This window comes from Periplaneta americana, chromosome 1 (genome assembly GCF_040183065.1).
Source record: "Periplaneta americana isolate PAMFEO1 chromosome 1, P.americana_PAMFEO1_priV1, whole genome shotgun sequence".
Taxonomy (NCBI): domain Eukaryota; kingdom Metazoa; phylum Arthropoda; class Insecta; order Blattodea; family Blattidae; genus Periplaneta; species Periplaneta americana.
Genome location: NC_091117.1, coordinates 225,960,527 through 226,032,615, shown reverse-complemented (window position 1 = coordinate 226,032,615; position 72,089 = coordinate 225,960,527). Strand labels below are relative to the sequence as shown.

General features: G+C 34.8%; 1 non-coding gene across 1 annotated transcript; it reads right to left on the bottom strand.

Annotated features, from left to right (window-relative positions):
- Positions 1-35,155: 35,155 nt before the first annotated feature.
- On the bottom strand, positions 35,156-35,227 carry TRNAY-AUA (transfer RNA tyrosine (anticodon AUA)). The gene has a single exon. It is a non-coding gene; the product is annotated as a tRNA-Tyr (tRNA).
- Between the last annotated feature and the right edge of the window lie 36,862 nt (positions 35,228-72,089).

Below are 72,089 nucleotides of genomic sequence, written 5' to 3'. Positions count from 1 at the left end.
ACGTATCTGACGCACATATTCTGAGCTCACTGTAACTTGACTGACAGTTCAGAACTTCGGTCACTTAGGATGTAGGATGTAGTACAGGGACATCATTTTATTTTTCTAACATTTTTTAATATTAACCTGTCTATACCTTTAGAGAACTGGAAACACCGCTTGCTCCCCCCTCCAAGACTGGAGTTCGATGATAATGGCGTAAAACACAAATCACTCTACTAGGTATAGGAAGAAAGAAAAGTAGTTCAGCCATTTACGTAAAGTAGGAAATATCGCGATTTTGAGTTTGATAATTTTCATTAGGTTTTTCTTTAATCAAAGTACAGTACTGTATTAAGAATAAGTGTTTTTACTCACGAAGTGAGTTATCCATGCGAACGTATTCATTATGCAGTGTATATTATACTGTCTACAGCACATTAGCGTACAATATAGAGAAAGAAGTTAAATTGAAAAATAATCATAATATGAATATTTAAACACAATTTTGAAAATGTGGCTGTTCATTTCGATACAGGCTTCAGTTCTTTTGTACATATTATCGCACTATAGATTACTGCATCTAATTCCAATTGCCAGTTTCGTCCTTCGTACTAGTAACTCATGTTGAAATAATTCTGTACCTACTCTACGTACTGTAAATTCAATCTTCACTTCTGCCCGACCCGAAAATATAAAATTACTCAGACATGCTATCTACTGTCCGTCCAAATGGTTATGCCGCAGGATTGTAGAAAGGGAGAAAATCACGTGACAGTTAATTACTTAACGAGGCCCTTTTATTTAAGTTAAATTAAATAGCTGTATAATATTACGTAAACGACCAATTCCTAAGAGAAATTAATGTTTTCAGAAAAGAGCTAAGACAGCCCAGCTATTACAGAGGGGCGAGCAGAAGCAAGTGGGGGAAATCGGGATGTGACGTAGGCAAACGGACAGTACCTGTGCGAAAATATGATTCAATATTGAGAGCTCTTTCGTCACTGGAAAACGCGAACATATTTCTGGAACGTACTATACTCAGTAACTCAGTGCTGCTTACTATCTGCGGTCTTGGTTCTGTGTGGAGTTGGAACTTCCTTAGTAGAAGGGGTGGGAGTGAAGTACATTCAAAAACTCAGGTACAATAAAAATTGAAGTAAAAATAAAATGATGTCCCTGTATTTGTAGTAACGAATGGCAAGTAACTTCGTTTTTCACTGAACGTTTCAACCAGTAACACAGACAAGTTTGAAAGAACGCCTGTGGAGCAGTTGAGGTGAATTTATCCTCCCTATCACCTCGATATTAATGATTGAGGAAGCGAGGTAAACAAGTAAATCTGACAGCCTTTTCAACTTGAAGGGTAGTGATCTGCTGCATAATGGCAAAGCCTGTGTAAAGAAGATCTCAGGGAAATGGAAAATGCTTGTTACACTCACACTGTTATTCACAACATGGCAGGGAACAAAATGTGTTCAGCCAACAATGCTTGCTGCTGGAGCATGGGATTTGCACCGTGTCATTTAGGATTTGCGTCAGCCGTAATTTGGACCAGCGGACGGATGGACGGACGGACGCGTCAGTACGCTTACCGACAACACCCTCCACCCCAACCCCTCTGTCTACCACACTACATTGAGCCTCTATTCCTAGGCCTGTATGTATTCGGTAGGGAGGATATTTCGCGCCCAAAGTAACACCAAATGCGCTGAAATCAATTTTGTGGTGAAACGGTTATATTTCATTCATACTAGAAAATTGAATATTGGATTCTAAGCATGTGCTCCACGGAGCTTGCTCTGTAGGAATGCGTCTGCTTCAAGTCAAATCAAAGCATTCGGAATGCAATAATGCTTCCTATTGGCTTGTATTTAGTGGGGCACCGTTACTTATGATCTATCAGATCTGGAAGGGCCTTGGTTCAAATATACATGTGAGCTTCCTGCCTTCATTTCAACCGACATGGACACACGATGCACAATTTATTATTTTTTTTACCATATATACTTTTATGCTCGACCATGCCGAAATGTAGTAATTATACACCTGGTAGCAGTCCTTTAATGCATGTCATTAAAGTACACCTACTCATTAAAGTACAGGTGTTCAGTCAATGACAACTCAACTTACAGGTGTTCAGCCAATGACAACTCAGCTTACAGGTGTTCAGCCTATGACAAGTCAGCTTTGTACTGTTATAAAACCGCAAGTATCGATTATTCTCGGATATGCAATCGAAAGACAACTGGCGAAACGTCACGGAGGCTGGAAATCCAATACTGTCGCAGAAGGTTATGTTCTGTTACTATAATAATTAGCGTTAATTGTAAATAATATTCAAATAAATTCAATTTGTCATCTCGTTTTTCAATATCGAATTCAATAATCAAGGTTATATCAAGTTTAACGGGTTTACATCAAGGTCAATGACATTATTGTTTCTCGGAATAAATCAATACTTTCGCGTCTGCTCACATCTCACAATTCACGACCTAGAACAAGGTCACTTCCGATCTTGTCAGATACAAATAAAATGTATGCAGCTGAATAATTTCAAGTTAGAAATATGGTCGGGCATAAAAAGTCGTATGAAACTTGCCTATAATGGTAATTAAGACGATCGTATGAATATTATGAAACTCGCTTGCGCTCGTTTCATAAATGTCCATACTTGCGTCCTAATTACTATCATTATAGGCTCGTTGCATAATGTACTATTATTTTAACTATTTCAATCCGATTATGAGTGAATTTTAGGCGACAGATCCAAGCACAAATTATGTAATAATACTTACTTACTTACTGGCGTTTAAGGAACTCGGAGGTTCATTGCCGCCCTCACATAAGCCCGCCATTGGTCCCTATCCTGAGCAAGATTAATCCATTCTCTATCATCATATCCCACCTCCCTCAAGTCCATTTTAATATTATATTCCCATTTACGTCTCGATCTCCCTAAAGGTCTTTTTCCCTCCGGCCTCACAACTAACACTCTATACATGCATTTCTGGATTCTCCCATACGTGCTACATGCCCTGCCCATCTCAAACGTCTGGATTTAATGTTCCTAATTATGTCAGGTGAAGAATACAATGCGTGCAGTTCTGCGTTGTGTAACTTTCTCCATTCTCCTGTAACTTCATCCCTCTTAGCCCCAAATATTTCCCTAAGAAGCTTATTCTCAAATACCCGTAGTCTCTGTTCCTCTCTCAAAATGAGAGTCCAAGTTTTACAATCATAAAGAACAACCGGTAATATAACTGTTTTTATAAGTTTTAACTTTCAGGTTAAACCTTATTCCTTTGCTATGATCGTGCCAGAGAATCAGTCCCATTCCGAGGCTTATTTGAAGGATTCGTAACAAGCTGTTTTTTTTTTACAGTGATGGGTTATTAGCCCTTCGCCCAACCCCCAAGCTGGAGGACCACCCCTCATCGGCTGTCCGCGATTGTTTTTTCAATATATTCGCAGCTACCCTCCATATCTGGAGGCCGTCTCCTCGATCCGCAACCTGAGGACGCGCCATGCCGTGGTGATAGGGCCCACAATATTAAGTAAAATGTTTCGTTTACTAAGACAAAATTTGTGACACAGCCACAAATTCAAAGGAAAGAATTTAAGGATGCCTTGTCAACGGTCAAGGTAATTACTATACAAACATGACAAATCTGATTGAATTTTCATAAATTTTAAAATAAATTAACCCCTCAGTTATTTAACAGAGGCAAGTCAATAACAACAAGTACAACAAATTGAAAGTAAAATTCTTGAAACAAAATTTTGTATTTAACAGATCTCACCTCTATTTACTATCAGTTTACTTCACATGCTTTTGTGGACTTCTTTATAAAATTTCACTGAAATTGGAGAAAAACTGTATTCATAAGAAGATTTTGAATGTTACGAAATGTTGATTATTGCATTATCAATGTACAGCATACAAATTATACAGGGACATCACTTTATTTTTACTCGCATTTTTATTGTACCTGCGTTTCTGAATGTACTTCACTCCTACCCCTTTTATTAATATTTTTGCTCCCGTCAGCCACACAGGCTTATGGCCGCTGTTGCATTCGAAATCTGCTAGCAGTGAAGTAAACAGTACAGAGTATAGTGTGTTTCAGAAATATGGTTGCGTTTTCTATAGAAGGAAGAGCCTATATTATTGAAGCTTAATTCCAGGGGCAGGTATTTATGGAGATTAATTTTATCATTGTGTTTTTCAATAATGGTGTCTGCGGAGATTGTTGGAGATCGATTTCTACTCTTGTTGGACATTAATGGAAATTTTGGAAAATACAATTATTTTGGAACTGGGTTATTAACTCAGTATAAATATTACTTTCCAAATAGGCTAATTAACGTTAAAGGTTCATTGGATTCTGGTAAAGGTGCGGTATGGCCAATAGACAATATCTGTTGAATTGAGACTCTATTTAACACACATTCATTAAAAAAAATGCAGCCCTCAAATTAATACTTTCAAATTATTAGTGAAATGTTGAATTCTCCGTCTTTTGAGTTCACTAATGTAATCAGAACACCTGGAATACCATGAAATGTAGCCTACTTGAATGTGCAACAAATGAAAATGAAAAAAAATGTCCGAAAAGGCACTCAGAATATGAAATTCGCTATAAAACGACGCAATAATAATAATAATAATAATAATAATAATAATAATAATAATAATAATAGTAATAATAATAATAATAATAATTATTATTATTATTATTATTATTATTATTATTATTATTATTATTATTATTATTATTATTCGCGAATATATTCGTATTTCGCTATTAGAACTCTATTTCGCGATTTTTTGTGATTGTTTTATCCGCATATTGTTAATCAGAATCACTTAATTCGTGAAGATTAGTAAACATCTATTATCGTATATCTATTATGTCGTGATTTTCGCGATCTCCATAAATACCCGGCCCTGCTTATTTCGCACAGGTACGGTGTGTAGCATGACTGAATAACTTTATCTGAGCAGAAGTGAAGATTAGAGTTACCGAAAGTACGTTAATATGCTGAATAAGATATCCATTACATAATGAATACAACAGCCTGAAGAGTTGAGTTTGTGAAAAAAAAAAATGTTACTACTCTACTGTATTTTGATAAAATACCGTAACAGTAATAATCAAACTGAAAATCCTAATATCGTATTTTCCAGTAACATAAATGGATACACTACATTTCTCTCCTCCTATAGCTAGTAAAATGATTTGCTTACATATTGCACTAGTAACACCAAACTCCTGTAATGGAAGGGGGTAACAGTGTTTCGGACTATAGCCAGGTTAATGTTAAAAATGTTGGTAAGAATAAAGTGATGTCCCTGTATATACTATCGATATCATTCCTTCCTATACAAGTCTACAATACATATTTTTCTCTTCCATAACAGCGTGGAATATGAACTGAATGAAAAGTAATAGTAATATACGTTACAAGAGCGGTATGTTGACGTTTTCATGTTCGAGGAAAAGATTGAAAAAGCGAAACGTTGTTGAGCTTTTTTAATTGCCGACAACATGAAAACAAACATACCGCTCGTGTATCGTACATTATTTTGTGCGAAGATCGTTTATTACATACCTGAAAGACAAATTTCTAATTAGTTGCAATGAAATCTCCATCTTGGTTTCTGTTTAATGACGGCAACTTCGGAAAGCCAAAATATCTTTCTTCAACATTGTTGCTATAAAATGTTTTCTGTGTTTACTATACTCCAGCAGGCCGTGATATACGTCTGTCTCCCCCCCCCCCAGTCTATAAATGCGAACTTAAAACAAACGGTAAGGTTATGTAATGATTTATTTTTCATTTTAATATATTAACAATATTATTTATATAACATATTGCAGTAATAACATCGGCATCTGGAATCTTGTTGATTTTTTCACGGCTTCCTTAATGTTACTTGTATCAGGAATGCAATAAGTTTCGTGGAGTAGTAGACTTTACTTAATTTTTGCAAATATTTAAAAGCAATAATTAACATTGCAATTTAGGTGAAATTGCAGTGGTAAGTTTCCAATTTATAATTATTACTATGTTAAACGTCTCTAAAAATAATATGTTAAAAGCCTAAAGCAGTAAAATGAATGTCGCGCTTAAGCGGTAAGAAGAGGGAAATTGTTATGTATGTTACGTTGGGAATACTGAATGTGGTATTTCACACTTACCGCGTATTGGTTCTGTGCGGAAAACAAACAAATACACACGATCTCGCACAAAATTAGTTAGCATGAAGAACAAAGTCTGTCAGAATGACAGCTGATTGTCAGTTTAAAGGGCTGCAGCTCCACGCACGCGCTGGTATCTTTAAATTCGTTGTGAGGGGCTTCAAATTTTCGTAGGGTAAAAATAAGCACAGATTTAGAAAGCTGAAACATTATTTTATTTTGTAGAGTAAAAAAGAAAATGTCCATTTGAATGTTTCCCCCCCCCCCGTTATTTTTACCGATCCATAGTCGAAATGGGATGAGGGAAAACTTCGTAAAATCGTCAATCGGTAACTTGTCCCAACCAGAATTTGAACCCGGGCCCGCTCGTTCCACAGTCACTTATGCTGACCGTTACTCCACCGCGGTGTACTTGATAATGTTAATATTGTGTCATGGGATGAAACACGTCACCTGTAGAGAATCACACGGGGATAGCTGACGCGGGCCATAGTGTGTATTTCTGTGCGTTTTTTGAATGAAATGCCATACTAAAAAGAAGCGAAGCGATCGCGCTATCCCGAGAAGAGCATGGTGACGTGAACATATCGGCTGTTCAAATTCTCAAGCGGAAAGATCGATCGCTTTCCTCAGAATAGAATTCCCGGAGCGAGCTGCTGGTAAAGGATTGTCACCCCGATAGGACACTTCCCATCCCGCTGGCGGCGAGAGTGACGGCTGTCAGTAGCGGTTACTGACGCAGCACGAGCACTGTCAGACATCGAACCCAAATAACACCTCCGCAGTCCAGTACAACGCCACCACTCCACGACTCTTCAGTCTCTTCTAGCTCTTAACGCTTACAGCTGATATTTTAACTTGCATCATTGCCAGGACTGCAAGAAACTGAAGTCCAAACCGAACAAAAGTAAATAAAAATAATGTTTTTAAAACAATAAAAATGAATTAATAGCACTACTAAATTATAAAAAAGCAAATAATTTCGCTTAAATAAAATAAGATTTTCAAAAAGGAAGATTCAGTGAAAAGATAATAGAACAAGTATAGAGAATTGGGAAGTTCGACATGCCATGCCCAATAACAGCCTTGCATAAGACTTGGTTTTATTCCCCCAAAACGTGAAAATAAAAATTGCACGATAATTTTATTAAAAAAAATACGTAACTTTTTACTATGTGCTTTCATTAAAATAACATTAGTCAACACACTGAAACGTTTTCGTGTATCTGGTGTGTAAATCGTTGGTTTTACCTCATTTTAGGATGCTGAGTTCAGAGCAAAAATCAGCTTCTTTCTGTTACGTCAAAATTCCTAGATAGACGAAACTAACACAAAGACAATAACACAATATTGGTAGACATGGCTTATTTTAAATACAAACACAACATAACACTCATATTATATTATAATAAATAGTTTTATGCTCGACCATGCCGAAATTTACTAATTATAAACCTGGTAGCTGTCCTTTAATGCATGTCATTAAAGTACACCTACTCATTAAAGGTCAGGTCTTTCAGCCAATGACGACTCAGGTTACAACTGTTCAGCCAATGACAAGTCAGCTTTGTACCGTTATAAAACCGCAAGTATCGGTTATTCTCGGATATGCAATCGAAAGAGAATTAGCGAAAAGTCACGGAGGCTGGAAATCCAATACTGTCGCAGAAGGTTATGTTCTGTTACTATAATAATTAGCGTTAATTGTAAATAATATTCAAATAAATTCAATTTGTCATCTCGTTTTTCAATGTCGAATTCAATAATCAAGGTTATATCAAGTTTAACGGGATTACATCAAGGTCAATGACATTATTGTTCGTCTGAAAAAATCAATACTTTCGCGTCTGCGCACATCCCACAAGTCACGACCTAGAACAAGGTCACTTCCGATCTTGTCAGATACAAATAAAATGTATACATCTGAATACCGGTAATTTCAAGTTAGAAATGTGGTCGAGCATAAAAAGTCGTATGAAACTCGCCTATAATGGTAATTAAGAACCTCGTATGAAAATTATGAAACTCGTTTGCGCTCATTTCATAAACATCCATACTCGCTTCTTAATTACTATCATTATAGGCTCGTTGCATAATGTACTATTAAATATTAGAAGTCAGGTTTGTGGTAAAAAAGACTTGTATTCGAAAGACATTTCATCCAACTATAATCATATAAATTCATGAGTTTTCTCAAACGTGTCTGCAAAGCATGATTCAGAGATGTGTCCTGGTTGATAGTTAGAGAAGGCCGTATCGCTTTAACTCTGTCAGGTTAAATAAATCATTATTATTATTATTATTATTATTATTATTATTATTATTATTATTATTATTATTATTATTATTATTGTTATTATTTTATTACATTTTTGACAGACACTGTGTTACGTAAGAAAAGAGCACCTTAAGGATCAGTTCCGTTCACCTGGAAGTCATTCTAATAAGGTATTGATAATGTTAATAAATTCAGATCATGTTAACGTTCTATGTGTCACTAATATTTTGATGGAGATGGTGGTATTGGTGATCAGGTGTGAAAAGATTATTTCGACAAATTGCAGTTGATAGCTGGCTTTGATTGGTTAGAACTCAATAGAATCTTTTATTGCTTCGTGAGCGAAATTATTGGTATAATGACGTCATGCCATCTTGAAAAATAATCCAGATCTAAGCAATTTACACATTCTAAAATTTAAAAATAAAGTGAAAATGTTTGTATGGTATTTGTTAAATTGAATTATTATTTTAAGTGTTACTAGCATTATATGTTACTAATATTTATTGTATTTATCTGATGCATGTAACCTATAAGATAAAACATTCTAATAAATACAAATAGATCATTTTCTTAATTAATAACAGTGTATATCTCCAATAAATGATTTCTTAGCATCGACACAGATACACTTGATTGTACTTGTCACTATATCTTGTCACTAGAGAGTTCTTGAAATTTATATTTTCCCCGCCATTCATAAAATATTTAGATATGATTCCTTTTGCACAAAAGGGGAGATCTATAACTGAAACTCGATTAATATATTTCAGTATTATTTGTATTTATCCTGGTAATAATGAACAGTTTGACCCTAGACATTTTGTTTTTGCAGCATTAACTTCCCATGATTGTACGAGAAGATTGGAAGAGAACGGCAGTTACGTAGACTTTCGGCTCCCCCCTACTACCAATAATGCACAACACAATGTCAATACGGCGGTTGCTGTCGTCTGCGATATATCGAACTTTTCTGTCGATTTTCGAGTTCGTCATTTTTTTCCGGTTATTATATGCTTATTTAAGTTGTGTTAACTCTCGCTAGTGGTTTTATATTTTATTTGATCTGTCTTAGTATTTATTTTATTATTATAAATATTTTTGTTTTATTATTATTAATATTATTATTGTTATTATTATTATTGTTATTATTACTATTATCTCTATTATCAACATTATTATTGATCTCTGTAAAATTTATGTAGACTACTGGACTGTACCCGAGCACGAGCATATGCTCATTTCGGGTATCTATTCATATGTATCATTTCAAATGTAAATTGTGAATAAATTAGAATTAGAATTAGAATTAGTTCATTCCAAGTCATTTAGAACATTTTACTACATAATGTACAGTTGTTTCGTGTTTGGACTTCAATTCCTACTTCTCCGGATGATATCGTTTGTAAAACTAGTGTGACTGTCGAGGACAATGGAGCAATAGAGTTATAATAGTGGATCAATAGCACAAACGAAAGTACATGTGAAAGCAAAGTAATATAAGGAAACGTTTCCCATTCATAAAACATCGCCTGTCGCCGACGGCGCTGAAGTTATTTCTGATAGATGTAGTTAGCTGTTGGAGCTGTTGCTGGCCGATACTATTGATAGTGACAGATTAGCTGCTTAAATTACTGAACCTCATAGTCTTCTTCCATACAACTAAACACCATTAATCTTTACCACCTCTAACACAAACCACTGAAAACGCTATGTTCGCCATGTTACTTTTCACACCCTTTTTAATAGTACATTATGCAACGAGCCTATAATGATAGTAATTAAGACGCGAGTATATTTATGAAACGAGCGCAAGCGAATTTCATAATTTACATACGAGCGTCTTAATTACCATTTTAGTCAAGTTTCATATGACTCGACCATATTTCTAACTTGAAATTATTCATAAGTATTCATATTATTCTTATCTGACTGAGGAGCGGAACTGACCTTGTGCAATATCTCGTAAATTATGAGATGTGCGCAGACGCGAAAGTATTGATATTTTCCGAGAAACTAATGTCATTGAACTTTATATAATCTAGAGAGTAAAATGAACATTTATCTTGATATAACCTGGAAATTGATTTAGACATTGAAAAACGAGATGAAAAATTGAATTTATTTGAATATTATTTACAATTAACGGTAATTATTATAGTAACAGAACATAACCTTCTGCGACAGTATTGCATTTCCAGCCTCCGTGACGTTTCGCTAGTTGTCTTTCGATTGCATATCCGAGAATAATCGATACTTGCGATTTCATATTGCTTTCTGATTGGTGGAAAACCTGAACTTTAATGAATAGGTGTACTTTAATGAGGTCCATTGAAGGGCTGCTACCAGGTGTATAATTACTACATTTCGGCATGGTCGAGCATAAACAATATTAATCTTTATCAGCTCTAAAACAAACTACTGCAAACGCTTTGTTCGCCATGATATTTTTCAAATTCTTTTTAAAATTAATTAATTCATTCATAGTTTTCTGCCTGAGGTCAGGTCTTCCACTACAAACACAGCATTATCCAATATTTTCTAATATCTGCCTTGCTCTTAGTATACGCATATGATTCATAATATAATTTATATCTTAATGTCGTCTATCATCTGATATCTTCTTCTGCTCCGAACTTTTCTCCCGTTCCCCCTTCCTTCCAGTGAATCCTTCAGTAAACAAATTCTTCTCATTCATTCACCCAGCCAATTCCTTTTCCTCTTCCTGATCAGTTTCATCATTTTTTCTTCACTCACTCTTTCCAACACAGCTTTGTTTCTTATTCTGTCTGTCCTTTTCACACGTTCCATTCTTCTCCATATCCACATTTCAAATGCTTCTAGTCGTTTCTCTTCACTTCATTGTAATGTCAATTTTTCTACCCCATAAAAAGCCACACTTCACACAAAGCACTTCACTAGTCTCTTCCTTAGTTCTTTTTACAAAGGTCCACAGAAGATGCTCCTTTTTCTATTAAAAACTTCCTTTGCCATTGCTATCCTCCTTTTGACTTCCTGGCAGCAGCTCATGTTACTGCTTATAGCAAACCCCAAGTATTTGAATCTGTCCAATTACTCTATTGCCTCATTTACATTTCGCACGTTTACCTTCTTTTTTCGATAACCCTGGTCTTCGTCCTGTTACCTTCATTCTTTACTGCTCACAGCTGTCATTTAGCTCCAGTAGCATATCCCTTAGCATCATCTCCTCTTCTGCTAACAACGCCATATCATCAGCAAATCTTATGCACTTTATTCTTCTTCCTCTTACAAACGTGGACAGATTATTAACAAAATTGACGATTTTTATGATTAATTCTATTTACAAAGTTTCACTATTCAATTTAGACTACAATTGACAATTTTGCATATTTCTATCATTACAGTAGATAGAAACATGCAAAAATTTCTAATGTAGGCTATTCTAAATTGAAGAGTCAAATTTTATAAAAAAAATATATAATAAATCTTCAATTTTCCTAATAATTTGTAAATATTATGCAAAAATGTCAACTGCAGTCTAAAGTGAAGAGTAAAATTTTGTAAAAATATATAATAAAAATCTTCAGTTGTGCTAATAATTTGCAAATATCCAAAATGTCACCTGTAGTCCAAATTGAAGAGTCGAATTTTGTAAAAAATATATTTAAAACACCTTCACTTTTGCTAATAATTTGTAAATTTGCGAAAATATCAATTGTAGTCTAAATTGAAGAGTGAACATTTGTAAAAATATAAAATAAAAATCTTCGATTTTTCTAATAATTTGGAAATACCCAAATATGTCAACTGTAGTCTAAATTGAAGAATCATAGTTTATAAAAAATATATAATAAAAATCTCCAATTTTGCTAATAATTTGTCCACGTCTGTACTATCACCCCTTCCATGTTCTCAAAACAGTTCTCTACTAAATTCCCCAAGTAAATATTGAACAAGGTAGGTGATAAAAGGATACTTGTACTCCTCTCCTTTTTTCACTTCCTTCTGACATTTCTTCTCCTATCCTGACTTTGACTGGAGGTTTCATATAAAGGTTACTGAACAGCCTCCTCTCTTTCCAGTCCTCGCCAATTTTGTTCAGGATCCCCATCAGGTTATTCCAATCCACTCTGTCAAACGTCTTTTCTAAGTCCACAAATACTACATACATTTCTGTATTCTTCTCTAGGTATCTTTCGCCGATTGTTCGGAGCAGTCGAAATACATCTGTCCATCTCTCTGTCTCATTCTTACAATGTACGAGGTAAAATTGAAGGATGCAACGTTTCGGTCCGTCATCAAACTTCAATACAGGTTGACATTAATTATCTCTGTCTTTAGTGCCATGATTTCATGATGTGAATGCAGTCAACTCTATATTAAATTTAACTGTCTACAACGTCATTCAAACGCCACTGAAGGACATGCGGGGTCCATGACTGCTTCACCTGTCACAGAAGCTGTTATGAACATGATTACGGTAGCAAGATTTCATCTTCATTCCAGGTTTGGTTCATTCCGAACTGACATGCATTGCGGCAGTTGTGTTGGTACCACCTTATTTGTGTTTCGCTCTATTTCGTCACGTACGAAGCTCTCAATGTTTACCAGAGTAAATAACCGTAATTATATATTCATTGTTCTAATTAATAATACACTCAGGGACAAAAAAACCGGACACTTGTATATTTGCTTGTATTTTGTCGCCAATTATTTCAAAATGAAACAAAACCCATTTAAACAAAATAATGTTTCATTTAGCACCTTATACGACAACATTTGAAAAAAAAAATATCTGATGAGGAAATTTACAAAAAAAATACAAAGGACGTATCCCTATGGCATCGTTTGGTCTAACTGGTTTTTTCATTTTATGGTGCCTTAAACATTAAAAACTCTTTTTAGTAACGGGTATTACCCCCCTCTGGCTTGAATAACTGCATCCATACGTCTTGGCATGCTCTCAATTTGGTTAGCAATGTCTTCTTGAGGAATAAGTTCCCATTCTTCGCCAAGTGCTCGCCTCAACTCTTGTAACGATTCTGGTCTCGGTCGTCTATTCTTAACACGCCGTCCCAGAATGATCCACACGTGTTCAATTGGGTTCATGTCTGGACTCCTTGCTGGCCATGGAAGAACATGGATTCCCACTTCTTGGAGATAATCTCCGACCGCATGGGCAATATGCGGCCGTGCATTATCATGCATTAAAACAAAATTATCGCCTACAAATTGGCCAAATGGCACAACATGTTCAGTCAAACATTCATTTATATACCTATCAGCTGTTAGTCTTCCATTTTCAACAAAAACCAACTCTGTACGAGCATCCGTACACACTCCTGCCCAAACCATCACTCCACCACCTCCATACGGCACATTTTCGGAAATGCAACACTGTGAAAATCGTTCTCCCCTCCTTCTCCAAACTCTTTCACGTCCATCAGGTGAGCACAGATTGAAACGGGACTCATCGGTGAACAGAACACAGCTCCACTGTCCATTTCTCCAATCCCTGTGATCATTTGCAAAACGCAGTCGTTCAACTCGATGCATCCTGAGAAGTCTGGGACCAGTTGCAGATCTACTTCATATCAGTCCACTTGCTTTCAACCTCCTTCTAACTGTTTTGGCCGAAATTGGGCGTCCATGCATGTTAAAAAATTGCTGGGCTACACTAGTAGCTGGCAGGTTGCGCTCCCTAAGAACTCTCAACACCATATACCTGTTTTCATTTGGATTTGTAGCTCTTGGACGACCAGAACCTGGTCTTCTGGTATATTCTGGGGTCTCTCTACACCGTTTTATGGCATATTCATAACATTTGCAATGTAACGTACACTGCATCCATCATCGTAAAGCGCTATAGCTCGAGCCACATCTTCAGGTCGCATCTTGTTTTAAGACAAATGTTACAACCCCACTTAAACTCAGAAAATGTAAAAATAAAGAAATAGCGAATGATAACGATAATGAAGCACAAAATGTTTGAGACAAAATTGTTATAGCTGAGACTCCGAAAGCAAAATTGGAAGATTTGGTTGTAATGGCTTGTTTATAAAACAAAAAACAATCACCAATGTATACACGTCTCCATAACAACAGATGGCTACCATAATATTGTATGAGAAGGTAATGTTTTGCAAAATACCAGCAAATATTAAAGTGTCCGGTTTTTTTTTGTCCCTGAGTGTATTATGGGAACTATTTTTTTATGTCTACAATTCATTGTAAATAATATAATTCATAAAATAAATAATATAATTTATTTTCTTCTGATTATGCAGAATCACGCACGTATAGTGACAATCGAAGGAACAATAGCTCGTGCTCTGTTGCAGTCCAGTTACAATATTGAATACCAAAAATAAAATAAGGTATACTGTAACGAAAATGTGGACAGTGTACAAAGATAGCAAATACAGTACATAAGAACTGAAGCACAATCAACACAATGATAATAATTAATGTACGATATACAGGGTGTTTCAGAATTCAACCGGATAATTTTAAGGGGTTATAGATAAATATCATGGATGAATATATAATAGGATGCAAAACTTACTGAGTTTCCCGTAACGCATACTAGAGGCGCTGTTGTAGAAATTGATCTTGCTGCCACCTGTTTGGAGGAGGGGCGTTATTACATCTAGCAGCGCACCAAGTAGCGAAAAGAGTAACTAATTACTCCATGCATTTAGCAGCGAACCTGGTGACGAAAATGTTAAACTGTGCAGAAATTATTCCCTCAAAACCTCATCGATATTTAAAACTAACTCAATTTAAAATAAAACATTTACATTTTTATTCCTCTCAGTATCTTCTACTGAAAATTCTTACCGGAGCCAACAGGAAGATAAAAGAGACGATCTATTTTACACTACCTAATTAAAATATAACCAGACAGAGACAAAAAAATAAAGCAAGAGGTTAGATAATTGGGATTGTATTCTTTAGGTACAGCGCAATGGAAAAGTCTGCAAGAACTACTTAGATAGTTCAATTTCTTATATTACTATTACTTTACAATACATTCAACAACACTATTTTCACAACGTCCATAAACATCACTGTTTAACATACACTACTTATACACACACATATCACTTTATGTTCACTTATTAGCAAGTTTCTGTCTGCCATCTTGCCTCTTCGAGCAATATCTCGAACGGATAAATAGAGAACTCTGGGTAATGTACCCAACACGTAGTTCTAATGTTCACCACCTACGACGTTGGGCACTGATCATCTTATTTCAGCCCCCCGCCGCCAGATGGTGCTGACCGCAGTTTCGCATCCTATTATATAATTATCAATGTAAATATTCTGAGATATGAAACTAGGAGTCAGCGAGTTGAAACTAGAACTTAACGGCGTGAAATATTTTTTGGACCATTACGCCACTGATTGAACCTGCACGCGATACATTTGGAAACGTGTCGGATACAATATTTCTATGTCCCTATGGCACAATCTATGATCATTGTAGATGGTTTCTGTTAGAGGATGAGGTCGAAAGTTCAAACTTCAGCAGGTATTTTTTTTAACTTAACGTATGTAACTTAGAACTAGTGTTGTAACATTAAAATCCAGACGTTTGAGATGGGCAGGGCATATAGAACGTATGGGCGAATCCAGAAATGCACATAGAGTGTTAGTTGGGAGATCTGAGGGAAAAAGATCTTTGGGGAGGCCGAGATGTAGATGGGAGGAAAAATAGAAATGAATTTGAAGAGGGTGAGATATGATGAAAGAGACTGGATTAATCTTGCTCAGGATAGGGACCAATGACGGGCTTATGTGATTGGCGGCAATGAACCCCCGGGTTCTTTTTAAGCATTTGTAAATAACTATCAGGAATTGTTTAAAATATTACTATGATTGATTACTTCATCTCATCTTTAGACATCGAAACTTCTCTATACCAGACGGGTCTATTTTTATTTTGCTTTGTGTAGTCTGTTATTCTCCATTCCTAATGTATGACCTTTCTATTTATTCGCACATTTTTAATGATGTCTGTAAAATTATTTATATCTAGTCCTGTACTAGACTCTTATTGATTTTTTCCTACTAGAACATACCAGTCTCCGTCGTCAAGACCACACTTCGGATGTTCCTATTTTTATACGGCGTTTGTCTATTATTCAATAACCTGCGTTTTCTGTTTCAGGAGCAGCATAAATTAAAAATTGTGTCTGCTCAGAAAAAGTACAGTGTGTTGCAAGGTTTATTGAAGCCAGGTCGAAAACTCGCAAAAGATACAGAAAGACACTAATTTCTCAACCAACCATTCGGATGAGGTACAACTTAACAAACCCTTTGGATATGAAAAATGAAACTGAAAACATAAGATTATTTAGGGCCAAATTAAAGAAGTAATTTTTTTCTCACTCCCTCTATTCTGTAGGTGAATTCATGACATTCGATAACACTTCATGAAAAAATGTTATGTTTTATTTAACGACGCTCGCAACTGCAGAGGTTATATCAGCGTCGCCGGTGTGCCGGAATTTTGTCCCACAGGAGTTATTTTACATGCCAGTAAATCTACTGACATGAGCCTGTCCCATTTAAGCACACTTAAATGCCATTGACCTGGCCCGGGATCGAACCCTCAACCTCGGGCATAGAAGGCCAACGCTATACCAACTGCTCCACCCAGACCGACACACTTCATGAATATTTCTGTGTTGTATTAAGTATTGATACTAAAATTTTGTGTTGTACTAGTAGACTATATTGTAAATCTCTTCTGTATATATTTCAACTAGACTGTGACAATGATTAAGACTGTGTAGTACTATTAAGATTTATTGGTTGAGAAGCTTTTATCATCCAGTCTGCTGTCAAAAAATCTGAAAGTTAGAATTTATAAAACAGTTATATTACCGGTTGTTCCTTATGGTTGTGAAACTTGGACTCTCACTTTGAGAGAGGAACATAGGTTAAGGGTGTTTGAGAATAATGTTCTTAGGGAAATATTTGGGGCTAAGAGGGATGAAGTTACAGGAGAATGGAGAAAGTTACACAACGCAGAACTGCACGCATTGTATTCTTCACCTGACATAATTAGGAACATTAAATCCAGACGTTTGAGATGGGCAGGGCATGTAGCACGTATGGGCGAATCCATAAATGCATATAGAGTGTTAGTTGGGAGGCCGGAGGGAAAAATACGTTTGGGGAGGCCGAGACGTAGATGGGAAGATAATATTAAAATGTATTTGAGGGAGATGGGATATGATGATAGAGAATAGATTAATCTTGCTCAGGATAGGGACCGATGGCGGGCTTATGTGAGGGCGGCAATGAACTTCCGGGTTCCTTAAAAGCCAGTAAGTAAGTAAGTATTAAGATTTTTAGCATGTTCCATATTCTAGCTCTGAAGCGATGTACGAATACCGTGGAATGTAAATACAATACAATACAATCTCATATTTATTAAATTCTTTTCTTACTTTGAAGAGTACTACCACTACTCAAAATATTGAATGCTTTTTTAACGTTCTGTACAATATTACTATACTCAAAGTTATCAGTAATAATTTCAAGCCCCTTCCCATATTATGAAGGATATGTAATTCCAGGGAGAAAGTATAGCTTACGCCACTCAGAGACGGCACAGAACCCTCCGAAGTAATTACAGGAACGGAGTACACATGCAAATACAACAACGTGCCAGGGTACACAAGAGACGGGGATTAAAATCGCCAGTACTTGCGGGAGAAAGAGCTTCATCATAACCAACTACATGCTGTGTAAACTAACTTAGAACAGAGATGTAACCACTAATCTAACAACAGAAAATGACAGCCCAAAGATCATATTAGGAAACAATAGCTTTCGGCAGATCCTCAGGTTTGATTCAACAGTTTGCTGTGATTCTAACTTGAAAATATCAACCTGAATTGTTCCTTTAAATCCGACTTCTGTAAGAAGACAAAAAATCTGTATAAATTTTTTCACAATATCTGCTACGAGAATAATAAAAATACTAGTGAAAAAAAACATAATAATGTAAATTCTATATTTCAATAAATACTGAAAATAACATCAAGTGCAGAGCAGATATAACTGCCATTGATAAGATTAATAGAAGATCTTCATCATAGACCCGACGGTGAGATATGAAATAGACGTGGACCAGGCGGAAGATTGTTGACTTCGAAAAAAAAGAAAAACACATGTGAACCAACGATACTTTGAAACGTTCTACTGAAATATTAAACAATAATCTATATATAATATATGAACTGAAGACTAAATTGTATAGTCCTGTTATAATTTCTCTCATAATTCGTGTATTAACAAATTGAACCTTTGTTACTGTTACACTATTGTATCTGTCATTTAGACAGAAAGAATATTATGAAAGAAGGAGATTCTAAGAGGGAAAACTCTGAGTGAAATCTATAAACTGTTACTACGTTTACTTATTGCTGTTATTATTATTCTTATATCGTAATTGAACGGGTTATATCAGCTTCTTGTCTATGCTGATGACGTGAATATGTTAGGAGAAAATCCACAAAGGATTAGGGGAAACGAGGAAATTCTACTTGAAGCAAGTAAAACGATAGAGTTGGAAGTAAATCCCGAAAAGACTAAGTATATGATTATGTCTCGTGACCAGAATATTTTACGAAATGGAACTATAAAAATTGGAGATTTATCCTTCGAAGACGTGGAAAAATTCAAATATCTTGGAGCAACGGTAACAAATATAAATGACACTCGAGAGAAACTAAACGCAGAATAAATATGGGAAATGCCTGTTATTATTCGGTTGAGAAGCTTTTGTCATCCAGTCTGCTGTCAAAAAATCTGAAAGTTAGAATTTATAAAACAGTTATATTACCGGTTGTTCTGTATAGTTGTGAAACTTGGACTCTCACTTTGAGAGATGAACATATGTTAAGGGTGTTTGAGAATAAGGTGCTTAGGAAAATATTTGGGGCTAAGAGGGATGAAGTTACAGGAGAATGGAGAAAGTTACACAACACAGAACTGCACGCATTGTATTCTTCACCTGACATAATTAGGAACATTAAATCCAGACGTTTCAGATGGGCTGGGCATGTAGCACGTATGGGCGAATCCAGAAATGCATATTGGGTGTTAGTTGGGAGGCCGGAGGGAAAAAGACCTTTGGGGATGCCGAGACGTAGACGGGAGGACAATATTAAAATGGATTTGAGGGAGGTGGGATATGATGGTAGAGACTGGATTAATCTTGCTCAGGATAGGAACCGATGGCGGGCTTATATGAGGGCGGCAATGAACCTACGGGTTCCTTAAAAGCCAGTAAGTAAGTAAGTATTATACTTCTCTGCTCTATAGTACACTAGGCCTAATCATTCATTATTGATTTAACCTAATATGTGGCTCGTGAAGCAGTCATAAACATACAAAATGATGTTTGTAGACTACTTTAGTAGTATTTAATTATAAGACGCTTTAAGTTGTATAGATTTTAGCCATCCTTAGAAAGTAATAACCAAATACAATAGAATTTCTGATACAGACAGTATCATTCATTGCCCCATTTTATAGCCTAGGCCAGTTTTCCAATTCCACACAGCCAGCAGATCAGTTATCGCCAACAGACCGTGTTAAGCTGTAGCAAGGCGTTGTAAGAAACTGTAAAGCAAAACGTCACGTCGCATCTGACAGTATGTGCACCCGGCCTTATTGACTAGAGTGCAATGCACTAAAGTGAATGTTCTAACACTATTATTATACATTCTCTTGAAATTTGCACAGTTACTTATTTTAAATGTTTAGTGATTTCCATTAATCTTCTTCTTCTTCTCCCTTCAAGGTTTAGGTGATATCACCTGTTCCGGTCTCTATCGTCCAGCCACCTCTTGCGAGGTCTACCCAGATCCCTTTTCCCGATCGGGCGATAATTCATTATCTTCTTTGGTAGCCTATTCTCTGCCATTCTGTCAACATGATCTTTCCATTTTGTTTTATTTTCTTCTACCATGTCGTGTACTGAGAAAATATTTAAATCTGATCTTATTGTTTCAATTTTTTATTTTATCGGCTTTAGTGCATCTTCTTACGTATCTCATAAATTTCATCTCTGCTGATTTTTACGTGATTCTTCTTTTTTTTGTTATTGTCCATGATTCAGAGCCATATATAAGAGTAGGTACAGCCATAACTTTATAAAATTTCATTTGAGTTTCTTTTCTCGCTTTTCTTCCTAAAGTTCTTCCAATTGTTCCACATATCATCTGAAATCTATTAACTTTCTTCTCAATATCTTTCTCATAATTAAAACTAATATCACATCCTAGATAATTGAAGTGGGATACTTGTTCTAAAATGTTTCCATTTACTATTATCTTAGATCTAACAGGATTTTTCCCTTTAAAAGCCATTATCTTTGTTTTGTTTGCAGATATAGTTAGATTGTAAAATATTGCGTTTTGGCTTAATCTATACACTGCTCTTTGTAGGTTATCTTCTGTTTCCTGGATAATTATTTGATCATCAGCGTATAGTAAAGTATTTAAAGGTGTGTTAGATTCTATTTTAATCGCAGTCTGTATTTCATCTTTCCACTTCAAAACTAGATCGTCAATATATAAATTAAACAGAGTGGGTGATAAACTGCACCCTTGTCGAACACCTAAATTTGTTAAAATTGCTTCTGACACTTTAAAACCTGAGCTAGTAACTATTTTGGTATTTACATATAAACTCTTAACGGCACTAATAAGGTGCTTAGGAAAGCCTCTTATTTCCAGTATTTCCATTAATATCTAAATATATTCATTCATTTAGTGTTCAGCCCAAGGGTAGGTATTTCACTGCAAACCCAGCTTTTTGCAGTCTTTCCTACTTTCTGCCTTCCTCTTAGTCTCCTCATATGATCCATATATCTTAATGTCGTCTATCATCTGATATCTTCTTCTGCCCCGAACTCTTCTCCCGTTCACCATTCCTTCCAGTGCATCCTTCAGAAGGCAGTTTCTTCTCAGCCAGTGATCCAACCAATTCGTTTTCCTCTTCCTGATCAGTTTCAGCATCGTTCTTTCTTCACCCACTCTTTCCAACAAAGCTTCATTTCTTATTCTGTCTGTCCACTTCACACGTTCCATGCTTGTCTTCACTTCGTCGCAATGTCCATGTTTCTGCCCCCATACAGTGCCACACTCCATACAAAGCACTTCACTAGTCTCTTCCTTTGTTCTTTCTCTAGAAGTTCGCAGAAGATGCTCGTTTTTCTATTAAAAGCTTCCTTTGCCATTGCTATCTTTGTTTTGACTTCCTGGCAGCACATCATGTTACTGCTTATAGCACATCCCAAATATTTGAAGCTGTCCACTTGCTCTTCTGCCTCATTTAGAATTCGCAAGTTTATCTTCTGTATTTTTCTTCCTAGGACTATGCTCTTCGTCTTATTTGCATTTATCTTCATTCTATACTGTTTACAGCTGTTATTTAGCTCCAGTAGCATATCCCTTCTAAATATGTTATACTATTAATATATTATTGTGTCTATTTTAATTTTATCCTTGTACTTGTGACTTTTTCTCTCCTGTTTTAGTATTTGTGTTTTTTGTATTGGTAGTGTTTTATTTTCTTTATTTACCTTTTCTTTTTGCCTTTTTTTTTTACTATAGAGGATTCCACGTTGAGAAAAAAAGCATTGCGCATATGGGGCTATTCCATCAAATGCTCAGTTGCCATAGAAACGCCTACCTACCACATAACTTGTACAATGTACTAGGCAAGGCCTATAAAACCAATGCTTTTTTCTTAACGTGGAATGCTCTATACTGGCGTGGTAGAGAAGGCCTGATGGTCTTAACTGCACCAGACTATATTAATAATAATAATAATAATAATAATAATAATAATAATAATAATAATAATAATAATAGTACTTACTTACTTACTGGCTTTTAAGGAACCCGGAGGTTCATTGCCGCCCTCACATAAGCCCGCCATCGGTCCCTATCCTGAGCAAGATTAATCCATTCTCTATCATCATATTCCACCTCCCTCAAATCCATTTTAATATTATCTTCCCATCTATGTCTCGGCCTCCCTAGAGGTCTTTTTCCCTCCGGCCTCCCAACTAACACTCTATATGAATTCCTGTATTCGCCCATACGTGCTACATGCCCTGTCCATCTCTAAAACCTGGATTTAATGTTCCTAATTATGTCAGGTGAAGAATACAATGCGTGCAATTCTGTGTTGTGTACCTTTTTCCATTCTCCTGTAATTTCATCCCTTTTAGCCCCAAATATTTTCCCAAGAACCTTATTCTCAAACACCCTTAACCTATGTTCCTCTCTCAAAGTGAGAGTCCAAGTTTCACAACCATGCAGAACAACCGGTAATATAACTGTTTTATAAATTCTAACTTTAAGATTTTTTGACAGCAGACTGGATGATAAAAGCTTCTCAACCGAATAATAACAGGCATTTCCCATATTTATTTTGTGTTTAATTTTCTCCCGAGTATCATTTATATTTGTTACTGTTGGTCCAAGTATTTGAACTTCTCCACGTCTTCGAAAGATAAATTTTCAATTTTGTATTTCCATTTCGTACAATATTTCCGCCACGAGTAATAATCATATACTTTGTCTTTTCGGGATTTAGTTCCAAACCTATTTCTTTACTTGCTTCCAGTAAAATCCTCGTGTTTTCCCTAATCGTTTGTGGATTTTCTCCTAACATATTCACGTCATCCGCATAGACAAGCAGCTGATGTAACCCGTTAGTCCCATTTCGAGGCTTATTGTTAGGTTTCGTAACAAGCTGTTTTTTTACGGTGATGGGTTGTTACCCCTTCGCCCAACCCCCAAGCTGGAGGACCACCCCTTATCTGCTGTCCACGACTGCTTATTCAATATATTCGCAGCTACCCTCCATATCTGGAGGCCGTCTCCTCTATCCGCAACTTGAGGACGCGCCATGCCGTGGTGATAGGGACCCACAATACATGGAATAATAATATAATAATAATAATAATAATAATAATAATAATAATAATAATAATAATAATAATAATAATAAATACATTTTAATAAGTTAAAATAATGGAAGGCTGAATTTTAATAGCACAACTTCCAGTACTTGTGAGGTGAGTATCTGCTGAAATTTGCAGTATTTGTTTACTAGATTCGACGGAGCCTCATATATTGAAATTTTGGCCACGACGTCAGAGACAACGTGCAACACGACTCCTGGTGATGGACATGTGCCGGCAGTCCTGTCCATAATCCCCATTGTCCAGCCTCACAATGACGTCACTCTGGATCAATATTGTCAACAATTCATCACAATGTCAATTCATGGGCGAACTGGGGACTTTGTGTTCTTTGTCTGGAGACTGCAGTGTCACTAAACAAAACCAGATACTTCATGCTTGAGTTATGCAAATCCTCCTCCACCTACTTTCACTCCATGCCGTGTAATACGAAAATTATTAATATTGTCGCACACGTGAATCACAAAGTGTGTCACTCAGAAATATAATTTAATCTATGACGCATAAGTAATTTGTAGATATGAGACTCGTGTTCCTGTATATGGCTCTCCAGTCCTATTGTGGATGTCACAAATCATTGTCCATAGTTGAATAGTTACTGCAATTCAAGATATGAAGTTGAGATTCTGACCGAGGGAACAAACTGTTATGGGTTATGATCATCATTATCACCATGAGTATCATCACTAAGAAGCGGATTCCTATGTAATTAAATATTATTTTTGGGTGTGACAAAACACAATTAACAAACTTAAAAATTCCGAACATGAAGTTTCAAGTTTAAAACCCGAATTTTATTTCACATAAAAACACATATTTTCACAAAAAATTATGCAAATACATATTTTCAGGAAATCTATTATAAACACATAAATCTTAGTGTTTTTACTTAAATAATTTTTTTTGCAAGAACTTTGAAATATTTTAAAACTAAATCAATTATGTCACTCAGAAGTACGTTATCTTTTTAAGAATTCTTGGTTGCTTCGTGTTTCTAAGCGCTGTGTGGTGTATCCGTGATCCATTTTCGTAACAGTATCGCCTCAAGTTCTGAGAACTGCTAGGCAGCATATCAGTGTTATTATTAGAGAATAAATTAACATGGACAAGGAGGAGAGATCTTGCAACACATAATTAGGAATGCTTATTGTTGCTGAAGATGATTTCTTTCCACGCTTTGTATATGAAACACAACAGATAAGAGCTCGGGTATGAACATTATTTAATTTAAACAAATATCTCGTCTCTCGCTCATATCTATCAAGTAAGGCAATATATCTTGTGATTCCCTGTTATCGGGCTTCGTCAGTCGATATCCTTCAAGATATACTGAAAGATGGTTGTTTAAAAAACAATTTGGCTTTCCTATTAGCAAATCTAAGCTTTTTGTGTGACAACATAAAAAAACTCGAAACATCCAAAAACCTGATGTCTGAAACAGGGAGGTGCGTGCCGTGGAAATTAAACTAGACTCGCTACCAGGTTCAGAAGCACAATTACTAAGGGACAAATTCCAGAATGTGTTTGGGAAAAACAGTCGATATAAAAAAATGTGTAAAGTTGCTCAAGTATTGGAGGGTGTGTCTGTAGGTGAAATTGACGGTGTTTGTGTTTGTGACATTCCTCTCTTTAAATATGCACGTCTGACGTCCTGTGATGTGGAAAGATCGTTTTCATAGTATAAGTCGTTGTTCAGAGATAATCGGCATGCATTTGTGATGGAGAATTTGGAGATGACCTTTGTTGTTCACTGCAATTCTCGGCCAACTGCTAGCACTCAAGTGTGGTTGGTGAGTATCTAGTAACATTTTTTTTTTTCAAGCTAAGTAAGGTATTTTTGTCATGTTTAAAATAATTTTTTTTTAAATTTTTAGCAAATATTTTCGTACTTTTTAGCACATAAAAAATAAATATATTTAATTTTTAGCACATAAAAATCCGCTCCCTAATCATCACTATCATCATCATAGTTACGCTCAATAGCTCTTCCAATTCCAAAAGTAACTGTACCCATCTTGTCTATATTCGTCCGATATTTCTGTTATTTTTATGGTAGTATTACCGTGTCCTTTCCAATTTGCTACATAGGTTGAATGTAACACAACTGTGCATATTTTAACAGCTCATTAGTTGAGTAGAGTACAAAAAAAATCTAAAATCATATTAGTTTGATATTAGCCTAATACGTTCCTCAGAAAAAAAAATCCCCTAAAATTCAACACTGTTTTACTGGATAAGTACTATCAGTAGGATTCTGCTTTTACTCTTATCTTAACAGAAACCGATAAGGAATGAATGGTTAATCGATTTGTAGGTTTTAATAAAATAGACTGTTTTCTTGTAAATTAAGTAGAAACATTGATAAGCATCGTTATTATATGCCATTATATTAGGAAGTTTGGCAACCCTACTGCAGCGACAAAAGGGGTGAAATGCTGCTGTTCAGACCAGAGATCTGTGTGTATTTGCAGGTCAGCGATGCGATGTTGCCAATCTATACACACGCAGCCTTTCAATCAAAATTTCTAGTTAAGTATGAATTTAACGCACAAAAGTTTTATTTCTTTATTTATTTACTTACTTACTTCGTTCGTTCGCTCACTCATTCCTTCATTTATTTATTTACTTACTTATTTATTTATTATTAATTAATTAATTTATTTATTTAATTATTTATTTATTTATTTATTTACTTAGTTACTTCGTTCATTCGCTCACTCTTTCCTTTATTTTATTTATTCATTTATTCCTTTATTTATTTATTTATTTATTTATTTATTTATTTATTTATTTATTTACTTACTTAGTTACTTTGTTTGTTCGTTCGTTCGCTCACTCATTCCTTTATTTATTTATTTATTTATTTACTTGATTAGTTACTCAGTTTGTTCGTTCATTTATTTATTTAATTATTTATATACTCATTTATTTATTTCATTATTTCATTATTTATTTAGTTACTTAGTTCGTTCGTTCGTTCATTCATTCATTCATTCACTCATTGACTCACTCATTGACTCACTCACTCACTCATTAATTAATTAATTAATTAATTAATTAATTAATTAATTAATTAATTTATTTCATTATTTCTTTATTTATTTAGTTACTTAGTTACTTAGTTTGTTCGTTCGTTCACTCATGCATTCACTCACTCACTCAGTCATTTATTTATTTATTTATTTATTTATTTATTTATTTATTTATTTATTCATTTATTTATTTATTTATTCATTTATTTATTTCATTATTTCTTTATTTATTTAGTTACTTAGTTACTTAGTTTGTTCGTTCGTTCACTCATGCATTCACTCATTCACTCACTCACTCAGTCATTTATTTATTTATTTATTCATTTATTTATTCATTTATTTATTTCATTATTTCTTTATTTATTTAGTTATTTAGTTACTTAGTTTGTTCGTTCGTTCACTCATGCATTCACTCATTCACTCACTCACTCAGTCATTTATTTATTTATTTATTCATTTATTTATTCATTTATTTATTTATTCATTTATTTATTTATTTATACATTTATTTATTCATTTATTTATTTCATTATTTCTTTATTTATTTAGTTACTTAGTTACTTAGTTTGTTCGTTCGTTCACTCATGCATTCACTCACTCACTCAGTCATTTATTTATTTATTTATTCATTTATTCATTTATTTATTTATTTATTCATTTATTTATTCATTTATTTATTTCATTATTTCTTTATTTATTTAGTTACTTAGTTACTTAGTTTGTTCGTTCGTTCACTCATGCATTCACTCACTCACTCAGTCATTTATTTATTTATTCATTTATTTATTTCATTATTTCTTTATTTAGTTAGTTACTTAGTTACTTAGTTTGTTCGTTCGTTCGTTCACTCATGCATTCACTCACTCACTCAGTCATTTATTTATTTATTTATTTATTTATTTATTTATTTATTTATTTATTTATTCATTTATTTATTTCATTATTTCTTTATTTATTTAGTTACTTAGTTACTTAGTTTGTTCGTTCGTTCACTCATGCATTCACTCATTCACTCAGTCATTTATTTATTTATTTATTTATTTATTTATTTATTTATTTATTTATTTATTCATTTATTTATTCATTTATTTATTTCATTATTTCTTTATTTATTTAGTTACTTAGTTACTTAGTTTGTTCGTTCGTTCACTCATGCATTCACTCACTCACTCATTTATTTATTTATTCATTTATTTATTTATTTATTTCATTATTTCTTTATTTAGTTAGTTACTTAGTTACTTAGTTTGTTCGTTCGTTCGTTCGTTCACTCATGCATTCACTCACTCACTCAGTCATTAATTTATTTATTTATTTATTTATTTATTCATTTATTTATTTCATTATTTCTTTATTTATTTAGTTACTTAGTTACTTAGTTTGTTCGTTCGTTCACTCATGCATTCACTCATTCACTCAGTCATTTATTTATTTATTTATTTATTTATTTATTTATTTATTTATTTATTTATTTATTCATTTATTTATTCATTTATTTATTTCATTATTTCTTTATTTATTTAGTTACTTAGTTACTTAGTTTGTTCGTTCGTTCACTCATGCATTCACTCACTCACTCATTTATTTATTTATTCATTTATTTATTTATTTATTTATTTCATTATTTCTTTATTTAGTTAGTTACTTAGTTACTTAGTTTGTTCGTTCGTTCGTTCACTCATGCATTCACTCACTCACTCAGTCATTTATTTATTTATTTATTTATTTATTTATTCATTTATTTATTTCATTATTTCTTTATTTATTTAGTTACTTAGTTACTTAGTTTGTTCGTTCGTTCACTCATGCATTCACTCACTCACTCAGTCATTTATTTATTTATTTATTTATTTATTTATTTATTTATTTATTTATTTATTTCATTATTTCTTTATTTATTTAGTTACTTAGTTACTTAGTTTGTTCGTTCGTTCACTCATTCAATCAGTCATTTATTTATTTATTTATTTATTTATTTATTTATTTATTTCATTGTTTATTTAGTTATGATGTACTAATCGATGTGCATATAGAGTGTTAGTTGGGAGACAGTAGGGAAAAAGACCTTTTTAGAGGCCGAGACGTAGATGGGAGAATAATATTAAAATGGATTTGAGGGAGGTGGGATATGGTGATAGAGACTGGATTAATCTTGCTTAGGATGGGGACCGATAGCGGGCTTATGTGAGGGCGGCAGTGAACCTGCGGGTTCCTTTAAAGTCAAGTAAGTAAGTACATAAGTAAGTAGGGCTACTAATCGATGACGTTGTAAATTCTGACTACTAATTAGGATACAGTATTAGAAACTTTGGCCAGGAATTCACACAGTGTAACATTGGAAAAAAAAATATATGAAAACCTGAGGCACAAATTACGTAGCAGTCTTCGGTTTCATCATAATGATAAAATTAAGGGTTATAATATTAAATAGAAAACCACAGCTAAACTCACAAGCCCACCCAATATTCTCGTTATCTCTCATATGGATATGGCTCTTTTCATAAAATGTGAAATACAGTATTATGAGATCTTGTGAAATAGTGATTTAGTTACTTTAACACCTGAAAAAAGTTACTAAGACAACTGAATTCCTTCCATCTTAACAGAGGATTAAGAATCTCGATCAGCCGATGTGCTCAGAACACACACGTCGCCTGCGTGATCTCCATCAAGAGGCACGTGGGTTCGATTGAGTTATTAGCGATGGCAATTGACGCGCTAATACGTACGACAAATAAGGCAAACGAGACTCCAAGATGGCGGACACTACTCCAACCGGTCCTTATGTAGTCATCCCCGACTGACTAGCAATTACAAAGAATTATTCATTATAAACGCTCTTGAAAAATAGCCACTCGCTTACGCTCATGCCCTGAATATTCACTCGTGTCATAATTACCAAGATTATACACTAATTACATATTCATTCATTCATTCATTCATTCATTCATCATTCATCCATTCATCCATTCATTCAGTGTTCTGCCCAAGGACAGATCTTTCACTGCAAACCCAGTTTTCTCTAATGTTTCCTATTTTCTGCCTTCCTCTTTGTCTCCTCACAGTTACATAAATTAAGGTAGGTGTCCCTGATATGGCCATGCTAAGGTTTGAGAATTTTTCTAGCCGCCATTTAAAAAAAAAATGTAAAACACTTTTTTCTTACTCGTTCTCAGTCTAATGGACTTTCTTAAAACAATTTCCTTTCCCCATAAAAATAGCTTTAATTGTCCAAAAAGTCCCAAATTCCAAAAGTCTACCTAGTGGCCATATCAGGAACATGTGCACATGATATGGCCACCCTTGTTCCATGTTCTACAAATCGTGATTGTTTTTAGTTTGATAGCGCAGTTGTGCTAAAATTAAATAACGTTGGTGAAAAATGAATAAAAATGACAATTAATAGTCTTTTTTATAATTCAAAAGTGTAGTCAAAACAGGTTTTCCATAAAAATTAAGGTGTCTTTCTTAAAATACAAAATTTTGCTTAATCCATCCCAGCTATAAGGCATGTAAATTTGTCAGGTGAAAAAATAAAAGTGAAATGAACTTGATATGGTCATGGTGCATTTGATATGGCCATATCAGGAGCAGGTAAGCTTTCACGAAAATCGTTTGATTATGAACAACTCGTAAAAGATACGCTATCAACTACAACACCAATCAGCAGAACATTAAAAACTGAATGGAGTACGATGGTTTTCATGGAACAAGTTTCTGAAAAATATACATAAAACAAAGGAGACTTACCAGAGAAAAATAAGAAGAGGTCACATGAAAACTGCAAAACAGGCAACTGACGCCATATTGCTCAACGTGACTGGATGGAAAACGATCAAGTAACATACCAAGATGCCCTTTCACTGGATGCTGCTGCAATTTAGCGGATTTTTCGGTTAACTAACTCACAATAGGGGGGGGGTGGCCATATCAGGAACATGGCCATATCAGGAGCACCCACCTTACTATTATTGGTTATTGTTTTGTTTACTTAAGGTCAATATTATATATTTTTTTCTTTCTTATGAACGATAATAGTTACAAAATTTACGTCATAACGTTTATTCTAATATTTTTAATTTTCTTTACATTTTTGCAGTACCTGTTTCTTCCTATACTTCTGGGAGGTTCAGAATGTGTTCCCTTACCCTTCGTAAGCACGTAGGAACAAGTTACGTAGATGGACACTTGGTTCCCTGGCGACCCCTGAATTTTTTACAAGAACTCTTGTCGTTATATGGGCCCCTCATATAATATTACTTCATTTTAGTCGTAAGTACATAAATCACAATCTGTTATAATAATTTTTCCAGCTATTGTAACAATTTTATTATTATACAGTTGTACCAAAAATTAAATGATGTTCGAACTGGTGTCTTCAAAAGCTCCAAGCGCGCGTCGATGGAATTATTAAATTTCAGATCAATTTATGACAAAAGTAAAACACATGTTAGAATTAGGAAAAATGAATTAATGTATATAATCAAACAAAAAGTTATATTTTGGAAGCTGGTGACCCAGCTAATGTTACGTCGTTAATTAGATTTATTTTAAATGCTATTTTAAGTGATCGTGCTTCATTTAATTTAGAATATTCCCTATTATTATTATTATTATTATTATTATTATTATTATTATTATTATTATTATTATTATTATTATGAATTATTGTCAGTATTAATTGTTTGTATTAATTATTGGTATTATTATTAACTGTACTTTTAATGAATAAGTTTATTATTGTCATTATTGAGTGTAATTAGTTACCATTGCCACCGGGTATATACACATTGCAGTGTGAATAAATACATACATGCATACATATATTACACATTACAGAACACTTCTGGGGTCCCAAAAGACCCCACGTGCCCACAGGAGGGTTTTTATTTCCGAGGTTAAGTGAACTTATTTCCATTTTCCAGTCAGACAAATGTCTACAATTTAAATGTACCAAATTTAATATAAATTAACTTATTATCCTTTTTTGGGTTATTTTACGACGCTGTATCAACATCTAGGTTATTTAGCGTCTGAATGAGATGAAGGTGATAATGCCGGTGAAATGAGTCCGGGGTCCAGCACCGAAAGTTACCCAGCATTTGCTCGTATTGGGTTGAGGGAAAACCCCGGAAAAAACTTCAACCAGGTAACTTGCCCCGACCGGGATTCGAACCCGGGCCACCTGGTTTCGCGGCCAGACGCGCTGACCGTTACTCCACAGGTGTGGACACTTAGTATACATAAGCAAGTGAAATGAAACCAGTACATTACTGAAAATCGAAAAGATAAACGAATTAACTTATGAGTTAAATGATTCTTAAAGGTCTAAGAATACTGTTATAGAGAAATAGAGTTATGATGTTTCAATTTTAGGATATTCTAATAGGTTTTGTCTCCGAAGTGACTGTGGGGCACTTCGTTTTCTCGCCACTCTCCGCCATTACTCTGCATTACCCAGCGAGTCTTTCAGAGCCAAATGAAAATAGATGCTTTCTCTTTTAACTTGCCAGCCATGAATAAATCCAGTTTTCTTTGCACCTCGAGCAGACATTAGCAACACGCGCTGAGGGATCAGCTCCGTTTTGCTCCAGTGTAGTCATCAGCCGGCCATTATCTGCTGATCTGTCAGATGCTGACACAGTACACAGTTTACAAATCGTGGTAACACGTTGAGAGTCATTTTCAGAACAGACTAGGACGCCAATATGAGATTCTGCAGTCAGAAAATTGGAAGGAAGTGTATATCGATACAGATGTCGTTCTGAAGAGATGAAAAGTCATGAAAATGGATCGAAATATGTAGTGATTAACTGAAACAGATGTCATTGTAAAGAAAGATTGCAAAGGATTTGTAGAATCCTTATAATCGCTTGAAACATGGCTGTTGAAGCCATCTATACTAATAATAAATCTGTAGCCGAAATTATTCGGGTAATTTTCGATTTTCCATAAATAATTGGTCCTAACATACATAATTAACCGCCCTGAAACCGAAAATCGCTTTTTTGAAATTTTTGTTTGTATGTCTGTCTGGATGTTTGTTACCTTTTTACGCGATAATGGTTGAACCGATTTATATGAAAATTAGAATATAAATTAAGTTCGTTGTAACATAGAATTTAGGATATAAAGCATTCAAAATATTTTATTTAAAAGGGTGGTTATAAGGGGGCTTGAATTAAATAAATCGAAATATATCCCTTATTATTAATTTTCATGAAAAATATTACATAACAAACGTTTCTTAAAAATAATTTCCGATAAGTTTTATCCCATGCAAAATTTTGATAGGACTGATATTTAATGAGATAAATGAGTTTCAAAATTACAATAACAACGCCATCTAAGGCGGTGTAATGAAATAAAAAACAAATGACTTCGTCTATAAAGAGCCTTGGACAACAACAATCGAAAGCTATGAAACATAGCCTACAGAGAATGTTTCTGTGTTTGTATGAAGTAATATCGGAAGCTAAATATTATTAATTCACCATTGGAAAGTGTAGCTTCTCTAGATGGACATAATGCTATAATGTTATTACAGTAACTTCTGATTGAATCGAGGACAGATAAGATTAAAATAGCTTCTTATGCACAGACAACTTGATAGGCATTCGTTTCCTGTATTTCCTAAAATAATTTTTATGACGAAATGAGTGTCTCTGGATCAAAATGATCGCATTTTAATTTTTTTAATACAATTTAAATTAAGTAACATAATAAACGACTTATCCTTCTATCAAACACGAAAGTTCCCTGAATCAAATGTCCTATTTTAATTATGTAATTACTTTATATTTATTTCTAATGGGTGCAGCGGAGCGCACGGGTACGGCTAGTTGGTAATAAAATTATTTATTAGTGGCTTGAGTAGTAACAGTATTATATTGAATGTAATAGCCTACATATACGATAATATTCAATCTTAATTCATTTTTCCAATAAGAAATATATTGCGGGTTTCATAGGCTCACAGCCTCCAGGGAGCAATGATATATTGCGGGTTGCATCGGCGCCCAGCGGTCCAGAAAGCCAATGCACTTCAACAAAAATAAAATTATCGATTTCTTAGAAAAAAACATTGGGATGTTTACAGTATTAAGTGGGGTAGCTGAGGGTGAAGTAAAAGAAAGAAATATTTTCATATCTGCTTGACTTAAATTGCAGTGAAGTTATTTAAATTAAATAAAAAACGACTTAATTGTATTAACATTTAAATCATGGTGTCATTATAATTTATTTCTTCGAATGTAGCAACTATTTTTGTGCGAGATCGTGCGTATTTGCTTGGTTTCCGCACAAAACCAATATGCGGAAAGTCTAAAATTCCACATTCAGTATTCCCAACCTAACACACACAACAATTTCCCTCTTCTTACCGCTTAAGTGACATTGATTTTACTGCTTTAGGCTTTTAACATATTATTTTTAGAGACGTTCAACATAGTAATAATTATAAATTGGAAACTTACCACTGCAATTTCACCTAAATTGCACTGTTAATTATTGTTTTTAAATATTTGCAAAAATTAAGTAAACTCTACAACTCCACTAAAGTTACTGCATTCGTGATACATGTAACATTAAGGAAGCCGTGAAAAAATCAACAAGATTCCATAGACTGGGGGGGAAAAAAGACAGACGTCTATCACGGCCTGCTGGAGTATAGTAATCATAGAAAACATTTTAAAGCAACAATGTTGAAGATAGATATTTTTGTTTTGCAAATTTGCCGTCATTGAACAGAAACCAAGATGGAGATTTCATTGCAACTAATTAGAAATTCCTCTTTCAGGTATGTAATAAACGATCTTCGCACAAAATAATGAACGATACACGAGCGGTATGTTTTCTTTCAATTCTCGGAAATTAAAAAAGCTCAACTACGTTTCGCTTTTTCAAACTTTTCCTCGAACATGAAAACTTCAACATACCGCTCTTGTAACGCAAATTACTGTTACCATTCTTTTTCATCAGTGCTCCATTACCTCCATATTACTTTACCGTTTTTTTTAACTATGTCATAATGACGGTACCAAGAATCAAGACTTGTTCAATATAGATTGATTCCAGGAGCTGAAGCAACACAAAGTACTCCAGTAAATTATTGCTTACTTCTGTTACGGAAATTATAAAGCAATGTTTTTAAAATGTGATATTTTGACAAGTTAAATGAATATATATTTTGATGTACCGAAGTACATATGATATTTCCATGCAGATATTCTGCGTCATCATATGATGAAAGAGTGATGGAACGGAGAAAAATTCTCTCCGGCGCCGGGATTTGAACCCGGGTTTTCAGCTCTACGTGCTGATGCTTTATCCACTAAGCCACGCCGGATACAACCCCGACGCCGGTTAGAATCGTCTCAGATTAAGCTCCATCTCTTGGGTTCCCTCTAGTGGCCGCCCTCTGCACTACGTCATAGATGTCTATGAACGCAGGACCGAAGTCCATACATGTGTTGAGGTGCACTCGAATGAGTGACTGGTTGGCCGGGATCCGACGGTATGGGCGCCATCTTAAATCACAAAGTGATTTATTACGCATATCATATATATTTTGATGTATTGAAGTACATATGATATTTCCATGCAGATATTCTGCGTCATCATATGATGAAAGAGTGATGGAACGGAGAAAAATTCTCTCCGGCGCCGGGATTTGAACCCGGGTTTTCAGCTCTATGTGCTGATGCTTTATCCACTAAGCCACGCCGGATACAACCCCGACGCCGGTTAGAATCGTCTCAGATTAAGCTCCATCTCTTGGGTTCCCTCTAGTGGCCGCCCTCTCCACTACGTCATAGATGTCTATGAACGCAGGACCGAAGTCCATACATGTGTTGAGGTGCACTCGAATGAGTGACTGGTTGGCCGGGATCCGACGGTATGGGCGCCGTCTTAAATCACAAAGTGATTTATTACGCATATCATATATATTTTGATGTACCGAAGTACATATGATATTTCCATGCAGATATTCTGCGTCATCATATGATGAAAGAGTGATGGAACGGAGAAAAATTCTCTCCGGCGCCGGGATTTGAACCCGGGTTTTCAGCTCTACGTGCTGATGCTTTATCCACTAAGCCACGCCGGATACATCAGCACGTAGAGCTGAAAACCCGGGTTCAAATCCCGGCGCCGGAGAGAATTTTTCTCCGTTCCATCACTCTTTCAAGTTAAATGAAAGTACCCCCTTACCCGGCAGAAGAAAGCGTGTTCTATGGAACTCTGTATTAAAACTCGTTCGTAGCGTTTTTTTTTTTTCAAATCTGATTAAAGCATTTAAACCTACCGTCAGAATTAGTAAGCAGAGGGATTCCCCATGTCATATAGCCAGAACACCGGGAGGTAGCTGAACTCTAGGCTGGATTAGACCTGGGTTAAGTTGCTCCGAGCCCTTAATCTATACTGGTACCATAAAAAGTATATTATTTTGTCACAGAATACCTACGTCTTTGATCGCACTACATATAGAGTCAAATTCACTCAAAGTGTGTCATGAAATTAGACGAGATTAGAAACTCCTACTGTGCGAAAGTATTAGATATATAGAAAAAAAACCATCTTAGAGTATAGACACGAACGTTTCCGATCGACGAGTCATCGTGATAGGAGTGGTGGGGGTAGCGACAATATGAGGAAGAAAACTTTACCAATAAAAGGTCGTTACTCAGGAATGACACACTGTACAGGATTCATTTTGGTGTCTTTCTATTCAAAATTACAAGTTCTGCTAGAATAATGCCAATTTCTAAGTTTAGGGAAGTTTAAAAGAAAATAATTTTCAAATATGAATGCTTTGGTGAAATAAACTAAACGTCTTATGTCATTATTGACAATTGCAGAGTGTATGTAACATCCGACTTGCCAAATTATAAGAGATTAAATGCGGGAGATAGAAATTCAGTAGGGGACATCTATTCTAATTAGATTATCTTCTAAAGCAGCGGTCATCAGCACAGTGTACCCTCGGACTAGCGTCCCTTAACCGCGGATAAGAGCTGTACTAGCGTGCAACCGTGGCTTTATAATTGTAATTGTATTCTTAATATTGTAGTTGTAATCCCCTGGTAGAGGGAAAGAGAAAGCCTAATGGCCTTATCTCTACCAAAAATAAATAAATAAATAAGTAAATAAATAAATAAACAAATAAATAAATAAATATTTATTACCTAAAAATATAGATATGGAAAATAAATTTATCAAATACCAATTCATGTGTGAGAAACAATGAAGACAAAAGAGAGAAGTTTAAATAAAAAGACCAGATAGCAAACTCAGATAAAATTTTACAAAACAATAAACATCCCAGTTTCTAAGTATGGTTCACAAAAATGGACGCCTGACACAAAACAGGCAAGGAAAGAATGGAATCAGGATAGGTGAGATTCTTGAGTTCTGTAGCATGAGTAACGCTGCAATATAAAAGAATAAGAAAAGTGAAGATATAAGAAAATAGCTTGCTGTGAAGAATTTCAGCACAGATATAAAAAAAATCGCAAAAGACACTGGGCAGAAGACATTAACTGTATGACAGAAAATAGAATTCTACACATAACGATAAATTACTCCTAGAGGAATAACAAATTAATGACAATGATAAAGATGATGATTGTGACGATTTCGTTAAATAGTAGGATTGTGCCACACTGGAAGTATCGCTACTTTTGAATGCTTAGAGTTTTTTTCGGTAATCTTGTGCTGTAAATTTTAAAATGGAACAGATGCAAGAGACTACACATTTTAGAGTAAGAGAAATTAAATTACTTACTTACTCGCTTTTAAGGAACCCGGAGGTTCATTGCCACCCTCACATAAGCCCGTCATTGCTCCCTATCCTGAGCAAGATTAATCCAGTCTCTATCATCATACCCCACCTCCCTCAAATCCATTTTAATATTATCTTCCCATCTACGTCTCGGCCTCTGTAAAGGTCTTTTTCCCTCCGGCCTCCCAACTAACACTCTATATGCATTTCTGGAATCGCCCATACGTGCTACATGCCCTGCCCATCTCAGACGTCTGGATTTAATGTTCCTAATTATGTCAGGTGAAGAATACAATGCGTGCAGTTCTGTGTTGTGTAACTTTCTCCATTCTCCTGTAACTTCAACCCTCTCAGCCCCAAATATTTTCCTAATCACCTTATTCTCAAACACCCTTAACCTATGTTCCTCTCTCAAAGTGAGAGTCCAAGTTTCACAAACAAAGAACAACCGGGAATACCCATGCAAAAAATTGTACATTTTTCAACATTCAGGGAATTCACGCATTAAAATTCGTGCTTCAAGCATGAATTTCAATTAATATATTTTTTTTAATCTTGTGGAGTGACTTTCAATTATTACTTCTGCACTGGCGAACCTCGTTAAGCTTATACATACTGAACCTAAAAAAAAATCTTTAAAATGGTAAGGGTTCTGTTCACATATAACTAAAAACTGAACTGAAACACAATTAAAAACATTTATAAAACGGCCATACACATAATCACAGGTGGTGGTCACCGCATATAACGATATTAGTTTTTTTTATTTTTCGATCGAAAGAGGTAATAAAAATACACGTGACTGTAGTTAAAGGCAGATTTTATTATACGCAATGTGTCTTTCTCTGTGTTAGCTGGCGTTTCAAGATAATCACCGAATAAATTATACAAATATCCATGTTGTGCTCCATGAAAGTTTAAATCGCTCATTATTCTTACCACAGGAAGCAATAAAACGGGGCTAGGACACCGTACGGGGCTAATGAAATACACAAACAGGTAGTTCAGTGCACTCCCTGCGGACTATAGATTAGGAATCTGATAGCGATTTAAAAACAGATTTCACTAAAAAAACCTAGGGTATCCCATGAATATAACCCATTATTCCTACGGTTCAGGAGTTCAATAAATACGCCATCTGCCGCATTATCTAGTATATTATATAGTTAATACGTAATTATATATTATATCCATCATATAATATCTCGTATATTATATTGTGACTTTTAATTCAACAATAATATTACTTTTATTCACAACAACAATGGCATTCTATTTCTGGGTTTAAACACTCCCATCAACAATGGGTATTCCACTCCACACAGCAACACAGTATTTGTTATTGGACTCCACAGACGACAATGACAATTCACTTGGGTTATTCAGAACAACAATGTACTCCTAATCTCAACTAATGTTCACAAAGCACTATTTACAAAACAAAACTGTCAGTTTTGACTTGGTTAGTTCTTCTAGCTCATTCATTCAAGTTAACAGTATATCGAACCCAAAACTTCCTGAGACAGTCCACTGAACTTCGAACTCAAGGTCGACCTGGTTGGCGAGTTGGTATAGCGCTGGCCTTCTATGCCCAAGGTTGTGGGTTCGATCCCGGGCCAGGTCGATGGCATTTAAGTGTGCTTAAATGCGACAGGCTCATGCCAGTAGATTTACTGACATGTAAAAGAACTCCTGCGGGACAAAATTCCGGCACATCTGGCGACGCTGATATAACCTCTGCAGTTGCGAGCGTCGTTAAATAAAACATAAAAACATAAAACATCGAACTCAAGACTTTCAGATAAAGTTCACTGCACGCCGAACCCAAGACTCCCGGACGCGTTGCTTCCGCCTGGGCGCTGCTGATTCACCAAATGTACTCGCTGTCCAAACTAAAACTGGCTTTGGCTCTTCTTCACGTCTTCTATTTATTACTAAATCACACTTCTGGAACGTTCGATCCTCGAAGTTTCTACGGATGTAGCGAGGATTGCGCTTCTGGAGACTTCTCGGGCTTTCCTCTGTTCAGACGCAGTTGCTTTTCCTTCCCTCTCTCTCTCCGCCACGGCGCAAGTGCTTGCCTAAGCCCACGTTTCCTTTCCCCACGCCGCGCCCCAGCGCCCACGGAGCTCGTCTCTCGCGCCTCCTTCTTTCCCGCGCGCCCACCCTTCTGCCGGACGCGTGCTCGACTCCCGAGGCAGCGAGAACTTTCCAGCATGGTTGCCACAATATATTACGTTACGAAAGTCAATCAAAATGTATATCTAAGTGAAATGAGTAATAGTAACTTACACCTAAACAGGAAAATAAAATTTATGTTCTTCATTGCACAAAAATATTTCCTTATAATCTGTAAGACTTCGTTCACTAACTTTATGACACAGAGGTAAACAGCTTTACAAAAAACATAAAACACAACATACAAAAAAATACACACTAGACACACAACACATGTTGTATTGTATTGTCGTCGTTGCGTCAGTGAGATTGAAACTCTTGGCCACGTTTTGGGTGCCTGTCCTTTCAGCGAGATACTGCGGAACTCTAGACATCACAGAATCAGGTCCATGATTGCCGAAGCCTTGAGGAAGAAAGGTCTCACTGTGCACGAAGAAGTCCATGGCATCTCTCAAGAGGGATCCTGTCGGCGAATTGACATGCTTGCCATTCCACCAGGCTCTACATCCGCCTACATTATCGACCCGACAGTCAGGTTCGAGGCACAGGAACAACAGCCCGCTGAAGTCCACGCAGAAAAATGCAGAATTTATGAGTCCACAGTTCCATTCTATTTGGAGAAATATCACCTCACCTCCATTGAAGTAGTTGGGCTAATGGTTGGCGCTAGGGGCACAATACCTCGCCTCTTTGTCAGTTTCTGCAAGAAGTTCAAGCTGAACAACGACTTCATTCGTGATGTTTCCCTTGCTGCTTGCCATTTTAAAATACCTCCTGTACTTTGTTTCCTAAGAAGGAGTGAACTTATGTTTGAACGTCTAATCCCTTTGTTTACTGTGTTTAGGCCTGTTATATGTATGCTATTATTTTTCCTCTACTTAATTTCTCTTTCTTGTTCGTTCCCCACATTTCTCTTTTGTTGTCTGTTTTTTTTTCACTCTCTCTGTTTGTTATGCTTTGTCCAATGAGACAGTCCCATTATTGGAAAAGCTGAAATAATTTCTTTCTTATTATATTATATTATATTATATTATATTACATATATTACAAAACAGTTATATTACCGGTTGTTCTGCATGGTTGTGAAACTTGGACTCTCACTTTGAGAGAGGAACAGAGATTAAGGGTGTTTGAGAATAAGGTTCTTAGGAAAATATTTGGGGCTAAGAGGGATGAAGTTACAGGAGAATGGAGAAAGTTACACAACACAGAACTGCACGCATTGTATTCTTCACCTGACATAATTAGGAACATTAGAGCCAGACGTTTGAGATGGGCAGGACATGTAACACGTATGGGCGAATCCAGAAATGTATATAGAGTGTTAGTTGGGAGGCCGGAGGTAAAAAGACCTTTGGGGAGGCCGAGACGTAGATGGGAAGATAATATTAAAATGGATTTGAGGGAGGTGGGATATGATGATAGAGACTGGATTAATCTTGCTCAGGATAGGGATCAATGGCGGGCTTATGTGAGAGTGGCAATGAACCTGCTGGTTCCTTAAAAGCCAATAAGTAAGTAGATATGAGGAGGTCCGTTCCAAACCATATTAAGTCCACTGTTGCATTTTTTTCAGGAGAGAAGAATAAATGTTTTTATGTGCCAGCTATGAGAGATAAATTAAAATGCCAAAATTATTAATTACTGCAAGACCTTACTTTATCACAATCAATTACATTTGAAATTACTTTTACACCAGACTTTCCTGAAATTCAGGACACAATACTGTTTGAGGTGAACATAAAAAAAGAAAAATTATTTCTTTCTCTACATTGCAAAAATTCAACCAAAGTAATTGTGTAAGTAATAGATAACACTCGATTTACACCTATGTACTATTCAATCACAAAAGTATAATGTTCATTAATTCTAACGATCTTTTTTTTATTAGGTTATTTTACGACGCTGTATCAACATCTAGGTTATTTAGCGTCTGAATGAAATGAAGGTGATAATTCCGGTGAAATGAGTCCGGGGTCCAACATCGAAAATTACCGAGCATTTGCTCGTATTGGGTTGAGGGAAAACCCCGGAAAAAACCTCAACCAGGTAACTTGCCCCGACCGGGATTCGAACCCGGGCCACCTGGTTTCGCGGCCAGACGGCTAACGATCTTGATCAGCTTTCTTATTTGTTGAGATAACTCTTTCCTTGTACCTGCGTATGTCATGTGCGGGAATTGGACAACAGTGAAACCGACCTTCCCTATGCTAGCATGATGGTTCGAAGATTGTTAAATCAGGATCCTTGTCAATGTTTCTGCAGACTGAAATAAGAATACCCTATTGTACATTACATTATTATTGTATAAACCAGTTTTTTTAATGAAAATAAGCATCCTAACACCTATTAATTGAAAAATATAGTGCAAATTATTACACCGAAGTTCACTTTGTTGCTGTCGTGTTGTTTCTTTCTTCACTCTTTTCCCGCTTCCTCTGCTATTCCCACCTATAGGCACTCCTCCCTCCATTTTCACGGATATCACGTGACCAATTGGACAGCAGCAACTCTGAACTGATACAAAGGTCGACAATAAGTCAATACTGTAAATTGGCTCTAGTTTATCTGAGTGCAGGAAACTTGACACGCAAACTTGCAATGAAAAATATTAATTGGTTTTGGACAGAATACGGTTTGACGCGGACAAAGATGTGGACATAATACGGTTTGCCACGAACACCCAGTTTCATGCAATCTTTTGAAGGGGATTTAATACAGTTAGACCCAAACAGACTTCACAGAATGATCGAGCATGTTCAGAACTATACGAAATCATATAAAACTTATATTGTACCGAAGTACATATGATATTTCCATGCACATATTCTTTCATCGTATTATGACGCAGAATATCTGCGTGGAAATATCATATGTACTTCGGTACTTACTTACTTACAAATAGCTTTTAAGGAACCCGAAGGTTCATTGCCTCCCTCACATAAGCCCGCCATCGGTCCCTATCCTGTGCAAGATTAATCCAGTCTCTATCATCATACCCCACCTCCCTCAAATCCATTTTAATATTATCCTCCCATCTACGTCTCGGCCTCCCTAAAGGTCTTTTTACCTCCGGTCTCCCAGCTAACATCTATATGCATTTCTGGATTCGCCCATACGTGCTACATGCCCTGCCCATCTCAAACGTCTGGATTTAATGTTCCTAATTATGTCAGGTGAAGAATACAATGCGTGCAGTTCTGTGTTGTGTAACTTTCTCCATTCTCCTGTAACTTCATCCCTCTTAGCCCCAAATATTTTCCTAAGCACCTTATTTTTAAACACCCTTAACCTATGTTCCTCTCTCAGAGTGAGAGTCCAAGTTTCACAACCATACAGAAGAACCGGTAATATAACTGTTTTATAAATTTTAACTTCCAGATTTTTGGACAGCAGACTGGATGATAAGAGCTTCTCAACCGAATAATAACACGCATTTCCCATATTTATTCTGCGTTTAATTTCCTCCCGATTGTCATTTATATTTGTTACTGTTGCTCCAAGATATTTGAATTTTTCCACCTCTTCGAAGGATAAATCTCCAATTTTTATATTTCCATTTCGTAAAATATTCTGGTCACGAGATATATGATATGCGTAAATCACTTCGTGATTTAAGACGGCGCTTATTCCGTCGGATCCCGGCCAACTAGTCACTCATAACGAGTGCACCTCAGCACATGTGTGGACTTCAGTCCTACGTTCATAGACATCTATGACTTAGTGCAGAGGGCGGCCACTAGAGGGAACCTAAGAGTTGGAACTTAAACTGAGACGATTCTGTCCGACACTGGGATGGGTATCCGGTGTGGCTTAGTGGATAAAGCATCAGCACGTAGAGCTGAAAACCCGGGTTCAAATGCCGGTCCCGGAGAGAATATTTCTTCGTTCCATTACTCTTTCATCATATAAAACTTAATTTCGTCCGTGAGTGGACTTAATAAAGTTTGGAACGGAACTTCTGATATATATTTCATTATGATATATATTTTATGTATTTATTTACACTGCAAGTGGGCAAGCACCCAGTGGCAGTGGTATACACAATATAAATAATACATAATAAAATTGCAATACACAATACAATTATACAATACACAATATAATAAGAATACACAATACAATTTAACACGATAATTACAATTAATAATAATACATAAAATAACCTAATTAATAAGTGAACCTAATTTTACAATACTACCTACATATGTATAGGCCCTACATAAGTTTCACATTGGTACTGATATTAATCTTTCACTTTACTCTCATCTCACTCACTGTAGTGGCACTATGACGCATTTCACTGACACTTTAGGACACATTTCACGGACACTATAGAACACATTTCATTGACGCTATAAATTATCACTGATCGGAACTATTCACTGCACTGTAAAACCATAACTTCACTGACTCACCACGCTTCACTGATACAACAGCTCAAATAAGACATAATCACACCCTTATGCATACTTATTTATTTATTATACTCCAATTTTACAGAGAACCTTATTTTACTTGAGATAGGTATGTTAGGGTTATAAATACATAATAATAATAATAATAATAATAATAATAATAATAATAATAATAATAATAATAATAATAATATTATTATTATTATTATTATTATTATTATTATTATTATTATATGATGTTGATTAATGAAGTCTCCTATTGAATTAATCTTACGTTTCAATTATGAAATTAACACAATTTTACAAATCTATAAATTCAGGAAATCTCTACAAAGTTTTTATAATTTATACGCATGAATGAATGAAATGCAATGAGATGAAATTAAATACTAAAATGCAATCTTATATTTCAATTAACAAGTTTCATGAAATATATACTATATTATAACCTAAGCAAAGAACTAATCCTAATATTCACTAGAATGTAGTTTAAATTTCTGTGGGTTGAAATCTCTGAAGACGTTACACAGTTTTCCGTTAAACAATGTTGTTACAAGCAGTTTCTAAATTTTATACAACACATTCATCGTGAATCTATTTTAAATTATTTTCCTAATTTATTTCTATCAAGTGTTAATTTAAATATTTATGGCAAAATATATAAAAACTATAGAAAAAATTATAATAATTCAGTGGATATATACAAATTGTATCATGTGCTCAGATTACAACTTTTGTGAACGTAATTTACATATCTCATAAAACCTTGATAACAGCATTTATTTCGGAACACTTGTATTGGTGGGGAGTACTTTGTATCGCACCTGTCTATACTTATCTTATATTATAATAGAATGTAATACGTCTATAATACAGTACAATGTAATATAATATAGGTTAATACGTATAATATAACACAACGTAATGTGATGGGTAGTACTATAAGTTACATTATGTAGGTTAAGTCAAACTTTAATAAATCATTAAAACTCGCCGAAGTTGTCGTAATTAACCAGCCAACTTGAGAAACAACTGCGAGGTGCTAATTGGAGTCCGGGATGTTGGGACATCAAATTATGCCGTGTTCAGTTCAAATATGGCATGAATTATACTAATTGGGCCAAGACAAATTAACATTCCGCAGCGGTAGTATCAACACATTGCACCCTGTTCCAATCGCCTGTATGTTGCTGTATGTTCTCTCATCTGAAATGCCTGTCGAACCAGGGGTGTCCAGAGCCGAGGCCTGCACATGTTCCGCGTCAACAAAACCATTTGTATTTACAATTTGTACAATTAGCAGAGCAAAGACAGTGACTGAATCAATATACCAACAACACGTTAATGATTGTTACCCTATCATCACAACCACTACATCCCCTATGGCGACAAGGTTGTAGGAACTTTCCATGGACTTGGGAACGAGACGCAAATTATGATGTACATAATAATAACAATACTGGAGATAAATAGGCTACTTTATGGAATGCCCATAGTTTGGGTTCAGCACGTTGTGTTCTGATGAATCTATATTACGCTCTAATCGATTTTAAGTAGTGAAATAGAAAAATCATCTCTACCAGTAATTGGGTATATGATTATGTCTCGTGACGAGAATTTTGTACGAAATGGAAATATAAAAATTGGAAATTTATCCTTTCAAGAGGTGGAAAAATTCAAATACCTGGAAGCAACAGTAACAAATATAAATGATACTCGGGAGGAAATTAAACACAGAATAAATGTGGCAAATGCCTGTTATTATTCGGTTGAGAAGCTCTTATCATCCAGTCTGCTGTCAAAAAATCTGAAAGTGAGATTTTATAAAACAGTTATATTACCGGTTGTTCAGTATGGTTGTGAAACTTGGACTCTCACTTTGAGAGAGGAACACAAGTTAAGGGTGTTTGAGAATAAGATGCTTAGAAAAATATTTGGGGCTAAGAGGGATGAAGCTACAGGAGAATGGAGAAAGTTACACAACGCAGAACTGCACGCATTGTATTTTTCACCTGACATAATTAGGAACATTAAATCCAGACGTTTGAGATGGGCAGGACATATAGTACGTATGGGCGAATCCAGAAATGCATATAGAGTGTTAGTTGGGAGGGAAAAAGACCTTTTGGGAGGCCGAGACGTAGATGGGAAGATAATATTAAAATGGATTTGAGGGAGGTGGGATATGATGATAGACACTGGATTAATCTTGCTCAGGATAGGGACTTATGGCGGCGTTATGTGAGGGCGGCAATGAACCTCCGGGTTCTCTAAAAGTCATTTGTAAGTTGTAAGTAAGTCAATGTCATGTGTAAATTGTAATGAATATCTAAAGTACCTAGTTAAAGTTGTTAATAATAATAACAATAATAATAATAATAATAATAATAATAATAATAATAATAATAATAATAATAATAACTGTACGTTCTTATACAGGGCTTTCATTCGAAAACTTCTCAGTATAAATGACTAATTATTTAAATTGAATTCAATTTAAACAAAAAACACGTCAATTGAGGGGAAATTCTGAAACCAGGCTTAATTGCATTTTAGATTTCACTCCCACCCCGCAGCCATCCCCACTTTGAATTTTCAAATGGCACTCCTATATGTTTATACTTAAATATGAAAAACATTCTATTGTTTATACACCTCCTTAATTTGTTTTCGCAGCTTTTGTTTTCTATCGTCGCCTGGCAACCTGTATTTTTATTATCCGTCGACTGCAGGATGAAAAGACAGCTTGTTTAGTTTAATTTCCTAAATTTAATCAATAAGGATGATTTATGTTCTCACTTGAAGGGTATACACCATTTCAAAATAATTTAATACACAAACACAACTATTACATGGAATGCTCTATAGTCCCTGTAGCTTTATTGTCTTCAGCTGTAATCAACAATATCAACAATCCAGGTTGACAGGCGACTATATAAAACAAAAGATGAGAAAACAAATGCATGAGGTGTACAAACAGTTGAATGCTCTTTCATATTTAAGTATTAAAATATAGGGATGCCATTTAAAATTTCAAATTGGGGTGGCTGGGGGGGGGGGTGAAATCTAAAATGCAATTATGCCTGATTTCAGACTTCCGCCTTAATATCTATATTGAATTTTTTTAATGAATTAAATTTAAATAATTAGTTATTTATACTGAGAAGTTTTGAAATGAAAGCCCTGTATGTTTGCTCCTACTGTCTTAAGTAATAGTTTGTTCAGCTTTAATAGCGTACCTTCAGATCCCGTATAGATCGTCAATTTTAAAGTGGAAATTTCTCGCTTACCATAGCAACTGGGTGTGTAACCGTTTTTATGTGAACTATACTCTTATGTATGTATTTATTTACACTGCAAGTGGGCAAGCACCCGGTGGCAGTGGTATACACAATATAAACAATACACAAAAAATGATAAGCAATACACAATAAATTTACAATACACAATACAATTTTATACACAATACAATAAGAATACACAATACAATTTAACACAATAATAATAAAACATAAATAAAATACCTAATTTTACATTACAACCTACATAATTATGTATAGGCCCTACATAAGTTTCAATAGTCTTTCACTTTACTCTCATCTCATTCCCTGTAGTGGCACTATGACGCATTTCACTGACACTTTAGCACACATTTCACTGACACTATAGAACACATTTCATTGACGCTATAAATTATCACTGATCGGAACTATTCACTGCACTGTAAAACCATAACTTCACTGACTCACCTCGCTTCACTGATACAACAGTTCAAATAAGTCAAATAATTACACCCTTATGCATACTTATAAACAGAACTACATTTAAACTAAACATTTCTAGTCTAAGGCCCTCTTACACGCTATTTTTAAATAATTTACAATTCAAACCAAGGAAGTAACTCGTCAGGCTAGATAAATACATGTCATCTTAAAAAATTAAATGTTAAATGTCACCTTAATTTTAATTTGCACTTTATACACAACTTTTAAAATTATTCTTGAAACTCCTTAAGGAAGGACAGCCCTCAAAGACCGCTGCAGGTAGGTCATTCCAATCATTTATAGTTCTAGAATCATTTATAGTTATAGTTATAAACACAATTACATCGCCACTCACTATCTATACATATTAGAAGTCAAGGATTTGAAAAATCATGTAAAGTAAAGAGAAATTTTGTCAATATCTACTTTTCTAGATCACAATATCAAACTACAGATAATTACAAGATCGGATTGCTAACTGTTAGTCAATCCTCTTGCACTGCGATGCTGTTGGATGCTAAGCGATTTATTCGTGACTGTCTAATAGGTTGTAATTCCCCATCATTCCACGACCATGATGGGTTTTTAAATAATACAAATTACTTGTTTTCGATAATTGGTCGTTTCTGTTGCGAACCCTAATGGTCGCAAAACATGATCTGGCTATTTTGTGTGCATTTAATAACATGGTCTGTATATATCGCGTAGGGGAACACATTCTGATCAACCGAAAGCATGAAAATATTGGAATAAATACTATTGGCTACAGCTATACACTCTACATGTATCTATCTAATAGACATTATGGCGAACCGTCAACGTTGGCTTTTAAGTTTGCGGCTTCAGATAAAATTGTATTTTCTGTTTAAAATATCGTTCTTGTGTTGCATATCCAGTAAGAAATTCTATGAACTTTCTATTCAATTACCTGCTTTTGTTTTTACAGAAACTGAATGTTTGTGCTTGGTTTCCATTCTGTTATATGTTTTCTTCAACTGTAATCTTATACTCTGCTCGAGCGGTTGCCATGGCATTAAATTTTTACAGACTGAAATATGATAGAGAGCGATGGATTTATGTCGGTCGGACCAATGTTCAGAACATCTTCCTTTGAAAGAAACGAATTTATTATTCATCAGGATTTCTTTCATGTATCCATGGATTTTCTTATCCTAAAGACGTTACTATCTTTCTACTGTGATATCTGTCTACCAACACTTTATCCTTCAGAATTCTGTTCACCATACATTTTCTGATAACATCTCTCTAAACAAGAGTTTCTCAAACTTTTTTGAAGTGGAGACCACTTTTTTAAGTCAGAACAATTCCGCGGACCACCTTACTCTTGTTCCTCCGAAAGCAAATTTATCAATTTTGAAGCATATTTATACTTATATTTTAAAATAGAATTAATTGTAATACTTCTCTAATGATATTTTGTGTAACCAATCACAAGTAACTTATAACAAATACTGTGCAATGTTGATTCATCGCTTGCCTGTTAGCAATTAGTCATTTGTAATCCTTCTTACACTAGTAGTTGTCCATGTCTCTGTTAAATAAATTATGGGAAACTGGCTTCGATCCGGATCTTTGAAAAGAAAGACACATGAAGATACGTTTCATTTAGGCAGTGCTAATATCAGAAACTGTGTGTGAAGAAATATATTAATTACAGTGTCATTAAAGAAATATCCAGTCCTCGTGATAGCTATTCAAAGAAAAAATACTTTCGTAAATATGACAAGAGTTATTTGGAACTTGGATTCACTTGGTGTGGCAATGAGAGTGAACCAAAACCTCCGTGTGTTGTTTGTTACGAAGTGCTTTGAATGAGTGTATGAAACCCGCGAAATTGGAACGGCACTTAGGGTGTTATTCATAGACATTTTTCTAGCCCGCGCTACGAGCGTGCTAAACTAGCCCCGGCTATCGACTGATTACTTGTACAGGATTCATATCATATCATATAGCTAACACTGGTTTATGAATACGAAAAACGTTAGTTCGCTGATCATCCACCGGAAGCCCGCGCTAAGAATGTCTATGAGTAGGGCCCTTAGAGACTAAACACGTAAGTGTAAAAAGTAAACCTCTCGGATTTTAAAATAGGTGTAGTCTAAAATTTCTTATATCGTCATCTGAAAAATTAATAAAAGCATTAATGCAGAAACATGCCCGATTTTCAACAAGTAAAGATGCAATTTGGCAAGTTCTATTATTGGTGTATGACGTACAGTACGTGTCCATTTCAATGTGCATACTGGGTGGCGGCAAAACTATTAAGAAAGTCATAAATACGTGAAAAGGTCCGTCTGTTATGAATTCGGGTGGTCCCTGGCTGGGTTACAGGCTCGGCGCCAGATATTCAGGGAAAAGATGGCGAGAAACGCCACGTTCATAGTGCTTTAAATCCTTCTTTTGTTGCTGAAAGTAGAGTAGGGAGTCGGTAGAGGGTAGGGTAAGAAATTTCATAAAATATTAGTACTGTGAGAAAAAGTGAAAGGCGATTGCTATGTGTCATATCCAAACTGAGATTTTCAGCTAGGCTATAGTGTGATACGCAATTCGTTTGAATTTTCTTTTTTCTTTTTTGAAGGACCACAAGTGGTCCGCGGAACATAGTTTGAGAAACGCTGCTCTAAACTATGACAATATGCTTCCTTCAGCCCAAATGAAGTCTCTACTTTGAAGTGTAGTAAACGTACTGTTTTTCACACACATGATATTAGCACATTAACTTTAATTTGTTGTTGTGTTGTCATTGGCAACAAGTAGAGTTGAAAGAGGATACAAATTGAACAGTATACTCATCATTACGAAACGTGTTGCACAATATAGATACTTTCGGGTACTAGCACGATCATGTCAATGAACCATTAGAACATTAGGCCTACTTTCTTTCAATATCGGATACGCCTACGATTTAGTAGTCATTTTACTTTAAAAATCCCAAAATTCAGACTCATTTCGGAAGAAAAATAAGAAATGTGATACATTTATACACACGATATTTCATAAATATTTCATCTTTCAGGGTATAACAATACCAATGTGTTGTGTAGGCCTAAGTGAAGTGTGTTTCTGTCAATGAAGTTTTATAGTTTATAGTGGCAGTGCAAAGTATTTGAACAGTGAAATGTTTTCGAAGTGTTAGTGAAATAAGGATAGTATCAGTGAAATGTGTCGTAGTTCCAGTGCAGTGAGTTGCCAGCGAAATGAGTGAAAGGTAGTTGTGCATGTATGAACATATCATACTGCTGGGTTTTAGTTCGAACTTAGGGTTAAGATACAAATTAGATTTATTTTAAATGTTATTTTAAGTGATCGTACTTCATTTAATTTAGGACGCTCCCTGTTGTTATTATTATTATTATTATTATTATTATTATTATTATTATTATTATTATTATTATTATTATTATTACTTACTGGCTTTTAAGGAACCCGAAAGTTCATTGCCGCCCTCACATAAGCTCGCCGTTGGTCCCTATCCTCAGCATGATTAATCCATTCTCCATCATCATATCCCATCTCCCTCAAATCCATTTTAATATTATCTTCCCATCTACGTCTCGGCCTCCCCAAAGATCTTTTTCCCTCCGGTCTCCCAACTAACATTCTATATGCATTTCTGGATTCGCCCATACGTGTTACATGCCCCGCCCATCTCAAACGTCTGGATTTAATGTTCCTAATTACGTCAGGTGAAGAATACAATCCGTGCAGCTCTGTGTTGTGTAACTTTCTCCATTCTCCTGTAACTTCATCCCTCTTAGACCCAAGTACGTTCCTAAGTAACTTATTCTCAAACACCCTTAACCTATGTTCCTCTCTCAAGGTGAGAGTCCAAGTTTCACAACCATAAAGAACAACCGGTAATATAATTGTTTTATAAATTCTAACTTTCAGATTTTTTGACAGCAGACTGGATGATAAGAGCTTCTCAACCGAATAATAACAGGCATTTCCCATATTTATTCTGCGTTTAATTTCCTCCCGAATATAATTTATATTTTATTATATTATTATTAATTGTATTTTTTATTAATGATGTTTATTATTAATTGTCATTATTGAGTGTAATTAGTTACCACTGCCACCAGTACATACCCATTTTGCAATGTGAATAAATACATACATACTTACATACATATAAATGTAACATTTTAAAACTTAAAACATCAGCCAGAATGTGTGAAGCATCAAATTATGGAGAAGTGAGCTTAAAGTCTATTTGCTATCTCTCTTGGTATTTCGAATATCTGAAGGAACTGGTTAAGTTATGAAATTCTCTCTCTGTCTCTAAAATGTGAAAGCGTGAAGAGCTTTTGAGTTCTATTTTATTTAGCGATCTGAACTTTACTTCGTTAGTATTATACTTAATCCCACCATTATATGAGATCCTTATTTAATTATCATAATCTTTATCTGTATTCGGGTGCCCAGGACCTTTTCATCGTCCTGATTAGCAAATTCCTCTTAACCATAAGTTCTACTTGAGAGAAATTTATCATGGTCTATTTCATTTCATCCACATTCCTTAGACATTCTGTGTGGTCCTATGTAGAAACATTTCCACAGATCCTGTAGTAAAATGTAACGCTCACAAAAACGTATTGAAATTATGTGTTGATGCAAACACATTCTGATTATCCCTCACCGTCCAGAGTACATTGAAGCCTGCCTCACACTTCAAAATTATTAAAAAAGGTAAGAAAACAACATATATATTCATATGTGTATATGTATGTATACCTAATCGAAAACACCGCGTTGCTGAAGCAACCTGCTAGCATCGTGTCTTTACTACGATCTGGGATTTGAATGAATATTCTTGGCCCAGAGCTTGTTTCTTTAAATGCTACCGCAAGGAGTTAATCCCAATTGTGCTCTGGTGGAATAAAATATTCAAATACAGGTTGTTCAATATGAACCTCTAAAATTTTAATCACATACAGTTGAAGGAAAAAAATTGAATACAACTATATTATGCATGGAAATGATTGTAAAACTCCCAAAATTTTCAGTTCAGTGCATAATGAACATGGGCTCCTTTTGTCGCACAAAAAAGTACAATTTGTATTTGATTTCACGTTATGTGGCATGCAGAATCTTTACTGTGCTAGAGTAATGGCATTTCTTATGCGCTCTTTCAAATCTGCTATACAATTAACTCTTGTAGCGTATGCACTACTTTACCTTCAATGTATCTCCACAAGAAGAACGTGGAGACCAAGAATCAAGACCATCATGCCTTAAGGCGCGCCTCCACTAATAAACATTTAACAACAACATGTTGAATTTAACATGTATATGGACATTTCAAGTCTCAATTGACTTAACATGTTAACTAAGCATGTTGAATTTAGCACTTTTAACATGTTGGCGTGTTTTCCAGCAGAAATGAAAAACATATCAAGTCAATTCATTTGCTCGTGTAGCTTCGGTACAGTTCGGCAAAGTTCGTACAGTTTCCATAGCAACAACTATAAGTTCCGATTTTGTGGCGCGTATCTTGATCATTTTTATACTACAGAGTGATTTATATAGAACTGACATATTTCTTTCTTTAATTATTCCGTTGGAAATTCATTCAATGACCCAATTTTAGCACCAAATTAAGCAGAATGTTCTGGACTTTCGATTCCTTGTCACTAGATGCGCAGATGTTTATGTTTTATTCCTACTGTTGGCAGCACTGACCCAATTTTAGCACCAAATTAAGCAGAATGTTCTGGAGTTTCGATTCCTTGTCACTAGATGCGCAGATGTTTATGTTTTATTCCTATTGTTGGCAGCACTAGATGCGCAGATGTTTATGTTTTATTCCTATTGTTGGCAGCTGTTTTCGACATTTTGTGTCAACGTGAAAATGCAGTACACATTAAATCAACGACTCTTCCTTGTGAAGCAATACTGGATTACGAATTCAATTACAGCTACTCAAACGGCATACCAGAGAGAATTTGGTGTTCGCAATCCTCCCAAAAGAAACACAATACTGGGACTGGTAAACAAATTGGAAACAACTGGATCTCTGGTGAGTGAAAAGGGCAAGCATCGTTCACCTAGGCTTCCCACGGACGAATGGAGCAGTCACCCAAAAAATCATTAAGACGTTTGTCGCAGGAGACAGGGTACACCTACTCAATGTGTCAGAGAGCCTAAGGGTTACGGTTGTTCATCAGCTGCAGGAACCAGATAAGGATAAAAGATTGAATTATTGTCGTTGGTTTCAACGTTCATTGTGCAAAATCCTGCCATATTGCCCATCACATGTTTCACAGATGAAGCATGGTTCCATTTATCCGGTTATGTGACGACCGAATAATTTCCAGGAACTTGTGGACACCGAGGTCTCCGGATTTGACAACGCCGGACTTCTTTCTATGGGGTTACTTAAAAGACAGGGTTTACGCCACACGTCCCCAGACATTGGACGATCTGAAGCACAACATCACACAGGAGATTCAAGCTAACAACAGAGTCCTCCAACGAGTAGCCAGTAACATGGAACGACGTGTTTAGTTGTGCCTTATGCAGGATGGAGGACATTTTCAACATTTGCTATAGAGGTAAATAATCTCCCAAAATTCCTCTACATTTTAGGTATAATAAGTTGTCGCTAGCACAATTCATTTTGAAACAATTAATGAAAGAAATGTGTCAGTTCTATATAAATCACTCTGTATCATTGGTCCTTGGTGTTAGCTTTAAGTAGTTCGAAGTACTGGAGTGGACGAAAGAAAATACATTAGAATAAAATTAATGCACTGATGGAAAGGCCTTGTTTGTGGGATGTGTCTGCAAAAGAATACACGGGCAAAACTAAGAAGGCCGGTTGTTTTAGAGAACTGGAATTATTATTTAACTGTTCTCGAGAATACAATAGAGAGTTTTCGCACTCTCGTCGTACGCTAAACGTTAATGCTATGTTGACGTCAGTAATGGTTGTATTTGGTGATGTATGTTAACGTTCGTAAAACTTCGGAAAGAATAATTGTACGATATTACCCACCCCTTAAACATCTATCATGTCGTAGGTCCTATGATAATCAATCGCGCTGTAATTTTTTTAATTGAGATGAAATGGCTGCTCTTAAATTGTGTATTTCTATGATGTAACAGGAAGTATTTTTGCAGCACTATATTAAAATCGTGTTCTGATATTCTCAGCAAGTTTTTGAATCCAAATCGATACTGTATTCAACTTAAAGCTCGTTTAGAATGTATCCTGCATAGTGTCTTTTACTAAGATATTGCCGCATCCACATTCTCATTTTCTTCCTTTTCAAAGCCTTGTAACAAGCAATAGAGGCAATTACAAAAGTCATATCGTCATCTGAGTCCATTGTCCAAGGTTTGAAAATAAAACAATATCTACATTAAAATCTCATAGATTGTTTATGGTGGACTACGCAAAGAAAGTCAAGTTTAACATGTTTAACAGTGTGGACAAAGTGTTAAAAGAAATAAGCATTAACATGTTCAATCAACATGTTGGGATGTTAACGGTAAACAATTTAACATTTAACATGTTGTTGTTAAATGTTTAATAGTGGAGACGAGCCTTTACACAACGACTTAACTCTCGTTTTGGTCGGTCGTCGGGTTTGATTTCCTGCAAAATCTGCACTTTGCAGGCTTGAAAATGAAGTCGTTGGTAACGAATTTGTATACCGTTGACCGTTTCATTTCAAGTTCTCTCGCTGCTTCTCTGATTGACTTTTTTGGACTTCTTTGAAACGATCTCCTCAATAGCCTCTTTCTGGATACCGGGATTCCCGCCTTCGTGTCCTTTCAACACACTGCCGTTGGCCAAAACTAACACTACTGCTTCATAGTCATAAATGTGAAGTTTCTTTACACTTGAAATAACTGGTTTTGTCTTTCCATACCAACAAACAACATGGGCACGCTTGCCAGTATTCGTATTCTATAAATGATTCATTGTTACAGCGTCACTATGGCTCTGGCATGTAGCCTGTAGTGTCAATTTTCTCTTTCTGTTAAAATTATGATAACGTTTCGGTTTTTCTTGGAAAAAACGTCTTAAGGTCATTTTGCCCGCCTAAAGGTGAAATACGGTTGATGAAATTACAAAAGACCTTTGTTCTAAGTTCACGGTCTGTTAGAGCTTTCGTCATCTTCCAACTAAGGTCAGATATGGATTCTTCAGATATTTCATGATACTCAAGAAGAAACCATGGCATCAATTTGACAGATGACAGAAGAAAACGAACTCTTTTAGAGCTGTCTAATGAGTTTCTAAATTAAATCAGTTATAGTTTTGTTAACAATGAACTTAAACATTCTTGAAATTTTAAAATGATATAAAATTAATTAATCAAGCAGGTGTTTTATATATCCTCAGTGAAATCAGAGTAGTAATTATGACAGCAAAACAAGTGATACTAAATAAAGTGAAGAAAGTGAAGTCAGTGTATTTAATATACGAAGTAACGTCAAGAAGATGTGAATTAAAGTCATGGTCCATGCATATAAAGCCTGAAAATAGCTATTTATCCCTTTGCGTGTTTGTTTTTAGAATAATGTGTTTAATCTGTAACTACAGTCAGTGTGTTGTTATTAGTATCTATTTGTTGTTACCTATTGCTTTAAAAAGAATGTGTTTAACTTGTAATTTTAAGTCAAATTTTCTACTATTCCTTCACTGTTTACATTTGTTTTTAAATCTTTTGTATTGCCCCTACAATTTTTTATTGCCCTTCAAGAATTTCGTTATCCGTTAGTTGTAAGTCATTACTTGTGTTATTATTTTAATTATTGTACTTGTTCCTGAATCACGCTTGTAACCGTAAATCATTACTTGTAATATCCCTTTATTACTCTAACCTGTTCCATTGTTCATGAATTAAGTATTAATTTGAAAGTGAAAGTCAAGCTTTGTTATATTAATCTACTATTGATTATCTTTCTAAGGTCGTGTATTTACTCTGAAACGGTTAGACATTCTTGTATATCTTTTGCATTAATTATTCCTCAAACATCTCATTAATCTTTAACAGGATCCATTCTTTCATTAAGGTGCATTCTTCTACATAATTGATGTGAATTGTAACTGTGACCACTATTTTATATTATCACTTTGCTATTGTTTATTGGTTATAAAATATGTATGTTGATGCCAACTACAGAGGTGTGAAAATTATTAGAATAATCTTAATTTTAAAGGTTTTGTAATAGTTCCTTCACAAATATTCATTGAATTGATGAATATTGGTATATAATATTACTACACTTATGTAGGATATATTTACTACTAACAATGCCGGAAAGCATTGTTGTACATTGGTATTTTTCTTATTTTACAATTGTTATGGGAATTCAGAAATTATTATATTATGTTGGCGGAATTGGAAACATCAAAAATTAATTAAGAAATGCTTTAAACAAATTGTTCTTTGCATTTACATTGTTGTGAAGGTTCAAATGAACGTATACATTTGTTTTGTGCATATAATTTTTTATGTTTCCAATTCCGCCAACATAATATAATATAATATAATATAATATAATATAATATAATATAATATAATATAATATAATATAATATAATATAATAATAATATAATATATATAATAATTTCTGAATTCCCATAACAATTGTAAAATAAGAAAAATACCAATGTACAACAATGTTTTCTGGCATTGTTAGTAGTAAATATATTGTGAATTTTATTAGTAACAACAATGTAATTTATTCGTCACAACAATAATTCCTTTCTACAATTCGCCTTAAACGCTCTCGTCAACAATTGGATTTTCACTCTACACAGTATTCGTTATAGCACTCCACCGACGACAATGACAATTTACTTGGACTAGTACGAACAACAATGAACTGTTAATCTTAACTAATATTTACAAAGCACTATTTACAAATCAGAACTATCAATTCTCAGTTCACAGTTCTTCTATCTCAGTCACTCGAGTTCACAGTATCTCGAACCACAGACCTTCAGAGACAGTTCACTGTACTCGAACTCAGGTCCCTCCAACTGCAGTCCACTGCACTCGAACTCAGGTCCCTCCAACTGCGGTCCACTGCACTCGAACTCAGGCCTTCGGATGCTGATACAGTTGCGGACGCACACTCGAGTCGAACTCCGGTACACAAGACTGGCTTGCTTGCTCTGGCTTTCTCACTGACTGGCTGACTAATCAACTGAAAACTGCTGTCGTTCCTTCGCGACCGTAATTTATAACCACAGCGACGTAGCCTCGAAAGTTCGAATTCGCGAGTCTTCCACTTCGACGGATTTCTCGGCCTCTCTAGGCAAGCAGATGATGCGCGCGCAAACTCCCTTGCTGCGTAGGCCCTTTCCCCTCTCCGCCGCGCGCCGTCCCATAGTGCTCCGTGGAGCCGTGTCGGCTCACACGCATTCTGCTCTCTTGCGGGACGCTGGTCGTGAGTTCGAATCTCACGTCGCTGTCACAATATCTTACATCAGTATAGTAATATTATATACCAATATTCATCAATTCAATGAATATTTGTGATGGAACTATTGAAAAACCTTTAAAATTAAGATTATTCTAATAATTTTCACACCTCTGTATAACCCTAATATAACTTACCTAAGGGTGAAATAGAGTTTATTAAATTGGATAATAAAAAAGGTCAGTCTATTTCGTTATGAATTATAATCAGAGTGTCGGAATAAAATCCGGATTGATATGTGTGTGATGATTGCTAGGAGTCAAACACAGTACAAAACCATCGCTCAAACTACCCAGCGTAAGCGAGAATACGAAATAATAAGATTAGTGTTAAAAGTGAAATTTAACAAATCTAGTGTCAAGTAGTGAAGAGGTACAATACAGTTAATTAATTCATTGCATATCACACAAGTCTGCGATAAAGTCATTGGATTTACAAATTACAGCAAGAGAACAAATTTCATAACATTGTGTATCATTTCACTGCCATCATAAACCTACGTAACTGAAACTGGAGTGTTCTGCACAATGAAAAAGACATATGCCGATACACGTGACGAAGATACTATTTAAAACTTCTATGTAAAATGTCAGTTGTACTCACTGGTCTATGTCCCTGCTTCTGCCATGTCCAGAGCAAAACAACGGGGCCAATCTGTGTTCAGCATCCAGGAGCTACTACGTCATTGTGAGCGTCCTCCATTCCTGTGAATATAGATGTGTTTAACCTATAAGATTTTTCACTTTATCATTATAGAGTTGTAAGGAGGGTCAATAATTTTTATCCTGCAAAATCATCGATATGAAAATTTTGATAGAAGTAAACCTTCTCAACAATTGTGATACTGGATAAGCGATACCGCATATTTGTTTATACAAAATTCTTTCTAAATCATTGAGGTAAAATTTTACTCATGTTCACTTGAAATGTGTCAATTTAACCTAAAACAATTTATACTTACTTAGAAATGGTTTTCCGAAAACCCGGAAGTTCATTGCCGCTCTCATATAAGCCCGCCATCAGTCCCTATCCTGAGCAAGATTAATCCACTACCCTCTTCCTTTCCTCTTAGGAGATATTGTGTATAATAAATTGATTGGTAACAGTGCAGAGGGATTTCCGCCCGCCTTCTTCATAGATAGCGTATAAATACGGATTGCTTACCTACTTGTGTGGTCTAGATAATTAATTTTGTAATTGTATTCCTTTAACCTTTGCCACAACATCTCACGATGCAAATTGCTATCGCTGATTACGAAGCGTTGAATTATACATAGGATGGAAAAGAGGGACAGCAATCAATGCCATTACTGAGGTTTGTACGTCACAACAGATCTTTGACAAGGGGACGAAAGTGAGTGCTTTGTGAAGGGATTTACAGTAAAATGGAGACATTTGTAAGCACCGTAATCTTCTCTTTCTAATCAAACTAAGTAAAGTGTTTTTGAAATGGACATCCGTCTCATTAATTTAATAATTACTCGTACTTAAATGTGTTAATTAGGTTTAAACAACTACTGCAGACTTTTACAGAAAAGCAAAGTGTCAGCTTTCCCACGACAGATTACTTAGCTCAAGATTTCTCACTACGAACTTGAACCCTACACCAAATTGATCGGAAGTCATAATATGCCTAATGGTATATAAAAATTCTTGAAACCGAAGTATTTGCAAAAAGTCTGCCCAACGGTGGCACTGTCGACCAATAATATCACAGAATTCAAGTACTGAATTGATTTAATATCTATCCTTCTGACTGAAGATGGCAGGGAAAATAAAATTAGTACGACTATTTCGTTTATATGACGTCATTCCATTTTCGACCAATGAAGTGTAATGAAATTTTGAATTCCTACCGATCACAGTCACACTATGCGATAATTTTTGCAGCTATTTATCGCTATCAATTTATCGCATGGTCGTTCTTTTGTTTAGTCGTTGTCGCCAACTGTTTCCCCGCAAATTGATGATCATGAATACATTAAGATGCAACTACACGGTTAAACTTTTCTTTCAACTTTAAAGCAATGAATGCAAGATTGATATTTATTATTATTTAATACATTTATGCAGTGAAGACGACGTTCAAAACGGCGCACCATGTAGACACAAAATCTTTATGCATCTTAATTGAACGTACCTTTTAAACTTGATTCTTTCAATATTCTTCCCAGATTGCACGCATACGCGATTGGAATATTGAACTGTGTAGATGCAGTTTTAGTTCCGTTACACACTACAGCGAGAATGCGTTTGTCGAGCTATAAAAAATGCTTTCGTGTAGCACTTATTGTAACGGTCGAAATAAGACACAGCTGACATTGGTCCTGCTCCCACAGGTAACATAACCTATAAGTAGCCTATAAAATTTGTATTTTGTGTATGAAATTAACCAATTAATAGAAGTCAGATGTTCAAATTTATGTAACATCATCGCATATCAAACCCAAAGACCTTGCATAGTAATAATAAGGTCTTTGATCAAACTGCTTTCCGTATGGCGTAATAAAATTCGTGTTTTAATTAGGCCTATCTATACAGAGATGGCTTCACTGTGTAGCAACATGTCTCGCTGTGAATACATACGCATTGGTATATAGCTGTCCCCACTGTTACTGTTAAATTAAATTATGATTTCAGCATTAAATGAAAATTTATTTATGTTATAATAATAAGAGAAAAGTGCAGTACATGTAATTAACATTCTTAGACCTGTATTTCGCAATTGGCATTACTGAATAATAACATCGAATTTCTTTATTGCAGTAATCGATATTCATCTACGAGTATTTCAACTTCACAATGTCTGAATAGGTTAAGTATTCGTTAATGTACAATTATTAACATTTTATGATCGAATTTTAGGGATATATTATTTACATTTTTATTTTATTCACGAAATAGTCCTAATAAATGCCACTCGAGGTCTGAGATTTCCCAGATAAATCTCACAACTCTCGTGACATTACTACAGATAATAAAACTTTCCTAATAAAAATTAAAATGTCTTACAATTCCAGAAATATTGCACATTTCAATTACTTCTAGTTTCTGTTCATTTCTTCGTAATGTCCATGTTACTGCCACATATAATGCCACATTCCAAACAAAGCACTTCACCAGTCTCTTCTGAGTTATTTTTCCGAAGGCCCAATGAAGATGCTCCTTTTCCTATTGAAAGCTATAATATAATTATTATTGTTACTTTAATTATTAATTACTTATTCCCAAAATCAAATAATGGAGATTTCATTAATGTATTTCAATCTCTGATCATAATATGTTCAGGAAAAATATATATTTCTTGATGCTCCGATGCATTTCAGAATATATTGTGGTGGTGTAGCACGATTCGTAACTTAGAACACATACTGAAATCTTAAAGATCCCATACACTATCGTTTCACCTTCAGGGAAATTGTTTTATATGCAACTGATAATTTTTAACAGATCTGATCGATCTCCAAACGTTGTAATTTTATATCTAATGTGTTTCAGTTTAGTTTATACCTGTGGTAATTGTAGTGCTTGCTAACTACAATGAATGAAACTGAATATTTTGGCTACTCAGCCATAGAAAAAATTGTTGCTATTCAAAACAATAAGTGAAGAGAAGAAGACTATCATAACCTCCATTTTTTTCTTTTTATCTAAATTTTCTATTCAAAATAGCCTTATCTTTTATCACCTAGCATTTCACAACAACCTTCTGAATCACCCTGCATATCGCCGTCCTTCGCAAGTCTTTCGTGGCTCCGACCTAAAGAACGCAGAACTTTACACTCTTTGTCTTTACTCTTTCGAATTCTGCACACCTCAACACCAAATTACCTTTCGTATCGTTTCTCCTATCTACACTCTAACCACGACGTAAATACCAGATCACTTATCTGTGGCACGCTAAGTATACCTCTTCATAGAACATCTTGTTATTCATCATCTTTTACAGTATCCACCTCGCGTCAATGGAATTCCTTGCCACAAAGTATTATAAACACCTTTAAAAACAGCTTAAAAGATAACCTTCTTAACATTTCACTCCAATCATACTGATTTAAACTATCACTGACTATATTGTTACTTCTTTCTTTAGACATCATCCTGATAGTGCTGTATTTTCAAACTTGTCTCAAAATAATATCTTTCTATTATCTAATATTATTTGAAATATATTAACATTCTATGTATTTTAGCTTAATTCTGCTACACAGTTTATTTCAGTGTTTAATTAATAGTTCATAGTATTTTGTTCTTTAATTCGTAAATAACTCTTGTATACATGTAACTCTCATCTAAATCAAATTGTTGAATTCTTTGTAAGTTCATGCATATGTATAGCCTATATACTTTTTGCTGCTTGAGTGGAAGAGAAGGTCTTACAGCATTAACTCTGCCAGCTAAAATAAATCATTATTATTATTATTATTATTATTATTATTATTGTTATTATTATTATTATTGTTATTATTATTATTATTATTATTGTTGTTATTATTATTATTATTAATATTATTATTATCTCTTTCTCTTTCTGTAATCCAGTATTATTTGAAATATATTAACATTCTATGTATTTTAGTTTAATTCTGCTACACAGTTTATTTCAGTGTTTAATTAATAGTTCATAGTATTTTGTTCTTTAATTCGTAAATAACTCTTGTATACATGTAACTCTCATCTAAATCAAATTGCTGAATTCTTTGTAAGTTCATGCATATGTATAGCCTATATACTTTTTGCTGGTTGAGTGGAAGAGAAGGCCTTACAGCCTTAACGCTGCCAGCTAAAATAAATCATTATTATTATTATTATTATTATTATTATTATTATTATTATCATTATCTCTTTCTCTTTCTCTTTCTGTAATCCAGTATTATTTCAAATATATTAACATTCTATGTATTTTAGCTTAATTCTGCTACACAGTTTATTTCAGTGTTTAATTAATAGTTCATAGTATTTTGTTGTGTAATTCGTAAATAACTCTTGTATACATGTAACTCTCATCTAAATCAAATTGCTGAATTCTTTGTAAGTTCATGCATATGTATAGCCTATATACTTTTTGCTGGTTGAGTGGAAGAGAAGGCCTTACAGCCTTAACGCTGCCAGCTAAAATAAATCATTATTATTATTATTATTATTATTATTATTATTATTATTATTATTATTATTATTATCATTATCTCTTTCTCTTTCTCTTTCTGTAATCCAGTATTATTTCAAATATATTAACATTCTATGTATTTTAGCTTAATTCTGCTACACAGTTTATTTCAGTGTTTAATTAATAGTTCATAGTATTTTGTTGTTTAATTCGTAAATAACTCTTGTATACATGTAACTCTCATCTAAATCAAATTGTTGAATTCTTTGTAAGTTCATGCATATATATAGCCTATATACTTTTTGCTGGTTGAGTGGAAGAGAAGGCCTTACAGCCTTAACGCTGCCAGCTAAAATAAATCATTATTATTATTATTATTATTATTATTATTATTATTATTATTATCATTATCTCTTTCTCTTTCTCTTTCTGTAATCCAGTATTATTTCAAATATATTAACATTCTATGTATTTTAGCTTAATTCTGCTACACAGTTTATTTCAGTGTTTAATTAATAGTTCATAGTATTTTGTTGTTTAATTCGTAAATAACGCTTGTATACATGTAACTCTCATCTAAATCAAATTGCTGAATTCTTTGTAAGTTCATGCATATGTATAGCCTATATACTTTTTGCTGGTTGAGTGGAAGAGAAGACCTTACAGCCTTAACGCTGCCAGCTAAAATAAATCATTATTATTATTATTATTATTATTATTATTATTATTATTATTATTATTATTATTATTATCATTATCTCTTTCTCTTTCTGTAATCCAGTATTATTTCAAATATATTAACATTCTATGTATTTTAGCTTAATTCTGCTACACAGTTTATTTCAGTGTTTAATTAATAGTTCATAGTATTTTGTTGTTTAATTCGTAAATAACTCTTGTATACATGTAACTCTCATCTAAATCAAATTGTTGAATTCTTTGTAAGTTTAGGCATATGTATATATACTTTTTGCTGGTTGAGTGGAAGAGAAGGCCTTACGGCGTTAACTCTGCCAGCTAAAATAAATTATTATTATTGTTATTATTATTATTATTATTATTATAATTATTATTATTATTATTATATTCTAGTTCACAGTTAACAGAACCATCGATTACGGCAATAACAACGAAATGAAATGTAACCACAGCAATTTTATTTCGATCTCTTGTCTTCTGTGGTACTGATCCTCTGCATCTAGCCCCGCTATTGTTGGCTCCATTACGAGCGATGTGTTCATGTTTTGATGTCCGTCTTTGAACTCTGCCCCCAGCTCCTCTTGGTTTGCTGGAGATCGATCACGATTACAGTAAGCAGCGGAGCGATGTGCGTGCGTGCGTGCGTGTGTTGAAATCAATTACACTCCACGCATGAGTAAGCTCACGTCATACAAATCAAAATGTCCATAATGACGACCAATTAATCTTCACTAACCTTCATCACTAGCCTCTGTAAATACCGGGGAAAAAGTAACACGAGGATGAGAAATTAGCAGTGATTTCCTTCTTTCGCCTCATTTAATCTTCCAAATTGAAATTTTAGAATCAGCTTCAAGCAAAGTTCATTCTTTTACACTGGTTGAATTATCTATAGATTCCAAATAAGTATCTTAACATTAGCCTATTCAAATATAAAGTCAATACAAATGGTCATAAATATTATTATACCTCTAATTTTTATTTTATAGTTAACGATAAAGAAGGAAGTTTATAATTAATATAACCTACGGACAAGCAAGTTTAAAAGGGAAAAAAATATTGTTATTTCGTTAACAGTTCAAAAACTGGTTGGAAACTCGTAAGTGATACTATCAAGGCATCACTCATGGGGCAACTAACCCAGGAGATAATGCAGTAGCATGAACAGCTCCTTTTCCTCTCCATTGTATATATAAGAGGTGGAGAAGTTCAAATATCTAGGAGCAACAGTAACAAATATAAATAATACTCGGGAGGAAATTAAACGCAGAATAAATATGGCAAATGCGTGTTATTATTCGGTTGAGAAGCTTTTATCATCCAGTCTGCTGTCGAAAAATCTGAAAGTTAGAATTTATAAAACAGTTATATTACCGGTTATTCTGTATGGTTGTGAAACTTGGCCTCTCACTTTGAGAGAGGAGCATAGGTTAAGGGTGTTTGAGAATAAGGTTCTTAGGAAAATATTTGGGGCTAAGAGGGATGAAGTTACAGGAGAATGGAGAAAGCTACACAACACAGAACTGCACGCATTGTATTCTTCACCTGACATAATTAGGAACATTAAATCCAGACGTTTGAGATGGGCAGGGTATGTAACACGTATGGGCGAATGCAGAAATGCATATAGAGTGTTAGTTGGGAGGCCGGAGGGAAAAAGACCTTTAGGGAGGCCGAGACGTAGATGGGAAGATAATATTAAAATGGATTTGAGGGAGGTGGGATATGATGATAGAGACTGGATTAATCTTGCTCAGGATAGGGACCAATGGCGGGCTTATGTGTGGGCGGCAATGAACCTCCGGGTTCCTTAAAAGCCAGTAAGTAAGTGAGTAAGTATATATATATATATATATATATATATCCTAACTAGTACCATATGAATGCCACATCGAGAATATAATACAAAAAACACGTTAATTATTAATAAGTAAATCAGTCAAGTAAGATTTTTGTCCCTCAATTTACCAGTCTCACAATCTCTGAGAAAGACTTCCATTCCAATACACACATTAATTATTAATAAGTAAATCAGTCAAGTAATAATTTTGTCTCTCAATCCACTAGTACTACAATCTCTCAGAAAGACTTCTATTCCAATAAACACGTTAATTATTAATAAGTAAATCAGTCAAGTAAGATTTTTGTCCCTCAATTTACCAGTCTCACAATCTCTGAGAAAGACTTCCATTCCAATACACACATTAATTATTAATAAGTAAATCAGTCAAGTAATAATTTTGTCTCTCAATCCACTAGTACTACAATCTCTCAGAAAGACTTCTATTCCAATAAACACGTTAATTATTAATAAGTAAATCAGTCAAGTAAGATTTTTGTCCCTCAATCCACTAGTCTCACAATCTCTCAGAAAGACTTCCATTCCAATACACACATTAATTATTAATAAGTAAAACAGTCAAGTAATAATTTTGCCTCTCAATCCACTAGTGCTTCAATCTCTCAGAAAGACTTCTATTCCAATAAACACGTTAAATAGGAAATCAGTCAAGTAAGCTTTTTGTCTCTCAATCCATCAGTCTCACAAAATCTCTCAAAGACTTCCATTCCAATAAACACGTTAATTATTAACAAGTAAATTAGTCAAGTAATCGCTAAGAAGAGGCTGGATTCATTAGCAGCCACTCCATTACTTCAGCCTCATCAGAGATTTAATGTTATCTCTAGCTTCATATATCCTAGTTTAATATTTCAGTTCCAAACAAAACCCTGAAAAAATACCTAACAGATTCATTTCCGACACAGACGGGTTAATTAAATCTTGTTTAAAAGAATTTTTACAACTCCCGGTGGATTCACCCTACAACATGCCAATTTCCGGCAAAAATATGAAGGTTTCAGATTTTTTAAGGCCCATTGGGAAGTTTTTCTACAACACATTAATGTCTGTAAAACTTTACAGAAATCTTGTAGCCAACGCATGTTGAGGCTTGATGAATGAAACCAGTGAATATCTACCAAACTTGACCTACAGGACTGCATCATTAAAATGGTTAGATTTCGACACCTACGGCAACAATTGGGGCGTTCTGTGAGGAACAAAAAGAACTTAACAACAAAATCTTGAATATGAAACACAGCATCAAACATTTCAGTCTGGTATAACTGCATTACGCAGAGCGACGTTCATATATTTCTAGAGAGCGCTGTGTTTGTTGGAGGTATATAATATTTTCTGAGGAGGGAGATGTGTTACTAAGGATTCAATGTTGGATATGAAAAAATCTACGTTACAACGCCGCTATGTTTTTATTCCATGGAACGCTTTAATTACTGGAGAGGAAATAGAGATCGTGTTGCTCCTTGTCTCATAAAGAAAGAGACGCCTCTCTGTGTAATGGATACTAGGCAGTAGTGAAGGGAAGAAAGATTAAAAAATTGTAGCAAATGTAGCCTATGTCCTTTGCCTACGAAAAGCACTGTCGTAGTACGATCATGGTAATAGGTCATGTTTTGGGAGTCTATTGTTTCAATGATACACTGGCATCGTAACATTCCATCTGTATCTGCTACATTATACCGTGAACAAGGAAATCCATGGAGTATTATTGGAGGGATGTCGAAGTATCGATATATCGTATTTGCGATCCCTCACAATTCATCAGTAGGCTGCATCATTGAGCCAACTATCACAACGGAATCACGTAAGGACACACCTTCAGATATTTATAAAGAACAATGACACAACACGATCCTATAGATCCTTATTACAAGAAAAATACAACTTATTATCCATCGAGGTATTAGGTTTGATAAAACGAGGACGAGGGGCAATCAGTTGCTTCTTTGTAACTTCCTGATCCCGAATTTGATCTCCTTTCTGTTCTAATGATGACTGTAGCCATTGCTGATGTAAAAGAATCACTTGCAGTTCTAAAACACCATATATGTACTTTAATGTACCCAATATTTATAATTTTCCAGTTTTTATTCGTTAATAAAATTACATCATTACAGATTCCATTATTTTCGTATTATATAACATTATTTTTCAACAGTAATCTCACTAGAGGTTTTGATTTATCTAGAGAAAATCAACACTCGAGTGGGATTTAATTGACTATTACACGATTAGAAGAAAGTATATAGAGATTAGAAGTAACGAAGTACTCCAATGCAATAAAATATTAATTGACTTACGAAAATACAACTCTCTTAAAATGTATTATTGTACCATCTCAACATTACAAATATTACGCTAGATGTATGCTAGATGGCAGTAGTGAGTTATGATTACTAGCAATGCCTTCTCGTCGAGAAGTTATCGATCTATATCACGATGGCAGTGTTACTAGTCAAGAAGGCTTTGTTGATTCAGTTTCATTTTTATTAAAACAGTTGCATTCCACTTCAATTATCCGAATCCCAGTAATCAACGTCACTTAACAGATGATATTCAATAAATCTTAATATTAAACAATCTCTGATACGTGACTATCCATAATATCATATAGCAGAAGCTATAACATAACCTAACTAATATACACAAGTGTTGGGAAAAGTTTTAATTAACGACGATGACATAAAAATAAACATGAATAATTTTAAAAGGAATAATTATTGAATGTACAATTTTCAAATTTGAATGTGGCTGGTGGTTCAATTGATATTATATTGGAAGTGTGCGTAGTAGAAGTGGAACTCGTTGATTTAGGCCTACATGGTGTATTCAACTTATCCGGGGTTTCCGAATGGTGCTCTTCATTTATTTGTAAATCGGATTTCAGAAGATGCATGGGTATGATCAGTGATCTTTATTAATTCTTGTTCTTGAATGCCAATGGGAGTCATATTTGAAACTGCTGTGCTTCGAGTGGAGTGGTTTGTAATTCTCTATTTTTTTTATTTATTTTTTTTTTTTTTGACGTCCAGACCAGCGCAGTGTGAAATGTTGGCAAACAAAGAAACAAATGCTAGGGACGCGATAAAATTTAAAAAATGCTAGGGACGCGATAAAATTAAACAAATGCTAGGGACGCGATAAAATTGTGCGATAAGCAGCCATGATTGGTTGAAAGACGTCCTTTCGTACCGTTTTAGTGGTCGAAAGTAGTGTGACGTAGTAAAAGTGTAATAGTCATTATAAAATTTTCCTTGTACACTAGTATGCTTTACCTATATAGACAGCCTCAGACTGGGAATGCTTCAGAAGAATAAATTCTCTTCTTTATACATAGAACTAAAATTCAAACATACAATCAAAATCTTATATTCTCGACTACAAACCTCTTGCGTATAACCTTCAATTAATGCGAACAAGTGACGTTCGGGTATAGTTATATTATAAATTTCCATAGTTAACTATGGCTACCTGGGAATTAAAACACGTCATTCTATCTCCAATTATTCCTTCTGTTGAATTAATAATAATTATAAAAATAGTAGGGCACTTACTGTACACCTCATACGGCCAAACGAGAGAAGTGAGTTCCCATACGAAATACCATGTTGCCTAACCTTAGCAAAGAAGTGTCGTTATCACCACAATAACCAATTCACAGTTTCATGGAGGTTACTTATATGTAGGGACCGGATTTTTATGTAATTACATATTATATTCCTTTCAACCTAATCGTATATAAATAACAAACCTTTGCGAATCTTGTAATTACCATTAATATATTAAAATTTGATACTACATATTTTTACATATTTACCCCCACATAAAATATTATGGCTTGGTATTACATAAATCTACATATTTAGGGGGTTTATTCATTTTTAATTCTCAAAAAAAAAAAAAAAAAAACTTCTGCTGGGGAAGTTTACAATTTGAAATAAACAGATTAAAAAAAAAACCTTTTTACCTACCCAAGAAAGGATATATTTCGGGACGAGACATAACATTCTTAGTTCCCCATACTACCCACTGTAACTATGAGTGAACAAAAAGCTACCTTTCTCCACAATTACCTTGTATTGTAAAAATCACTCAGAAAGTAGCGTTTCCTTCATGCGGTGGAGTAGGACGAGGACGACATGATTTGTCTCCAACTATAATTGTTCTGCACATTCTTAACAAGCCGTTCCCATGCAATTTGCAACCTTACCTACCCTCTTCCTAATCATTTCAGGGAAAACCCGTGTCAAGTCTGACATGAGCCGCAATAAAGACCGATATTTGAAAAGAAGCTGGAGTAAAGGATCAAACTGTCGTTCATTTCACTCAGTTTTCTAGTTTTAGTACTTACAGTATAAAGTGCAAGTGAGTTTATCTACTGCTTTTAACTAACTAAAATGGCCCCTGTATCTTCAACCTTAACGACAAAAATAAAATCATGGATTGCGATGAACGAAGATTATGACAGTCTACAACCTACATATTTTTTAACTTTTAATGTATGTAAACAAGAATATTACTAATTATACAAGTGTAATAGATCTGCAATGAACCTCCGGGATCCTTAAATGCCAGTAAGTAAGTAAGTAAGTAAGTATAGTAGATCTGCATCGCTATGAAACAAGAAATAATGATCAATTAAATGTACCACATGCCAGGTTGCAAAAAACACAACCAAGCTATGTAATTACTGCAATTAAAGTATATAATAAGATACCTACAAATATAAAGGCACTTAATGAAACACAATTTAGGCAAGAGTCGGGTAGTATCGGACATCGGGTAATATCGGACAGAGCGTTTCTTTCATCTACCACCATATCGTAGTACCTGAATGACAGGGTTACGTTTCTCTATGCGACATCACAGAAACGTAACCATGTCAATCAGGTACTATCATCGTGTGGTAGATGAAAGAAACTCACTGTCCGATATTACCCGATGTCCGATACTACCCGACTCTCCCCTAAATTTCAGATTAAGATATAGCTACAAAATAATCCCTTTTATAATATGAATGAATGTTTTGAAAATGATGTAGTATTTTAGTTAAATTTTATTATTTTTTACTCTTTTAATATTTTAAATATTGACACATTGTTTTTTATATTATCACATTGACGAGGCCTCTTGTATTCTTGTACCTTCACGCAAATAAAGCATATGAATATGAATATAATATGAATATGAATACAGATGGAAAAATAGTAATGTGTCAAGTGTGCGGTAAAAAAGTCGGGTGCTCTATAAAATAACAACTGGAGAGCCTTACCTATCCTATACCTGCTAGATATTGATATTAAATATTTTCATGATTTTACATATTTTTGTACATAATCAGCTTATTTTTCTTACATAAATATTCACATATTTCACACCTTGATATTACATAAAAATCCGGTCCCTACTTATATCTATGTATTGAAATCCAAACCGAGAGAGCTGTTCTTTAGGACCCTGCATTGCTCAAATCATTAAATCTCACGCAGAGATAATGCTCATTTTCATCCAGTGTGTCTTTCTGAAGAAACGGAAGAGAACACATGTAAATCATTCCGAATTCAATAACTTGAAGAGTTTGTTTACGCGCAAAGGGATGTGGCATTACAAGTATCTCCAGTGTGAGTATTTAAATTCAAACAAGCATAATGAATCAAGAGGGAGAATGTTTTATATAAATTACGAAACTACGAAGAGGGGGCGGGAAACATCTGAAAGGGGTTGTAGCAACACTATCTAAAGGAATTCAAGTTTCTCTTTCAAAAGTTTCTATCACAACTTGAAGTAACTCCGGAGAGCATCGAGTGGCTGTCGACCCACATCTGCGGTCAAAGCCAATATAAAGAATAAGATATCGCACTGGATCTACGGAGAGCGCTTCCCATTTGGAACGGAGAGAAGAGGGCAAAAACCTCTACAAGAACAAAAGAACATCAAGTTGAAAATTGAGTAGAAGGAAGAGAGCAAGATTTCTTAGATAGAGAGGAGCAAGACTCATGATGAGCCACCTCTCTTCTGCGCCATAACGATATTACATGAAGGAGAAATCCACACTTGAGGCAGAGGAAAACAGTTTCCGTGGTACTACTTTAAAATCATCTGTACACTTTCTGATGTCCAGTCCTTTCCTACGTCTGTATTTTATTCCACAGCCTCGCTCAAAGTTGAACTCAGATCTATCTCCGAAAAACTCTTAGATGAGGCGAGTGCGGGGTAGATATTCCTAGAGAAATTCAGCCTCTCTTATCAAACTCTGTTCACCATTATTCTACTACTTTAAAATCATCTGTACACTTTCTGATGTCCTTTCCT